The sequence below is a fragment of the Colossoma macropomum genome, unplaced genomic scaffold (assembly GCF_904425465.1).
Source record: "Colossoma macropomum unplaced genomic scaffold, Colossoma_macropomum, whole genome shotgun sequence".
In the NCBI taxonomy this organism is placed as follows: Eukaryota; Metazoa; Chordata; class Actinopteri; order Characiformes; family Serrasalmidae; genus Colossoma; species Colossoma macropomum.
Window position 1 is genome coordinate 34,346,183 of NW_023494786.1, and position 60,948 is coordinate 34,407,130.

General features: G+C 40.1%; 2 protein-coding genes across 2 annotated transcripts; both read right to left on the reverse strand.

Moving 5' to 3' along the window:
- Positions 1-27,245: 27,245 nt before the first annotated feature.
- eif5a2 (eukaryotic translation initiation factor 5A2) lies at positions 27,246-38,374 on the reverse strand. The gene is made up of 5 exons (XM_036565420.1): positions 38,252-38,374; positions 35,571-35,764; positions 33,093-33,197; positions 29,826-29,957; positions 27,246-28,192 (listed from the first exon to the last, which is right to left on the reverse strand). Exons 2-5 carry the CDS (start codon positions 35,736-35,738, stop codon positions 28,127-28,129), a joined length of 471 nt encoding a protein of 156 aa, XP_036421313.1. The 5' UTR covers positions 35,739-35,764; positions 38,252-38,374; the 3' UTR covers positions 27,246-28,126.
- A 4,063-nt stretch (positions 38,375-42,437) lies between these two features.
- slc2a2 (solute carrier family 2 member 2) lies at positions 42,438-60,508 on the reverse strand. Its single transcript, XM_036565421.1, has 11 exons — positions 60,250-60,508; positions 56,610-56,705; positions 54,829-55,034; positions 53,127-53,251; positions 50,910-51,025; positions 48,721-48,883; positions 48,203-48,390; positions 47,983-48,087; positions 45,487-45,588; positions 44,426-44,629; positions 42,438-43,356 (listed from the first exon to the last, which is right to left on the reverse strand). The coding sequence occupies exons 1-11, from the start codon at positions 60,256-60,258 to the stop codon at positions 43,162-43,164; spliced, it is 1,509 nt and encodes a 502-aa protein (XP_036421314.1). The 5' UTR covers positions 60,259-60,508; the 3' UTR covers positions 42,438-43,161.
- Between the last annotated feature and the right edge of the window lie 440 nt (positions 60,509-60,948).

Sequence of the window (60,948 nt, forward strand, 5' to 3'; positions counted from 1 at the left end):
TAAATTTAACAACCAGCAAAGTTAACAACCAGCAAAGACGTGTGAAGAGAAATTTGTGCCACATTAAAAAGCAATTACTGCAGTAGAAAAAGTGAAACACAATGCACATAACAGGCATAACATTCTGACCACCTCCTTGTTTCTACGCTCATTGTCCATTTTATCAGCTCCACTTACTATATAGGTGCACTTTGTAGTTCTACAGTTACAGACTGTAGTCCATCTGTTTCTCTGATACTTTGTTAGCCCCCTTTTACCCTGTTCTTCAGTGGTCAGGACCCCCATGGACCCTCACAGAGCAGGTACTATTTGGGTGGTGGGTCATTCTCAGCACTGCAGTGATACTGACGTGGTGGTGGTGTGTTAGTGTGTGTTGTGCTGGTCTGAATGGATCAGACACAGCAGTGCTGCTGGAGTTTTAAAACACTGTGTCCACTCACTGTCCACTCTATTAGACACTCCTACCTTGTCAGTCCACCTTGTAGATGTAAAGCCAGAGACGATAGCTCATCTGCTGCTGCACAGTTTGTGTTGGTCATCCTCCAGTCTGTCATCAGTGGTCACAGGACGCTGCCCACAGGACGCTGCCCACAGGACGCTGTTGGCTGGATATTTCTGGTTGGTGGACTATTCTCAGTCCAGCAGTGACACTGAGGTGTTTAAGCACTGCTGTGTCTGATCCACTCAGACCAGCACAACACACACTAACACACCACCACCATGTCAGTGTTACTGCAGTGCTGAGAATGATCCACCACCCAAATAGTACCTGCTCTGTGGGGGTCCATGGGGGTCCTGACCACTGAAGAACAGGGTAAAAGGGGGCTAACAAAGTATCAGAGAAACAGATGGACTACAGTCTGTAACTGTAGAACTACAAAGTGCAGCTATATAGTAAGTGGAGCTGATAAAATGGACAATGAGCACAGAAACAAGGAGGTGGTCAGAATGTTAGGCCTGATCGGTCTGTTGCATAACATGATAAATAACATGCTAAACTCCAGTTTTAGGCTAAAATGGCCTTTTAAGTGAGAAATCTTGCTTCTCCACTGCTGTGAAGGCTCTGCTCTCTGTCTGCACAATCACTGGCTGCTAAAGCTCATCATCTTGACTGACGGTTCTGATGCGGTTGCCAAATAATCACATTATAAGCGCTGTCAGGTGCTGCTGAGTTTACAGCGTTTCTGAGCAGGTGGGGTCCAGATGTGACAGAGTTTCATCACAAATGAAGAGTTTATTTGCAGCCTCCCACAAAACCAAAACAAAAACAATGTCAATCACTCACGCAGGCTCCTCCCACTGGGCCATATACTACAAACGGCTTCTGCTTCTCTTTTCTACCTACAGCGCCATCTGCTGGCCAGAGGAAAAATTATCACATCAGATTACTACAGTCCTGGTCCTGAAGGTCTACGAATCTGGGTAGCGCAGATCCAACACACCTGTCATGTTCAGATGACCCTGACGGCCTTTATTACCTGGATCAGTTGTGTTAGAATAGGGTTGGAGCTGAACTCTGCAGGGTGGGAGATGTTGGATTGGACACCTCTGCCCTACTATCTCACTGTATCCACGACAGAGCAATCACTAGATTACACTGTTTAGACATGGATGGTCTTTTGTAATGCTACTGTGGCTAATACTAGATTAAACACAGCAGCAGTTGGTTAGCATGAGACTATTTGCTGCTCCCCAATAGCTTTCATTCATTAATGTAGGCTATGTAATAGCATCTTTGTGAGAAGTATTGCTGTAATGTTATTTTTTTCCCCTAATTGAAATTCTTTAGAGTAATATGCTGGTATCCACAAACACCGTCCTGCAAAGATGGGCTGCATCTGAATCTGAAATATAAAGCTTTACTTTCTAATTTTTATTTGATGGTCTGCCTGTAATGTATCCAAGATCTGCATTTCTAATCTAAGACTTTTAAAACACAAAAAAGAATCTGTTAAGTACAAGTTGGTGTGTTCTTGTAGTGCTATACTTGCGAGGACCCCATGTCCTCACTATGACAGGACTATATGAAATTTTATCATGTATTGTTTTCACCACAATTACTTTTTTTATTTGAAAACTAAAAGAGCAGAAAAATTGCCGTTTAAATACTGAGGTCAAGGTCAGGGTTAGGTTTAGGTTTAGGTGTACTGTTATTTAGCTACAGTAACACAAAAATCAATAGAAACCTATGGACGTCCTCATATGTACAGCAAGACAAGACCTATGCCAAATACTGTTTAATTATTAAAAACTGTGAACCTTCAAATTGTAAAATCTTATCGCGTGTTAAATTATTGTCTTCCATCACTTCTGTGTCTCTCTGGTAGAAAATAAAATGTGGCCTGTGCAAAAATTATGGCACGTTATGTTAAACACAATAAATAAATCGAAACTGTGCTAAAATTCTAAAATTTAAAACTAAAATTTTAAAATGAGAGAAAACATTAAGTGTGTTCTTTGCTCTCTGGTGTGTTTCTGATGTCTTATTTTCATTTTTAAAAAAAAGTAAAATTAATTTCATACTTTTGCATATGAGTGTACATAGGTCATTCTCATCAGCTAATCGCGTAGCAGCAGAGCATAAAATCATGCAGATACGAGCAGCAGCTTCAGGTAATGTTCACATCAACCATCAGAATGTGATAAATAATGTGATCTCAGTGATTTTGACCATGGCATGATTGTTGGAGCCAGATGGGCTGGTTTGAGTGTTTCTATAACTGCTGATCTCCTGAGATTTTCACACACAGCGTCTTTAGAGTTACTCAGAATGAAGCAATAAAGAAAAAACATCCAGTGAGCAGCACAAACGCCTTGTTGATGAGAGAGGTCAGCAGAGAATGGACAGACTGGTTCAAGCTGACACTCATATCACTTTGTACAAGTGTGGTGAACAGAAAAGCATCTCAGAGTGCAGAACACGTCCCACCTTCAGGTGGATGGGCTACAACAGCAGAAGACCACATCGGGTTCCACTTCTATCAGCCAAGAGCAGAAAGCTGAGGCTGCAGTGGGCACAAGGTCACCAAGACTGGACATTTGAAGAGTGGAGAAACGTGGCCTGGTCTGATGGATCTGATTTCTGCTGAGGCTCACAGATGGTAGGGTTAGAATTTGGCAATAGCATGAATTCACAGACCCAACCTGCCTTGTGTGAACAGTCCAGGCTGGTGGAGGTGGTGTAATGGGGTGGGGAATGTTTTCCCAGCACACTTTGGGCTCGTTAACACCAATCAATCATCGCTGGAATGGCACAGCCTGTTTGAGTGTTGTTACTGAGCTTGTGTTTCCCTTCCTGGCCACAATTCACCATCTTCTAATGGCTACTTCCAGCATGATGATGCACCATGTCACAAAGCGAAAGTAGCTCAAACTGGCATCCCAAACATGACAGTGAGTTCAGTGTTCTTCAGTCTAAATCCTGTAGAACACCTTTGGGATGTGGTAGAACAGGAGATTCACAGCATGGCCAAGAATCTCAAAGGCATGTTTCCAACATCTTGTGGAATCCATGCCACTAACGCTAATGTACTTTAGTCCATGTTTATAGATGACAGTGAGTCATACAGTGTCAGAAACCACAGAATCCAGTCTATTAGAGACACTGAACACCTCCACATGGTTTGAGGTCATTTTATGGTGATTTACACAGGCAGTTAGCACCATGCTAATAGCTTCCTGGCATCATAAATTAGTTCCAGTATCAAAAATAAAGAAGCAAACCTCAGACGTGAACATGTGTTGGCAGACTGACTGCATTTGAGGTAAGGGGGAAACTGAGGGAGTTTTATTTTTCTGTGAACTTTCCCTTTAACGATGATGTGAGTGGACAGAGCTGCAGGTCATTCAGTCAGAGAGAGGCGGTTCAGACCAGTCCGCACGCACAAACATCCTCATACCTCACACACAGGCTTACATAAGCCCCCCTAAACGGGCCTGAACTCCGCACAGCGCCGCTGCGTAAGAACCTCTAAAGATAACAGATTAATTTACTGCAGAGATGCTGAACTCCCTTCACAGAGAAAAGCACTTTTACAGGAGAAAATAACTCAAACTCTGGTCTTTAATTTCCTTCCTGGGCCTCATATTCACTTTCATTCTCTGTTTCAGATGGAGCATAACTCTAGAGGAGGGCGGCCTGTCAGCACTTTCAGCGCTCCACACGCCCCCCCAGCCTGAAAACACATAAAAAAATTAAAAAATAATGAAATAATTAAAGAAATAATCTTAAAACGTGAACTTTGGCCAATGCAAACATACAGAGAAGGGATTTCTCATGAGAACTCTTAATGAGAGATTGCTTTATACAGCGAGGTCAAAGCACAGAAAAAAATAAACAAAAAGTATGAAAAATATCATTTGACATAATAAAAATAAAAAACATAAAAAAGTTATTTTTTTAAGATCTCCCAGTTCTGAGGTGATGTTATTTATGAAAAATGAAAATAAGTGAGGAGTCTTTCACATCAACGTTGCTATTATTTTCACTTTTTATGTTTATATTTGTCTTTTTTGATTAATGATATTCAAGAGGGCTCATCTTTTAATTAAAGAGTTTGATGTAGTACATAAACAATATTACAGTTCTAAAACATGCTGTTCAGTCTACGGTCCACACAACCCATATACAGAAACTGCACTGCAGAAACAGCTTCTTTAAAATCACAGCTCATTTATGTACATCTGTCTACCTACAGCAGTTTAGCCCCACCATTCAGTCTACAGCAGTTTAGCTCCACCATTCAGTCTACAGCAGTTTAGCTCCACCATTCAGTCTACAGCAGTTTAGCTCCACCATTCAGTCTACAGCAGTTTAGCTCCACCCATTCGCAGTTTAGCTCCACCATTCAGCTACAGCAGTTTAGCCCCACCATTCAGCTACAGCAGTTTAGCCCCACCATTCAGCTACAGCAGTTTAGCTCCACCATTCAGCTACAGTAGTTTAGCCCCACCATTCAGCTACAGCAGTTTAGCTCCACCATTCAGCTACAGCAGTTTAGCTCCACCATTCAGCTACAGCAGTTTAGCTCCACCATTCAGCTACAGTAGTTTAGCCCCACCATTCAGCTACAGCAGTTTAGCCCCACCATTCAGCTACAGTAGTTTAGCCCCACCATTCAGCTACAGTAGTTTAGCCCCACCATTCAGTCTACAGCAGTTTAGCTCCACCATTCAGCTACAGCAGTTTAGCCCCACCATTCAGTCTACAGCAGTTTAGCTCCACCATTCAGCTACAGTAGTTTAACTCCACCATTCAGCTACAGCAGTTTAGCTCCACCATTCAGCTACAGCAGTTTAGCTCCACCATTCAGCTACAGCAGTTTAGCTCCACCCATTCAGTTTACAGCAGTTTAGCTCCACCCATTCAGTCTACAGCAGTTTAGCCCCACCATTCAGTCTACTGAAACACAGAGTCTTAAAAAAATAATCATAATTAAGGTTTAGAGTCACTCATAAAAAGGATTTTAGTCTAAAGTCTAAATCAGTTTAAATCCCAAATGTGTCTCATCTCTGACTCTCAGTTCAGCAGAATCATCTGTTTATGAAAACTAAGCTGACGCCTTCTGAGGTGAAACGACATAGAAAACTGAGGAAAAGCAGCCTTTACTATAACTGGCTCTTGTCGGAAGTCTTTATAAGCGTTTATGTAGGATTATGAGAGGTTATTATCAGTTTCTTGTAGCCTTATGAACGCTGCCCTTCAGTCTGTCACTGAAAATAGTTGTGAATGAATTCAGAGTATTTTTGATTCCATAAACCACACAAACATTATAAGTGGACCTTGTAAACATATTAAGATACAGGAATAAATTTGGACACGAGCCCTTTAATACAGGACAAACACTTTCTCTCCCTGTTCTCTCACTCTGACCCTCAGCAGTGAGCAAGTCACCAATTATGATAAACACACACACAGAGAATGCATGTTTATCTAGAACGCTCTGTTCTTTTTCTGTAGCTTTCGGTGTGACTCAGTTTTATTATCGAGTGTCCACACAAACACCGGGGCAAGTGGCCCCCTGTGAACAAACACACACTCAGCTATGAGATTATGATGAGTCACAGCAGCACATCTGCGTCAGTGTGGAGTTTAATTCATCCTCAGCACTATTAACAACATCAAAGCTTCAAAATACGTCAGATTTCACAGCAGCTAACAGACAAAATACAACACTGTCTTTTAGATTTCTAACAGACTCAGTAACAGCAGGTAAAAAGTCTCTCTACAGTCAGAGTTTTCTTTATATCAAACAATCCTGCACAACTGACAGAATAAAAAACAGCATTTAAACACAATAACGCACTTTAGAAATGTGTGCTTGTAAAGATAAAAATCCAGTGCACTTCCAGTCCGGGATGCTTTCAGGATTGCAACTGCTAATAATAATAATAATAATAATAATAATAATAATGATAATAATATCTAATCCTGTTAATAATTTGAGCGCAGCAAAGACCCATACATATGGAGTTAAATTCATGCCTTTAGAAATTTTAATTTAAATGTAAATATCTGAATTTGAATGTCATTATTTTCAATCTGAATAACACCAACACTGAATTCTGAACTAAAACTGAATTTTAAGGTGTGTAAGAGAGCAGTATAAAATCTGAAACTGAATTTTATACTCAATGATGTACAACTTAACATGTGAAATTCAATTTTTTAAAACAGGTTAGTTTTTCTATTAATTCACATTCTCAAAATCACTTTCACAACAATATCTTGGTGTCTTGCAGTCCATCACTGAATCAGGTGCAGCAGATAATAATGCTTGTTGTATAACAGAGCAGCTGGTAATTTTGAAAGTGAATCTGAAAATGTAAATTAATAGAAAAACTGAATGTTTTTTAGAAATTTGTGCATCAACTGTAAAACTCAGCTGCAGAATTTAATTCTGCTCTCTTACAAACCTTACAATTCAGTTTCAGCTCAGAATTCAGTTTCAGATGGTGGGGTGCAGATTCGAAAATAATAACACTCAATGTCTTTTTTAAGCTCAAATATCTTTTCATACCGCAACCCTATCTGGACTAAGTGGTTAACGATGATGATGATGATGATATCTTTTCATGTGAATCTCAGTTAGCTTAGTGCTAACATGCTATTAGAATACCATAGGGGTGCTAGCAGAAATTAGCATTATTGTACCTTTTTTTTCCTCCCGGATTTTTGACGCTTACAACCCAAATTGAAAGCCTAGTTTTAATAGTCATGCTTCACCACTGGGTTTTACAGGCAGCTGCAGGGTATGCAAATGAGCTCTAATCATGGACTAAAATACGTTAGCATAGTTAACATCAGTAGCAGCCACCTGGAAGACTGAATTTAGTGTGTACTTTAGTCCAATTTCACAGATACCAGTGAGTCTTACAGTGTCAGAAACCACATAATCAGGTCTATTAGAGACACTGAACACCTCCACACGCTTTGAGGTGTGCCGTTAGCACCATGCTAACTGATGCTAACATACCTTTCAACACTTCTTGTCTACATTAGCCTCATAGCTCCAGTGCTGAAAGTGAAGGAGTAAACTTCAGTCACTAAACTTGTCTTGGCTGATGAGTTACATTTGGAGTAACGGGGGGCTGACTGGGGGAGTTTAAATGGGGGAGTTTAACTTTTTCTTGAACTTTCGTTTTTAATGTGCAGCAGTTTCAGTTCGTTGGAATGGATTTGGAGAGCAGCCCTGCTGGAGTGAGTGCTCAGTTTTGCAATAACGCTCCCTCAGTCTGTAGATTCCTTTAAAGCTGTGAAAATTGGGAGATGCCCACAGAGATGAACTGGAGTCCAGCAGAGAGAGGAAGAGGGAAGAGGGGAGGAGGAGGGGGAGGAGGAGGAAGAGGACTAGGGGGAGGGTGAGGAAAGATGATTCCTCCACCAAAGTGGAGTCTGCTTTGATCCACTGCACAGACTCACTCTCATCTGGTTTCAATACGTCCCCTAACCTCACCCTGCTATCTCTCCCTCTCTCCCTCTCTCTCTCTCTCTCTCTCTCTCTCTCGTCTGTGGTTATTGATGCAGTAGAAGGTGAGTGCAGCTCCAGATGTGTTTGGACGACCCCCTGTTTGAAGCTCAGAGAGCGTCTGCAGGACTGAGAGTGCAGGAAATCTTTCAGAGTTATTTCGAGATATTAAGTCAATATTTTGAGAAAATGAGTCATTCTGAGATACTAAGTCAATATTTCGATAATTAAGTAATTATTTTGAGATATTAAATTGATATTCATTGATAAAGAACTCATTATTTTGAGATGCTATGTAAAGTTAAAAAAATACGCAATTACTTTTGAGATATTAATTAAATATTTTGAGAAAATGCCTTGTAAATTTTTCGAGATATTAAAAGTAAGACATTATATTCAGATGTGATGTCAATATGAACAAAAAATATATTCTGAGAACAGAAGTCAATATTCTGAGAAGATACTAAGTCTGTATTTCAAAAATTAAGTAACTATTCTGAGATATTACATTGATATTAAAATAGAATGGATTATTGGAGATATCAAGGAAATTTAAATTAAAAATAAGCAATTATTTTGACATATCAAGTCAATATGAAAAAAAATGTTATTATTTCAAGATATTAAGTCAATATTCTGACATTAAAAATATTTTGAGAAAATGTTATTTCAAGATATGAAATCAATATTTTGAGATATTAAATCAATATTTCAACAATTAAGTAAGTATTTTGAGATATTAAATCAATATTACAATGAAGTCATTATTTTGAGATACTATGTCAATTGAAAAAAAAAGCAATTACTTTGGGATATTAATTAAAAATTTTGAGAAAATAAGCCAATGTCAATATTTTGAGATATTAAGTCAATATTAAAGGAAAGTAGGTCATTATTCTGAGATATTAATTAAATATTTTGAGAAAATAAGCCATTACTTTAAGATACTATGTCAATATTTTGAGATATTAAGTCAATATTTTTTACACACTTTTGTCAGAAACAGAAGGAGAATAAAAAAGTTCTGGCAGTAAAGAGCATCAAACACTAACAAAAACACGAACCTGATCAATATTTCTCAAAGCCAGATCATTTCCACAAACAAAACAAAACAAAAAACAAACATCCATTAAGTAAAGTATTTATTTGGATACTTTTGTCTGCGTGTTTATTATTTTATTTGTTTTAACAAAATCGTGCTTAAAACTCTCATTAACGTCTATCTGAACTAAGATCATACAGACACATTCAGTTGTGTTTTACAGCTGTTTTAAAACCAGTTAAACGCTCTGGAACTGGCTGCTGCGAGAAAACTAGAAACTGGCAAATTGTAAAATCCACATTTTTCTTCAGTGATGTAAACACTCTCAGATTGAAGCTGATCCTCTGTACTTTAATCTCAGAGTATTACTGTTTCATTTCAGCTCCAAAGTGCCGCTCAGAGCCAAAGCAAATACTGCGTCACCGTCCACTCACAGCAGAGGCCGACTCACTGCACCTGACTGAAGACTGAGATGTTTACAGTCAGCCTCCGCCCTAAATCTGGATTCAATAACCCCCACTTTCACTGTCCAGGAAAGAAACAGTGTGTATCTCGTCTCTCTCGCCTCCTCATCCGGCTGCTGCTTTCCTGCTTCTCCAATGCGCACTTCAAAGGGAGCCTAGCACACTTCAAAGGGAGCCTAGCACACTTCAAAGGGAGCCCAGCGCACTTCAAAGGGAGCCTATGTAGGAGGTGAGGGAAGTGTCAAACCTTATAACTCTACACCAAATTCCCAGCAGGATGGCACACAAAGTCCAGACTGTGCTTCTATAAGTGACACCGCTACACTGCCCAGTTTGCGTCTACAGTTTGAGCACTGGAGCTACGAGGTTAATGTAGCTAACAAGTAATGGAAGCTTATACCCCACCAATTAGCATCATGCCTAAATCATCATTCGCCTCAAACTGTGTGGAGGTGTTCAGTATCTCTTTTGTTGATTCGTAATTGACAAATTCTCCAGACAGAACTTAAATGTGGTGTTTTTCTGCAGATTGTAGTGCAGATTGTGTATTTGCTGATAAAATATTGGAAATATTGGAAAAATAGGCAAGTCAAAAAACAAAAAGGCGAAATATATACAGTGTGCCATTACTTTGGCATAGGCCACATAATTCTTATCCCCTGAAATGTTAAATTCAGTAAATAAACAGTAACTGTGTGTTAAAATGTGCAGTGGTGTGTCTCTGAAGAGGATGAGTAACTTATTTACACTCAGAAAATCTATCTGAGCAGGGGTGCCAAAACATTTGCAAACAGGTGTATATACAGTATAAACAACACATATAACATATCAGACTTATCAGAAAAGTTATTCACAGGACCTATATATATATATATATATATATATATATATATTTAGCACTGACGTGGTGGTGGTGTGTTAGTGTGTGTTGTGCTGGTCTGAGTGGAGTTTTTAAACACCTCAGTGTCGCTGAGGAGGATGACCAACACAAACTGTGCAGCAGCAGATGAGCTATCGTCTCTGACTTTACATCTACAAGGTGGACTGACAAGGTAGGAGTGTCTAATAGAGTGGACAGTGAGTGGACACAGTGTTTAAAAACTCCAGCAGCACTGCTGTGTCTGATCCACTCAGACCAGCACAACACACACTAACACACCACCACCACGTCAGTGTCACTGCAGTGCTGAGAATGATCCACCACCCAAATAGTACCTGCTCTGTGAGGGTCCATGGGGGTCCTGACCACTGAAGAACAGGGTAAAAGGGGGCTAACAAAGTATCAGAGAAACAGATGGACTACAGTCTGTAACTGTAGAACTACAAAGTGCACCTATATAGTAAGTGGAGCTGATAAAATGGACAATGAGCGTAGAAACAAGGAGGTGGTCAGAATGATATGCCTGATCGGTGTATGTACATACACACACACACACACATATATATAAATATATATATATATATATATATATATATGTGTATATATATATATATATATATATATATATATATATATATCTGCTGCTGTTGTCGGAACAACATCTCGCATCTCCATTTTTAATGTTTTTCAGTTTTTGATATAATCTGAAAATGCCTCTTGCTCTTAACATTGTGTGTGAATTTCATGATGAATGGACCAAAAGAAACGGCCCAAAATTAGTTGGGAAAAAATCTGGTTCCATTGACTTGCATTAAAAGTAAGGCATGTTTTTTCCTTCTCCTGTAAAGTTACCATTTTTTTTGGAGATACGAGGTTTTGTTCCGACAGCAGCGATATGCATGTATATATATATATATATATATATATATATATATATACACACACATATAGACTGTATTTTCCACTTACAAACACAAATGTGACGTGGACTGAAGGTTTACAGTCTGCATATTCCACACAAATTATCCACTTGCTTTAACAAAATACGTGTTAAAAATAATTCAACACGACCTAAGAGGAGGTGTTTCTGTGTGCGCTACAGGGGGATTATGGGTAAGAAACTGTAGCTGAAACAGAGTTTAGTTCCATAACTCCCTCGTCCTGCTGAACGTGCAAGTGGTGTTTCTGAGAAACTGCATGACTCATTCCTTTATTTCAGTCCAAAAAACTCGAATTCATTTCTCCACCTTGGAGATGAATGTTTTATGTGCATCGGGTCAGAAGTTAAGCAGATGGGAGCCGTTCCAGTGATGCCAACATCCCTCAGACTCCCTTCCATGGTATTTCATCCGAAACACTGTTTACCTTCCTTCTAACTTTCCTCCCACCACTCGATTCTCTATCTAAGAGTCAGTGATGATCTTTCAGCATCTTGTCAGTTAAACTCTGCTCACACGCTTCATCCCAAAACTCTCCTGTTCGCTATCTCTGCCGCCGTTTCCCACCTGATGAAAACATGTTGTTTCTGGCGCTGATCCATATGATCTAAACTCCACCCAGCCCAGTATGTTTAGCTGCTGATAAAGAAAACGTACATTTTTTAACGCCAGTGTGATTTTTAAATGGGTGGTGGGAGTTGGGAGGTGAAACATGACATTATGGTAAATATTTCCCACCCACTGCTGCATGGTGATGTAATCAGAAGACTTTTTAGAGGCAGACAAAAGTTATTACATTTTTATCGAGGATTAGGGTAATTTTAACTCCAAACAATGTGCCAGACTACATTTCAGCTCTATTCAGAAGCACAAATCCTCTACTGCTGTCATTACTCAATTACTTGTGTTGTCACTACCATGTTTCTGCTCAGATCTATTACTTATTTTCTCAAAATATTAAATATTGAGGGACATTCTTACATTCTTGAAATTATGTCATTATTTCAACACAGTATTTCAAAATCTTGAGAAAATACGTCATTATTTCAGTTTACTATGAACTGCTAGATGGCTGTTAGATGGTTGCTAGGATGTTGCTATAGTATCCCAGGTGGTTGCAAGGGTGTTGCTAGGTGGTCAAGATGGCTTTAGTTGTAGTGCTTTACTCCCATATATGAAATAAATATAGTTATATACACTTTTCAAAATGTGTCTGCATACATTTTAAATAGATTTACATTGACATAATCACCAATTATTTATCTTTATATATATGTGTGTGTGTGTGTGTGTGTGTGTGTGTATATGATTGCTGCTGTTGGAAGAAAACTTTATATCTCCATTTTTGTCATTTTTCAGTGTTGACATAATTTGAAAGTGCCTGTTGTTTTTTACATTGTGTGTAAATTTTATGATGAATGGACCAAAAGAAACGACCCAAAATGACTTGGAAAAAAGTCTGGTTCCACTGACTTACATTAAAAGTAAAGTAGGTTTTTTCCTTTTCCTGTAAAGTTACCGATTACGGAAGTTACGTGTTTTCTTCCAACAACAGAGATATATATTTATTTCTTTTTTTGCAAACCAAACAATAATCTCAGATCTAATTCAGATCATAATAAAATACTTCCTCTTCTACTTACAAACATTAATGTGGTACAGGATTTAAAGTTTACTTTCCACATCATTTCTCCACTTGTTTCAATGTTATTGTCCAAACACAGTTCCACCCCATTTCCAAATAATCTTACAAACCCTTCTGTTTCTTTTCATTCCACTAAACTGAGAATGTTTTCATCAGGTTTGTTTATGACTCTCCTTGACCTTCAGCCTTGGCGTTGATGTAGTTTGCCAAGATACAACCTTCACTAACCTCACACTTACTGGCACAACTCTGGCTTTGTTTATGCTGTTAAATTTTGGGACACAAAGCTTTTCAAAATGTTTCTAATACAAATAGTTAAGCACATTTAAATATTTGAGTAACTACTTTATCAAGTAAATAGGCTTACATTCACTTACATTCGCTAAACTAAACTTTTGTCAAGGGCATGAAGTGTGTTAATTACAGGGGGAAAAAAAGGGGGCCCAGACCAGATCCCTGAGGCACACCTCAAGAAACAGTGGTGCAGTAGTATGTTTTTAATAGGAAATGCCTTTATAGAGAATGTCTGGAAAAAAAATGACGTTTCAAATATGTACGTTTAGCTGCTGACAAAGAAAACATTCATTTACATTCACTGACATCAATGTGATTCTTAAATGGGTGGTGGGACTTGGGAGGTGAAACATGACATTATGATAAATATTTCCCACCCACTGGTGCATGTAATCAGATGACTTTTTAGAGACAGGCAAAAGTCATTATATTTTCATCGACAATTAGGGTAAAACAATAACTTAGCATTTTAAATGAAATAATGATTTTTTATTTAAAGTGAACAGGAATGAACAAGGTAGAACAAAAAGGTCAAATTTGATTTTAGGTTGACTTTGAAAGCATTTTAAAAATTTTGTGTCCTCAAACTTTTGGCAGGCAGTGTACTTTTACCTCCAAACAATGTGCCAGACTACATTTCAGCTCTATTCAGAAGCACAAATCCTCTACTGCTGTCATTACTAAAGGTGTACCCCAGGGTTCTGTTCTTGGCCCACTTATTTTTTATAACGTGCTTTGATCAAATCGTTAACTGTCATGGTTTGTGTTGTCACTACTATGTTTCTGCTCAGATCTATCAGGACCTGTTCTATCAGAGCCTTTCTGCTCCCTCATTAAGAGCTCATATCAGTAACACAAAGGAAAAGGTGAGAGAATTAATCCCAAAACTCAAAAAATGGGTGGATATTTGAGTTCCTGTCAAACTCTCTTTACCAATTTATTTCTTCTCTACTTGGTACTTGGAAGACAAAGTCTCCTCTGTCTCTGGTGGCAGTATGCCAGAATTCTGACTTTGTCTCTTGAAATAATTACTAATTTTGTTAAAATATTAAATATTGAGGGACAAATAAAAACTAAATATTGACTGGTTTTCTCAAGATTTTGATTTGCTATGTTGAAATAATGACTTGTACATGATTACATCTTGTAATAACATTTTACTTATTATCCCAAAATAACTCTTACATTCTTGAAATTATGTCATTATTTCAACACAGTATTTCAAAATCTTGAGAAAATGTCATTATTTCAGTTTACTTTGTCAAATTGTTGACATACTCTGGCCAGAAACAGATACTTTTTTCCAGACACCATCCCACAAGAGAAAAGAGGAATTACGTTACAAACTGAAATTAAGATACAAGTGTGACACTGTTTGCCTTGACTCACTCCAGACCCGCCTCATATACATTCACTGCAGGACATTTTTGGATTTTTAATCACAGATTCATCAAAAATGTTTTATATGTGTAATGAAGTAAAACAGATGATTATTTTTATGTGTCTGCATTAGAAAGCTCATCTTATATCGCTACTCTCGGAACAAAACCTCATATCTCCATTTTTTGTCGTTTTTCATTTTTTGACATAATTTGAAAATGCCTGTTGCCCTTTGTATTGCGTGTAAATTTCGTGATGAATGGACCAAAAGAAACGTCCCAAAATTTGTTGGGAAAAATTCTGGTTCCATTGACTTACATTAAAAGTGAAGTATGTTTTTTCCTTCTCCTGTAAAGTTATCATTGTGGAGATACGAGGTTTTCTTCCGATAACAGCGATATTTATACTGAATTAATAATGTATTGCATCAATTTTCCAGACTTTCCAGCAACTGTTAAAGCTCACCTCTCAGTCTACTACAGGTAACCCTGCCTTTGGGGTAAGTTGTCACATTAGCTATTCTCTCTGTGTTTGGTTTAAACTTTCATTTGCAGCAAATACTTTTACAATTATTTAGTGTTTTCCCACCTAAACAAAATAGGCTACGTGTTTGTAAGGGTGGATGGTAAGACGTTATCTTATCTGAAAGGCAGAAATATGAAAGCAAAGAAAACAAAGAGCCAGTCATTGGTCAACAGAGAGAAAAGAGAGGGACAGTCAAGGTCAGGACTCACTGATAAAGTTCAACAAAGAATAACATGCAGTGTAAACTGGAGCATCTGCTCTGAGAATGCTGAGAGAAACACCGCAGCTATTCCTGAACTGATTCAGGAGGACGAGTCTAAACCACTGAGATAAGATAAAACGAGGAGTCAGTATTTTGTAGCTTTCTGTTCTAAAAATCTAAATATAACTAACTCTAAATCTAAATAAAACTGCTTTATCATCGTCCGCAGTGTCTGAGCTCAGGTTTTTTCCCCTTCTGTGCGGCCAAACGGTGAGAAAACATTCTCTACATATTTTATATCTTGCTAAGAGTGATAGGAACCAGGGGTCGCCATGACTACAACACAAATATAGACATTTTATTTACTATCCAGAACCACCAGTGAACCTACACGAGTCTTCTGAGTTTATATGGAATGTTGATGATGGAAAATAGTGGAAAATCTGAAATAATAAGTTTTCTTTGGGGACTATTTTGCTTCACAGCACCCTGCATGTATCCCTCCACCATGAGTTTGAGGCCAAAATCTTCTCTAAACTATCATAAAACAGTGTCTCAGTCATCAGGCAGTGAATTCATAACCATTTCATATAGGAACTTTCTGTGAGGGAGCTTTTAGAGGTGGACGTCTGGTTCCTATCACCACCACAGTTCTGACTCAGTAAGTTTATCTAGAACAGAACGTTTCACACCAAACCGCTCTGATTTATTCTGTTTACATCTTAACCAGTTAATTATGCAGAACTTTTGAATAAATGGCAGCTTTAAACGCTTAAAATAAGGGCTGACATCACAGTAAGGGGATAAAATGGGTGTGGCCTCTGGCTTTATCCCCAAAACAGGGCTTTTAGCAGCTATTCCTTCAGTTTTGAAGCTTTTCACAAACAAAAATGGTGAAACCTAAACAGCTTTCTATTTAACAAAAAAAAGATCACTTTTACTAAAAACAAGTTGAAAACCTGGGTGTCCCCGAACTTCTGACGTTCACCTCTGATCGTGAGGCGTGTCCCTCAAACAGCCTGGAATGGGTTCCCTAAAGGGCACAGAAAGCTTTGGACCAGCAGCCGTCCTGCGTGTAGATAACTGCATGCCTGCACACAGAGTAATGTACAGGATATGAGTTTAATCCTCCAATAAGTTGTATTTTATTAAACACAGCGTTTTCATATAGCAGCGCGCTGTGATTGCTCTGTCTCGCTCTTCTGAAGAGTAAGGACTTCAAACGAGGCCCAGGTTTACCGGTCAGATCCCACAGACGTACAGAAAACCTGGACTTACAGTGACGCTTTAGCCAAAAATTCAATTTCCAGTCCACCTCAACTGTAGCCGGTCAGCCGTGTTCGGTGTCTGAAGTTTGCTTCTTTAGTTTGAGCACAAGCAACAGAAACTTACAGCTCAACAGGCCTACACGTTTGGAACACTAACACGGTTGCTAGGGGGTTGCTAAGTGCTTGTCAGATGGTTGCTAGGGCGTTGCTTGGCAGCTGCTATAGTATCTCTGGTGGTTGCTTAGGTGTTGCTAGGGGGTTGCTTGGCGGCTGCTATAGTATCTCTGGTGGTTGCTTAGGTGTTGCTAGGTGGTTGTCAGATGGTTGCTAGAGGGTTGCTTGGCGGCTGCTAGAGTATCTCTGGTGGTTGCTTAGGTGTTGCTAGGTGGTTGTCAGATGGTTGCTAGGGCGTTGCTTGGCGGCTGCTATAGTATCTCTGGTGGTTGCTTAGGTGTTGCTAGGTGGTTGTCAGATGGTTGCTGGGGGTTGCTTGGCAGTTGCTATTGTATCTCTGATGGTTGCTTAGGTGTTGCTAGATGGTTGTCAGATGGTTGCTAGGGGGTTGCTTGGCGGCTGCTATAGTATCTCTGGTGGTTGCTTAGGTGTTGCTAGGTGGTTGTCAGATGGTTGCTAGGGCGTTGCTTGGCGGCTGCTAAAGTATCTCTGGTGGTTGCTTAGGTGTTGCTAGGTGGTTGTCAGATGGTTGCTAGGGGGTTGCTTGGCGGCTGTTATAGTATCTCTGGTGGTTGCTTAGGTGTTGCTAGGTGGTTGTCAGATGGTTGCTAGGGGGTTGCTTGGCGGTTGCTATTGTATCTCTGATGGTTGCTTAGGTGTTGCTAGATGGTTGTCAGATGGTTGCTAGGGGGTTGCTTGGCGGCTGCTATAGTATCTCTGGTGGTTGCTTAGGTGTTGCTAGGTGGTTGTCAGATGGTTGCTAGGGCGTTGCTTGGCGGCTGCTAAAGTATCTCTGGTGGTTGCTTAGGTGTTGCTAGGTGGTTGTCAGATGGTTGCTAGGGGGTTGCTTGGCGGCTGCTATAGTACCTCTGGTGGTTGCTTAGGTGTTGCTAGGTGGTTGTCAGATGGTTGCTAGGGGGTTGCTTGGCGGCTGCTAGAGTATCTCTGGTGGTTGCTTAGGTGTTGCTAGGGGGTTGCTTGGCAGCTGCTATAGTATCTCTGGTGGTTGCTTAGGTGTTGCTAGGTGGTTGTCAGATGGTTGCTAGGGGGTTGCTTGGCGGCTGCTATAGTATCTCTGGTGGTTGCTAGGTGGTTGTCAGATGGTTGCTAGGGGGTTGCTTGGCGGCTGCTATAGTATCTCTGGTGGTTGCTTAGGTGTTGCTAGGTGGTTGTCAGATGGTTGCTAGGGGGTTGCTTGGCGGTTGCTATTGTATCTCTGATGGTTGCTTAGGTGTTGCTAGATGGTTGTCAGATGGTTGCTAGGGGGTTGCTTGGCGGCTGCTATAGTATCTCTGGTGGTTGCTTAGGTGTTGCTAGGTGGTTGTCAGATGGTTGCTAGGGCGTTGCTTGGTGGCTGCTAAAGTATCTCTGGTGGTTGCTTAGGTGTTGCTAGGTGGTTGTCAGATGGTTGCTAGGGGGTTGCTTGGCGGCTGCTATAGTATCTCTGGTGGTTGCTTAGGTGTTGCTAGGTGGTTGTCAGATGGTTGCTAGGGGGTTGCTTGGCGGCTGCTAGAGTATCTCTGGTGGTTGCTTAGGTGTTGCTAGGTGGTTGTCAGATGGTTGCTAGGGGGTTGCTTGGCGGCTGCTATAGTATCTCTGGTGGTTGCTTAGGTGTTGCTAGGGGGTTGCTAGGTGGCTGCTACAGTATCTCTGGTGGTTGTTTAGGTGTTACTAGGTGGTTGTCAAATGGTGTTCCAGGTGATTAACAAGGTGATGCTACACGGTTGCTATTATTTTAAGAGTTAACATAAAAAATATTTATTAACCCAGATCAGACTAGTTTGTTTTACTGTTTTATGCCCATATGTAAAGTAAGTAGAGTTACATACACTTTTCAAAATATAACATATAATAATAATAATAATAATAATAATTATAATATGTACAACATATTTAATACGCCATACTTTTTTACAATGGTGTATACATTTTATATATTGGCATATTATACTGTGTAAAAGTTTCAGGCATCAGATTCATATTACATTTATTTTAATGAAAAATGGTCATTTAACAAATAAAAACACTGCTGAGATAAACAGTTTTAAATAGTGTGCTTAGGTGCCTTTGCATGGTGAAATGGTCCTACAGATTGATGGCGAATGTGTTGTTCTATGCAGCACCAAAAAAGGTTTCTTCTATTGTTACAAGCTTGACATCATAACAGTAGCAGAACCGTTTTTGCTGCTCTACAGAACCACAAACAACACACTCTCCATCAATCTGAAGATCCACGTGACCATGCAAATGATTCTTTGAGTGTTTACGGTTCTATGTAGTACCGTTTGTCCGTATTCACTAAAGAACCCTTGAAGAACCATCTTCTTTAAGAGTGTGGATGGTGGTAAACATGTTGTGTTGACTGCTGGGAAACTGAATTACTGTAAATCGTCTGCGTGCTGCACTATTTCTGCTCCGTGGTGGTTCTGGCCGTCCTCCTCGCTGTATATTGGTCTAAAAGCTGAGGTCAGTGCTGAAGGCTGGTGTGCATTAACTCGGCCTGCTGTACGGGAGCAAAGATGACTCATATCTCGCTAAAGAAAACACGGCTCAGGAACAGGAACTGCATGTCTGGAGTGGCCGGGGGGCTTCGGTTTGATTCCCTCTCATTCAGGGGCTGTTCTCATTTCCTGAAAAACAAAAAGAATCTCCTCATCTCAGGCCCAGCTCCACAGCCCAAACCCAGGGGGCAAAAGGTCACCCTCCAGCAGCTCAGGAGAAGGCAGGTGGTCTGGAGAATGAGGTCAAGGTCAGTTAGGCTCCACCCACATCTGCACATCTCCAACCACACAGAAGGGAGCTTTTCAAGGAGAAGAGAAAACAGCTACCAAAACAGACGCCCTGCATTCCCGAACCAACCGGAGCACTCGCAGTTCACATTTGCACAAAGACCCTGAGGCCGTAAGGTGACCCATGTGGGGTTCAGAGAGATGCTCGAGAGCGCCCCCGTGCACCCTTGGCGCACCCCCTGGGTGTAGCCTGCATCAATGCAGACTCAGCAGCCGCCTCTTGACCAAAACTCTTTGAGATCGAAGCAAAGACCAATCACATCAGAATGACCTTCTTTTTGTCTTTGTCATATTTTTCTGCCAGATTTTCGTCTACTAAGTTTTCAAGTTATCAACAGCATTCCATCTCCAGACTGTATGGTCCGATTGGGAATGATGTGCGTGTTTACTGCTTTTGTTCGGACGTGTCGTTTTTTTTTGTACAACGATCATTAAATGATTATTTCCACAGGAATGAAGGGGGACAAAAAGTTTGTGCTCATCATGATGATACAGGTCCACTGTAAACACCCTATTAACCATGTGATATACCATGGCAACCACCTAACAACACCCTGGCAAACATTTGGCACACCATAGCAACCATGTAGCAACACCTTATCCATCACCCGGAACATCATTTTGACCACCTAGCAACACCCTGACAGCCACCCGGGATAATACAGCAACACCAACCCACTTCAACCACAGTCCATGCCTGCCCGCACCCACCCACTTCAACCACAGGCCATGCCTGCCTGCACCCACCCACTTCAACCACAGGCCATGCCTGCCCGCACCCGCCCACTTCAACCACAGTCCATGCCTGCCTGCACCCGCCCACTTCAACCACAGGCCATGCCTGCCTGCACCCACCCACTTCAACCACAGGCCATGCCTGCCTGCACCCACCCACTTCAACCACAGGCCATGCCTGCCCGCACCCACGCACTTACCACAGGCATGCTGCCTGCACCCACCCACTTCAACCACAGGCCATGCCTGCCCGCACCCACCCACTTCAACCACAGGCCATGCCTGCCTGCACCCACCCACTTCAACCACAGGCCATGCCTGTCCGCACCCGCAGGCTTCAACTACAGGCCATGCCTGTCCGCACTTCAACCACAGGCCATGCCTGTCCGCACCCGCAGGCTTCAACCACAGGCCATGCCTGTCCGCACCCGCAGGCTTCAACCACAGGCCATGCCTGCCTGCACCCGCAGGCTTCAACCACAGCATGCCTGCCCACCCACCCACTACAGGCCATGCCTGTCCGCACCCGCAGGCTTCAACCACAGGCCATGCCTGCCCGCACCCACTTACTTCAACCATAGTTCATGTCTGCCCATACCCGCTTGCTTCAACCTTACGTTACGCCCACCACTTCAAACACCTGCCATGCCCACACCTGCCTCCTTTGGGCTATGTCTGTGATCCTTGCCCACTCCCACCACTGTGAAGCTTGAATCCACTTGGCCTTGCTACTTTTACTTCTTATCTGTGTCAACATTATACTATTAGCTAATTAATCTACCAGACGTCTACAAGTCAGCCGAAAATGAATTAAAGCTAAAACACATGCTGAGGCTGCGGCACAGGACAAAAAGCCCAAACTATTTATATAAACATACATAAACTATAAAGTTAGATTTACTGGATGTTATGTAGCTTCACAGGTTTTGCAACTTGTGATACTCATTTTTCTTCACAGTATTTTTTCTGCCCATCCACAAGCAGCTAATAACTGTCCAAGACCACCCGACCCCACCCTCTGCACAAGCCCTCCACCTGTTGGCAGTTTACCCGCAATGATCGCAGCGCCTCAAAATGAGTTCCGCCTAGAAATGATCTCGCAGATCATGCAGGAACCCTGAGTGAACCCGCCTTGTGCAGACCTCCCATCCATGGTGTATCAAATATGAACATTTGAATAGAAAATAAGGTTAAAAGCCCAGCTTTAATGTGTTATTAAACACAGAACAGTGTAACAGGCTAACAGACCCCTTTATAAGGCATTATGTAAAGTGTGTATTACACTATTGAACTTCGCCATGGTAACCGCTGGCTCTCTGAGCCTCCAGAGAAAGCGATACTCCTGCTGGAGATAATCAGGCCTGGGAGAAGAAATGAGATCAGCTCAGTTCCACACTGAACCGATGACAGATGCCTTTTTGTGTGTTTTATGACTCATATCTGTAGGACGATCCGAACATGACTCAGAACAGCTCTCTGAAAAGAGGACTCAGTTTTGGACTGGCATCAACTGGAACTGACCAGCTACAGCACGAGTCCACTATCAGTGCCCAAAGCAGGGCTGACTGGAAATGCAAACTACCACTATCGATCACATAAATAAGTAGTACAGATTATTATGATATTTAATTGAATAATTGGAGCTGTGACTATTGATTATATTAGTAATTATGTACTTGTTTTATTTTGCTAACTAAATAATTAGAGCTGTCACTATAAAACTGAGTATTAAACAAATTATTTTGATGATTTACTAATTCGCTGCTGTCGGAACAAAACCTCATATCTCAATTTTTGTTGTTTTTCAGTTTTTGACATAATTTGAAAGTGCTCGTTGCTCTTTACACTGTGTGTTAATTTCATGGTGAATGGACCAAAAGAAACGACCCAAAACAACTTGGACAAAACTCTGGTTCCATTGACTTACATTAAAAGTAAAGTTTGTTTTTTCCTTCTCCTGTAAAGTTGCCATTTTGGAGATACAAGGTTTTATTCCGACAGCAGTAAATTACAACTATCACTACTGAATGTAGGAGTAATCAGGTAGACCACCAATTAATTTAGTGATCATATCAAATAATCAATTAGAACTGTCAATAGAAGTACATGACGAATCAATCAATATACCAATTAGTTGATGAGTAATCATAGATGTTACTGATTGTTTTGATTCAGTTCAATTCAAGAAGATGCTACTGAATATATTTACAGAACGATTCCTGATGTAACGCACATGGTCCAACTACAAAGGTTCTCCTGAGTGGGATCAGATTCCAATGAGCCCCCAGGGGCCGAAACAGGAACCACGTTTCTAAACTATTCTAAACTCCACATAAAACCCTGGAGAACCTTAGAGCACCCGATAAACAAACCTACAGAGAGAACGTTAAAGCGTTCCTCATGTTCCTCAAACACTGAGCGATCAGAAACAGGTGTAGCTTGCATAATTACTACAGTCTGTTTAACGCTGCCATCTAGAGGCCACACGGCAGGTGTGCTTCACTGAACCGTCGCTAATGGAGGCAGCAGTGTGTGGTAATGAATGATGCACTGAATCCACTCTTATCAGATTCACATATTCCTTTCATTTGGAATTAATTAAAGGGCTCATATCTTTGTTTGATGTAGTATCTACACCGATCAGCCATGACATTCTGACCACCTCCTTGTTTCTACGCTCATTGTCCATTTTATCAGCTCCACTTACTATATAGGTGCACTTTGTAGTTCTACAGTTACAGACTGTAGTCCATCTGTTTCTCTGATACTTTGTTAGCCCCCTTTTACCCTGTTCTTCAGTGGTCAGGACCCCCATGGACCCTCACAGAGCAGGTACTATTTGGGTGGTGGATCATTCTCAGCACTGCAGTAACACTGACGTGGTGGTGGTTTGTTAGTGTGTGTAGCAGCTCATCTGCTGCTGCACAGTTTGTGTTGGTCATCCTCGAGTCCTTCATCAGTGGTCACAGGACGCTGCCCACAGGACGCTGTTGGCTGGATACTTTTGGTTGGTGGACTATTCTCAGTCCAGCAGCGACACTGAGGCGTTTAAAACTCCAGCAGCACTGCTGTGTCTGATCCACTCAGACCAGCACAACACACATTAACATACCACCACCACGTCAGTGTTACTGCAGTGCTGAGAATGATCCACTACCCAAATAGTACCTGCTCTGTGAGGGTCCATGGGGGTCCTGACCACTGAAGAACAGGGTAAAAGGGGGCTAACAAAGTATCAGAGAAACAGATGGACTACAGTCTGTAACTGTAGAACTACAAAGTGCACCTATATAGTAAGTGGAGCTGATAAAATGGACAATGAGCGCAGAAACAAGGAGGTGGTCAGAATGATATGCCTGATCGGTGTAAATGCTTCAATGGAAATGAGAATTTGTTCATGTAAACTGGACTATTCACTAAAAATCTTTAAACATTAAACCAGGCATAAATTTCACGCTAGGTTCCAGTTTCGTTTCATGTTTGTGAGAATATCCTGCTTATGGTAATGTCTGAAGGAACTAATAATTAATATTAATTAAAATGATCATTATTAAAAAGGATTTAAGGAGTCAAAGTTTCAGCTGCTACTTTAATACAGCTCAGCGGTTCTCCATACACGCTAATCATGATGTTTACATCAACAAAAACAAGGCGAGCGCTGCTCCTCTGAGAGCTGGGTGACTAACAGAGGGTTTATAAACTGGAAAGACGTTTACTAAACGCTGCTAATGAATATTCATAAAGGCTGTGGTCAAAGAACACTGAGCTGAACAGTCAGTCAAAATGCAGAGGAATAATTACTGTTCCCCAAAATCTAACATCATAAATCATACATACTCAAAGCAAAACACAACCTGGAGGTCAACAGACAATAAAACCTCACCCTCACTCACTCAGAAGAGCTCAATACACTTGAATTTTGAGGGGAATTCCACCAAATTTTTAATTTTCTGCATAATTAAGTGGTTAAGACGTAAACAGAGTGATTCAGAGTGGTTTGGTGTGAAACGCTCTGTTCTAAGAGAAACTTACCGAGTCAGAACTGTTCACAGTGGTGGTGATAGGAACCAGACGTCCACCTCTAAAAGCTCCCTCACAGAAAGTTACTACATGAAATGGTTATGAATTCACTGCCTGATGACTGAGACTGTTTAGGTTATTAGGGCACTGTGAGGCAAAATAGTCCCCAAACTTATTATTCCAGATTTTCCGCTATTTTCCTCTCGTGTAGGTTCACTGGTGGTTCTGGATAGTAAATAAAATGTCTATATTTGTGTTGCAGTCATGGCGACGCCTGGTTCCTATCACCACCACTGTAAAGAGATCTGAACCATTTCACACCAAACCGCTCTGAATCTCTCTGATTACATCTCACACACGAGTTATGGGGGGAATTTTGAAAATATTGGTGGAATTCCCCTGTAAAAGACTATCATGTTTTGATGAGACTGGTCAGATACAGACTGTACACAGCTGGGCGATTAACATGTAACACTGAAAGCCCTTTAGAACAGGTTCTGCTTCTACAATAATATACGTCCAAAAAAAAACAAGACAGAGGATTTTAAAGACTCATTTGTGATTGGTGAATTAAATGACTATGTCTCTGTCCAGGCTCCGCCCACAAACGTGTTCTTTCATAGCTAGTAAAAATCCTATTCAACCTAATGAGATATAAACAGTCTGTTCTACAGTTTCTCATTAGGCTGAATGAATAACTGACTCTAAATGTAGGTATTGTGATATAAACCGAGTCTGTTCTACAGTTTCTCATTAGGCTGAATGAATAACCAACTCTAAATGTAGGTATTGTGATATAAACCGAGTCTGTTCTACAGTTTCTCATTAGGCTGAATGAATAACCGACTCTAAATGTAGGTATTGTGATATAAACCGAGTCTGTTCTACAGTTTCTCATTAGGCTGAATGAATAACCGACTCTAAATGTAGGTATTGTGATATAAACCGAGTCTGTTCTACAGTTTCTCATTAGGCTGAATGAATAACCGACTCTAAATGTAGGTATTGTGATATAAACCGAGTCTGTTCTACAGTTTCTCATTAGGCTGAATGAATAACCGACTCTAAATGTAGGTATTGTGATATAAACCGAGTCTGTTCTACAGTTTCTCATTAGGCTGAATGAATAACCGACTCTAAATGTAGGTATTGTGATATAAACTGATTAGATTGAATGAGATTTTTATCACTGTGTTTAATAACAGTTGCTATGAAGAATTGTGTTTGTGGGCGGAGCCTGGATAGACCTATGAGAAAATGTACTTGGCTTCTTAATGGGACAAACCAACACTGGGAAATTAACACATGAATGCAAAATTACAAACCCTATGAAAATAAATGAAGAGAAACAAAGAACCTCTAAGTGTTTAAGTGCTCAGTGGCGTGTATGAATGCAGAGAGTTTTCAAGAAAGAATTCTTTACTAGTTTTATCTGCATTCTTATACTTTGCAAGTTTGTTTTATGTGTCGCTGACAAAATACAAACAAGAAAACATGACATGTAGCTACATTTGCAGGAAAACGCTTCGAAAACCAGGTGGTTTTCAGTATTTAAAGGGAAATTCCACCTATTTTTTAGATGATCTGCATAATTTGGTGGTTATGATGTAATCAGAGTGGTTTGGTGTGAAACGCTCTGTTCTAGATAAACTTACTAGATTGTTCACAGTGGTGGTGATAGGAACCAGACGTCCACCTCTAAAAGCTCCCTCACAGAAAGTTCCTACATGAAATGGTTATGAATTCACTGCCTGATGACTGAGACACTGTTTTAGGATAGTTTTGAGAAGATTTTAGGTCTAAATTGTTTCTTTTTTTAATCCGTTCAAGGTGCAGAACTTCAGATTTTCCGCTATTTGACCATCATTAAATAAGAACTCGGACCACTCTGAAAGACTTCGTTTATATCTCAACCACTAAATTATGCAGAAAATTTTCAAAACAGGGTGGAATTCCCCTCAAAAACATCTGCAACTTTACAGCACAAAGTAAACAAGTGATAAGTCTCTGTATGTGTATTGGAATAATGTTCAACACTTAAGACTTTTTGTTCACAAATAACACTTTCATTCAGGCAAACATGAAGAAAAACAAGAAACAGTTGGAAAATAAAGACACTCGAAGTGCTGAGAAGGAAAGTTTTAAGCACTGTTTGGTAAAATTGGACCAAATCTGAAGCTTTAATTGTGAATTCGATCCAGCAAGGCCATTAGTCCAGAGCAAAGTCAGCCTAAAAGCTCATGCATCACAGCTTTTTAAGCCTTTATGTTTATTTCATCTTAATTTACATGCCTTTCCACCAACGGTGTAGCATTCAGGTCACTGAAGTATGGCTTAGGGAAGACTACTAGTGTAGTGGTCATTAGCGCACCGGCCGCAGCTAAACGCCAACTCAAACAGCTCCGTCACCGCAAATTCAAACAGCTAGCGCGACTGGAAAGAACCTACAGAGAAGAACAGTCAGTTCCACGATGGGAAGGTAGAGCAGAAGTGCGCAGAATTAGCCTGGCGTAATGATTTTTAAGCTTGAAATGCCCAACCTGGCGCGAAACAGAGCGGCTGCTGCACGTCAGCTAGGAGCCAACTGTGTGCGTCAACCTCCAAACACAACGCAAAATAAGAAATGCTACTAAAACTAGGCGAAAAAACTCAAGATGATCACTTTAAACTATTTTTTAACTATTTAAAGGGCCCATATCATGGAAAAAATCGAATTATTTGAAACGTAGTAAGTCTTAAAACATACCATTCAGCTCATATTTGAAAACTAAGCCGCAAAAACAACCCGTTTATGAACTCGCTGGTTTTGTGACATCACAAAAATCCAGCTCATATACCCGCCTATTCAGCCTACAGCAGTTTTAGCTCCGCCCACTCGACCTGAAGTTGTAAGGAGCAGCCAGGACTGCTTTTTTTCCTGCCTTTTAAACGAGGGCAGCCAATCAGAAACAAGAGCTAATTTACACACATAATCAGTCTTAAAGGCACAGTAACAAAAACAGAGTGTTTATTTTCTGAGAAGCGAGGTAACATGAAAAGGAATCATGGCTTTTTTTTGGTATATAAATCCACAGAAATGTTTAGCGGACATTAAAAAAAAAGGAAAAATGCAGAATATGGGCCCTTTAAATACTCAGTCTGGTAATAAAGGCCTCGAGTGGAAACAAGGTGGTAAGTTAACACCGATTCCTCCACACAGAGTATCAGAGCAACATTCAAAAGCATGCATTCGACAGGAGGTGGTAAATATGCCGGTTTTATTGATCAGAGGTAACGACGCGAGGCCAGCAGGTCTTCTATGGCTGTCAGTTGATACCAGTTTAAGGCAGAAGGGCACTGTGAGAGAAATCAGACGTCCGCCGACTGCTCCTTTAGCTTTCATGGATGGTGATCTACAGGTAATACTAGTCCCGAGCGCACGGCCTCTGAAAGAACCTATGAAACTTATTTCCTCCTAAAGGGAATGAAAAACTGAACAGGAGTAAACGAAATGATAAACTGACTCTCCGTGAGGAATGCTCAAAAGTAAATCTGGAATATGGAAGCAAAGGAATGGAAGAAAAAAACAAAACAAGAGAAAAAGAGGACTGATTTAGAAGAGTGCTAAACTGGCCAGTAGGCCAAAAGAGAGAAAGAGAGAGAGAAAGAGAGAGAGAGAGAAAGAGGTAAAGAAAGGCCCAGCACGGTTAAACAGAAGTAATCTGAGGTCATCTGTAAAGGCCATAGCTCCGCAGCTTTGGTGACGTTTACATCCACACAGTGAAATCCACACTGTGGCGAGATCTCAGCCAGCCTGCTCCGGTTTATTTGGAGGTCATCGCCTTGATGGCCACGGCGCACTCCTCACCCATCGCAGACAGAACGGAGATCTGCAGGAGGAAACCAGAGTCAGACCTTTAGTACAGACCAATCAAACCAACTAGACGACAAATCAGGGCTGCACTTCGCTGTCCAGCCAGGACGCTCCTGTTAAAGACATCTGTAACCTGTAAGTTAAAAATGCTGTATATGATTCTGGAGAGCGACTGTTGATCTACACCGATCAGGCATAACATTATGACCAAATTGTTTCTACGCTCCATTTTATCAGCTCCACTTACTATATAGGTGCACTTTGTAGTTCTACAGTTACAGACTGTAGTCCATCTGTTTCTCTGATACTTTGTTAGCCCCCTTTTACCCTGTTCTTCAGTGGTCAGGACCCCCATGGACCCTCACAGAGCAGGTACTATTTGGGTGGTGGATCATTCTCAGCACTGCGGCAACACTGACGTGGTGGTGGTGTGTTAGTGTGTGTTGCGCTGGTCTGAGTGGATCAGACACAGCAGTGCTGCTGGAGTTTTTAAACACCTCAGTGTCACTGCTGGACTGAGAATAGTCCACCAACCAAAAATATCCAGCCAGCAGCGTCCTGTGGGCAGCGTCCTGTGACCACTGATGAAGGTTTAGAGGACGACCAACACAAACTGTGCAGCAGCAGATGAGCTATCGTCTCTGACTTTACCTCTACAAGGTGGACCGACAAGGTAGGAGTGTCTAACAGAGTGGACAGTGAGTTGATTAGCCAGTGTGTTGATTAGCCAGTGTGTGACAGCATGTTAACATTAAGCTAGTGTTCTGTAGCCTCAGTGTACAAGTAGACTAAATGAACCATCCAACTGACCCCTTCTGCACTTCGGCCCTGCAGATCCTCGTCTCGTTTAAGTCACCCCCTTAAGCTTTTCGGAGGTCTTCTCCGTCTCTCTCTCTTGCTAGCCTTCATTGTTTAACTATCCAGGTTATCATCATTCTGCTTTGCTCTGGAGAGAGTGGTATTTGCATGACGGACCTCTCACATGATGACTCTCACAGAGTGATGTGTAAAAGATGGCTACTGTTACAACAAACCTGGATCACCATAAGGAGCTCCATATATACGGTCAGACCCGTCAGTAGGGGTCGCGTCACTTTAGATTTCAGAGTCCGAGTTCATTTATGAGATGAAAGTCGAGTCAGCGTCAACTAATCGCTGATGACATTATGAATAAAACCACAGGAGAAGGGAACGCTGCAACAAGCAGCTTTAAAAATCCATAGGTCGGTAGAGCGTGAAGTGCTCTTTCCAACGAGCCCTGGATCGCACTGCTAGGCTTCAGGACACCGGAGAAACCAGACATACGGACCCCGAAACCACCAGCCTCCTCACCTGCTGTCTTCTCTGAGGCGCCCGTGTTGTGTCATAACCACGTGATCAGCAACTAGTCGGCATCAAGGTTACAGTGTCATCGCCGAGCGGTGAAGTCAACTCGTCTTCCTAACCTCTACCACTCACTAAACTCGACCTACTATTTAGGTATTTTTGACACTATTATCGCAAATAGGAAATTAAACAGGCTGAAATTGCCGTCCTTAAGAACTGTGATCAAATGGCTGATGGACATTTACACCCCTAAACACTGACCGCCGCAGAATTACACACTGTGATGGTTTGGTGTTGATCACAGGGATAAATGAGCTCCTCACCAGCATCTCCTCTCCAGCCTCGAACTTGCTCTCGATCTCCTTCCCCAGATCTCCGTCCGGCAGCCTCAGGTCCTCTCGGATCTCTCCGTTATCCTTCATCAGGGACAGGAACCCGTCGGTCACGCCGACCAGCTGAGGATGAAGAGACATGTTGTTGAAATACAGCACAGGGAGAGCAACAAACACACAGACAGCAGCGTTTAAACTGACTCACAGAAATGAAAATTAAAAAAAATAATAATTCAGAAAACTTGATTTTTAAACCAAACTGTCCAATAAAAGTTATACTGATGACAGATTTGATTTAGTATGTAAATTTGTCAAAACGTATCACTTGCAAGTACATACAGTCTATACATGGAAACTAAATGGCAAACTCAGCCTGTTTTTGAACGCAATATTTTCGCGATGTCAGACAAACCATCACACTTTCATATATCTACCCATTCGGCTTGCTGCAGTTCAGCAACTCGCGCTGAAGATATCAGAATACGTTTTACACTAAGGCTGCTTTATGAAAGAGGCACAACAAAAGGCAGCCAATCATCTGTTTAACTCTACAGAATATGGTACACAAAACCACACAAATGCCGTAAACAGACTAGGGATGCACTGATACCACTTCTTACTTCTGATAAGGAAAACATCCCTAAGTGTCGGCCAATACCAAGTACCAATACCAGTACTAACTCCATCAAACCTAACTGACCGATAAGTCCTGATATTTACTCAATTCTACTTTTTAAATATTTTATTTTGGAAAGATCCATGTTCTGTTTCATGAATCACCGTTTCCTGTGTGCAATATAATCAACGCTCCATGTGCAATATATAGTAATCTCTATAGTGTAAAGATCTTTTGCCTTTTTTTGCTTTTCCATTTACAATGTTTATACTGTTAACTCCTCACCATCCTGTGTGTAACATAAACCAGTACCTCATGTGCAATACTTTATGTGAATTTCGGGCAAAATATCCTTACAGTGTAAACATCTTAGCTTTTATTTATTTATAACTCTTAATTGTGTTAATTTTTTGTGAAGTATATTTATATTTTCTTATTTTTAGTATTATATATAGTATCTATAAAGTAAACTTTAAAAACCTTGTTTTTAAATCAACAAGGTTATTTACTTGCTTGTTAAATTCCCTTTTTTGTTATTTCTTTTCTTTTCTTGAGTGTCTTGCTCTCCCTTTGCTGCTGTAACACTGAGAATTTCCCCAGTGTGGGACTAAAAAATGCTTATCTTATCTTAATAAAACACTCAGCTTGACTGAACGGCATTAACTTGATGGATTATATAAGTTAGACGTCTATTTTTGTTTATTTACAACATATAATTAGCATTTCGCTGCTGTCGGAACAAAACCTCGTATCTCCAGAAAGGTAACTTTACAAGAGAAGGAAAAACGTTCTTAACTTAATTTTAACAAAGAAATAATTATTTCCAAGTAATTTTGGACCATTTCTATTGGTCTGTTCATCATGAAATTTTGATACAACATAAAGGCCAACTGGCTTTGTAAAATTATGACAAAATCTTAACAACAAAAATGGAGAAATGAGGTTTTGTCCTGAGAGCAACGATTTACTATTATACAATTAGTACTAAGAACTGTATTTAACAACAGAAGTAAATGTAAAATACTTCTATTGTGCAAAAGGGTTAAAAACAGAACTGAACACTATATGTGGTGTGAACACATAAGCACACAGCAGCTTCTCTGGGAAAAACGGAGCTGAATGTTGTTTCACATCTGAATTTCAGTCATTTATCTCGTCTGTGCGCCTCGTTTACTCGCGCTGCATCTCTGAGCGTCAGACTCTACCGGAGTTCAGTAAATATCACCGTCATTCATGCTGTCAGTAGCAGCGACTTTCAGCGTTTTCTTCCAGCTTGGAAGAAGCGATGGGCCACAAGACCCCATTGCTGAGTAATGCAGGTGATCGACAGAGGTGGGACTAGTAGACCTATGCGTTTTGGCTTGTGGGCTGCTATGCTAAAGGCTTAACATAAGGCTAAAGGCTACTACGCCAAGAGAGCGGCGGTTCCTTCCAAACGTATCTCTGATGTTCACTCCCTCAAAAACAACAACCTGCACTAACATTAACTCAGACTGTTAGTGACTACACAGCAGGAGATGAGAGCACTGAAACATCCCTGACTCAGTCATTCAGGTCAAGGCAGTTAGTGTGTTTCTCCCACTAAATTCTGCCGTTACAGATTCTGAAATGAACTTTTTCAGCACTGCTCGTCATCACACACCACTGACGCGTCGTTAAGCTCCCATGCACGGCGGAAACTGCTCTGTGGTATTGGTCAAAGGTATCGGTGTCCCTATCGCGATACTGTGTTTAAGTGCCAGTATCAGCGCTGATGCAGATACAGTATCGGCGCAACACTAAAGTGGATCTCAGAACTTCACTAAACCAATTTACAATCTCACACAGAGGACCTTGTATATGGAACTGTCTGCCAATCAACCTGTGAACAACTGGAATACTTTCAAAAAACTAGCTAACGTCCACTTCCAGTCTTAATCTGTCACTGAACCCTACTGTAATTAACCCCAGCCCAACCACATTTCTTCGTATCCCCCTCTTATGTTCTTTTTTCATTATGTTCTTGTTAAGTTGTATTTTTTTATTGTTGTCTTTCTTTTTATTTACACTTTATCCTGTGCTTTTTAACTGCATTTATTAATATATCCATTTTCTGCTATTTGTTTGTTTCTTATATTTTGTTTTTATTCTTGATTATCTTTTCTTCCTCTGTTGTTTTTACTTTGTACTGTGAAGCACTTTGAGCTGCATTTTTATGTATGAAAGGTGCTACATAAACACTTATTATTATTTATTATTATTATCTTTCTGTTTAAGCACTAAACACACCAAAACACAAAATAATTAAATTAGGAAAGTACTTGGTACAAAGCCTTTGGGCTGTTTGGTACTTTCTCTGCACAGTTTTATTTATTGTTTTATAATTTTTTGTTGTTTTTTAATACTATGTTTGGTTTGTTGTGCAAAATAAAAAAATAAATAAATAAATATCAGGGAAAAAAAATTAGAAAAATGCAGGATATGGGCCCTTTAAAAACATAAGTACATGCATGAAGATCAACAGGCACTTACTGTGAACAGCCTTTACACACTTTATTAGCACTCAATGCACCACTGAATATATCATCTGTACACACCTGCATATAAAGCAGCGCCGCAGCCTAAATAAAGCCGATAAACCTCCTAAACCGAACCGGACCCACCTGATAGTCGAGCCTCTTGATGTTGGGGACGTCCATGTTGTGAGTGGAGGGACAAATATCTTCGTTCTTCTTTCCGGTAAAAATGTCGATTCCAACCAGGTGAACCTGAAGTGGATCAAAACTCAGTTAACACTCACGTATTAGCCTCAGATCTACGTGAAACATGCAGTAAAAAACAATCCACACATTAATATTTGGCTACAGTTGTAAGCAAAAGTTTTGGCACCCCTGGCCAAATTACAACTTCTGTTGCTTTTCTGGAAGAAAATAAGTTGACATTCTCTACAGGAAACAAACTTAAACATGACATATCTACACATTTTAGTGCACGAGTATTACTTATTTACTGAATTTAAAACGTGCCACGTGCATATATTTGGACGCCCTTACAGTTGGCAGTTGGGACAAAAATTAAAAAAAAAGTTTAATATGTTCAGTGACTCTGTCATGTTATTGATCTGTTAGGCAAAAAACCTTTCTTTAAGGATGCCTTTAAACATCCCTGAAGCTCATGGGAGGCAACATTAGACTTTATACAACAGTTAGCTCCGGCCACGCGAGCTGATTGGTTGAGAAGTGTTCTAACCGTACTGTTATTTCACCATAACATCACGTTTTTTTCACAAACACTATCACTCCGCTGAGACGCTGTTGCTAAGCAACGACTTTGACAGCTGTAGGAGACGCTCAAGACATTCGAACGTTTTACTTCTTACTTTGCCACAAACAGAAAATGGACACTTTTAGATCACATTTGACCGACAGCCGATTTGGTCAGACTCTGAAGATTGCTGCATAGAGATTCCCAGCCCTAGAGGATACGGAGGAAAAGTAAAGAAAGACTGGGTGAGGAGGGGAGGATGGGCTGTGACTGGGCTCAAATATGAATGACAACCCCCTGATATCATCGTCCATGGCAACGTTTCCCAGCAGATATCATCATATGCCAGTTAAGTAGACGTCGCCCAACCCTGATCAGAACCATCTATGAACCTGCTGCCATAGAAATGTGACGCTGACTATTTTCCATGGAAAAAACATCCAGTATAGAACAGAACGACGTGCTGAACTGAGCAAAACTGAGTACCTGTAGCCACTGTTTGTTTATTAACTTAAAAACATTCAGCTTTTTTACATGACAGTTTCTGGCTAACGGACACAACAGCAGCCTCAGTTTGGAGCTTCAGCAGCTGCTGAGTCTCTCTGAGTTGGAGCTGTGGGTGTTTAGCTTCGTGTTCAGAGTGAAAACCACAGTAATGATTAGATTTGTTGGTAAAATCACAGCACACTGTAGTGTTTTTAGCTTAGTTATCCATGTTTTGGGTTTTCTTTGTGGTTTCTAATGGTTCCCCTCAACATTCACAGCTGTTCAGGGGGAGGTGTAAATATTTAGCAACTGTTAACTATTGTAATTTTAACTGTTTATTAAGTTAAGTTTATTGGTACATTATTATTAAATTTTACTTTAATGCTTTTTATTATTTAATTACAACATTTGATTTATTATTTTACTGTACAACTTCTCAATCCCTGATTCCTGTATTACTCAGCTACATTGTAAATGAGGGTCTCCCTCAGTGTATTCCGAGTTTAAATAAAGGTTGATTGACTGATTGATTGATTGATTGATTGATTATGCTCAGCACTAAAACTAGTTTGTGTCGTGTAGCCCATTTTGATTTAGTAATACATGAACCTGAACTTCGTAAAACACATCACAACTAGCCCATGTTTAAACTTAGAGGAATTCCACTGATTTCAACATTTTTGCATAACGCAATGTGTGAGATGTAATCAGAGTGATTCAGAGCGGTTTGGTGTGAAATGGTTCAGATGTCTTTACAGTGGTGGTGATAGGAACCAGGGGTCGCCATGACTACAACACAAATATAGACATTTTATTTACTATCCAAAACCACCAGTGAGCTGATCTGAGTTTTTATAGGCTATATAATGTTGAAAATCTGAACATATTAAGTTTTCCTTGGGGACTATTTTGCTTTACAACGCCCTGCATGTATCCCTCCACCATGAATGGAGTTTAAGTTCTCTAAACTATCATAAAACAGTGTCTCAGTCATCAGGCAGTGAATTAATAACCATTTCATGTAGGAACTTTCTGTGAGGGAGCTTTTAGAGGTGGACGTCTGGTTCCTATCACCACCACTGTGAACAGTTCTGACTCGGTAAGTTTCTCTAGAACAGAGCGTTTCACACCAAACCACTCTGAACCACTCTGTTTACATCTAAACCACTTAATTATTGAACTTTTGAATAAATGGCAGCTTTAAACGCTTAAAATAAGGGCTGACATCACAGTAAGGGGATAAAATGGGTCTCTACATCTCAATCGTTTAATTATGCGGAACTTTTTAAAAATTGGTGGGGTTCCCCTTTAAGTACAGCTGGTGCAGTCAGTCCCTGGAACCACAAACCTTGATTTAGCACTACAGCTAATGTCTCTGTCCTCCTCTTTACCTTTGCATGTCCATGCTTGCCCGTTTTGGAGGTGGACATCTCCACGATTTTGCACGGTCTCCCCTTCAGCACGACGTGGCCGTTCTTGCGCAGGGCACTGCACTGCATGGGGTACGTCAGGGAAGCCCCAGCATCTCCGCTGGTGAAGTCTAAATCAGGATCTGCCATCACGGGATGCTCTCACACACAGGGCTCTAGAAAACAACATAACTCCACACTTAGTAAAGCATTCATCACTTCACTGCAGACATTCAGCAGCAGCGCTCAGCGACCTCCCGTCTACTGGGTTAAAGGGCCAGAATCACAGAAAACCAAACGACTTCCTCTTTTTTTGATGACTGCAGTTTCAGCTTCGCACTGAAGCTATGCTTACTGAATTTGGTGTAACACACAGCAGCCAATCAGAATGGACATAATTTACATGTATCATTATTTTAAGTAGGGCTGAACGATTTGTGGAAAATATCTAATTGCAATATTTTCCAACTAATATTGTGACTGAAATTTAAATTGTGATTTTTTTTCCCCCCAAAAATTGAGATTCAGGCCTGATTTTTTTCAGAACACCCACCTTTTTTGTCTTGAGGCTCGAACCCTGAACGTAGTATCTCAAACTGGCAATAAGTTGTGGTTGTGATGTCACAACACACGGAGGATTGGTTGCCTCTGATTGGTCTAACTCATCCACAGGCATTTCCCAAACTCTTATTAGGTTCCGTTTCCCCTCTTTAAACCTAAAACAACGTTTTTGCTAATGAACACATCTGATAAAGATGGTTCTTCAAGGGCTTTTTAGTAAACAATGGTTCTATACAGAACCATAAACACTCAAGGAACCTTTTGCATGTTTAAATGGTTCTTTGCATGGTAAAATGGTTCTTCAGATTGATGGAGAATGTGTTGTACATGGTTCTATATAGAACCTTTTTTGAAAAGAGTTCTCTACAGGACCAAAATGTTCTTCCATTGTTATAAGTTTGACATCAACAAGCAACAAAGTAACAGTACCAGAACCCTTCTTGATGTTATACAGAACCACATACAACACGTTCTCCGACCATGCAGAGAACTTCTTATGCATGCAAATGGGTCTGAGTGTATCTGGTTCTGTATGGAATGGCTGTCTTTACTAAAGGACCATCTTTTTAAGAACCTTGAAGAACTATATTTTAAGAGTGTGGGCTATAATTTAAAAAAATGCACTGCCTTAAATTGTGATTTCATTATTAAGGCGATTAATCTTTCAGCCCTAATTTTAAGGCACAGTAACAAAGACAGCCTTTAACTCTAAGATAAAGAGAGGTTGGAAAATTGTAAACACGAATTATGACTGTTTTGTGTGCATAAAAACAGACAAACTCATAAAAGTGCGCCTCAGGTTAAACAAAATAAAATTAAACACAGTAAAATGCAGTAAAAATGTAAGATATGGGCCCTTTACTTGAACAAGTGCCCTAAACTGGAAGGATTTTAAGCCTGAAATCCCTCAAAAGGGCTTTTCAGAATGGATCCAGTTGAAATTAATAACTTTCATCAGCTGGAACGTGTTCAGAACTGGGTGTACACAATCAGAAAGTGGACAAATTTATTATAAAAAAGTTTAAAATGTTTCTGAAGCTGAAAAGCAGCGAGGTAGCAAGGCTAATGCTAACACGCCAGCGCTCTGTACCAGCCTTCAGTTAGTTAGTTAGCTTAGCTTAGCTTACTAACACGGCAGCTAAGCTACTTATTGCCCCTTTTTGTCCACAAATATTATCATATTCAGGCTCAGGACTCATTGTTAGTTTTTCCTCATTATGTCAAGCCAAGACGGGGAACTTGTTGGATAACAATAAAGCAGCAGCCAGTTTACTGCTACAAAATTAGCTTAGTTTAGCTTAGCCAGGCTTGGCCACTCAAAGCGCCGGCTGGGCCCGGCAGGGCTAGCTAAAATGCTAAAGTGCAGCGGGACTGGAAACTTAATTCCATATAAACTATAAACTTGTGCTTGGAATAAACATTTGACTGTAATTACCAGCCAAAATCAGTTAATCAGCTGGTTAATGTGCCGCACACTTCGCGAACCCAGCTAACAGTTCAGCTACCCTCCAAACTTTCCCCACTATAAAAAGTGTTTACTTGTCAATGGAGTAACTATTAGTACCGTAACAGATGTGGAGAAGGCTTTTCAAGCCAGACAAGCAGCAAATCATAAGATGAACAGCTTATTTTGTGCTTTTGTGCAACTTTTTAAAGTTGGTTTCCTATTCGCCAGCTTCGTTTGATTTTTTTCCCGTTCCACCTTAAATAGTGCAGCAGTTAGGCGCCAGAATGTAACTGATGCATCATTTAAGGTGGAACGGGAAAAAATCGAATAAGAAGCTGGCTTGAGCTTCGTGCCATTAAACTGTTTCAACGCATATCGCTATAGCTCATCATCTGCATGCGTCCTGGGCACTTCAGCGCCACAATGCAGAGAACGCATGGTGGGAAACTCGTGCCAGAGGCCTTATGCATCTGTCCCCACGCACTCCACTCCACTCCACACCCTGCCGCATTGTCTGTACGCAAGCCACGCTTTTGAAAACCTCCTTCTAATGCAACTTAACCACAACCACAAGACCGACCTACGATATTTTCTACAAATGCATTTGTCCCACTAAAAGAGTCTAGAAGAAAGCACGGGCCGTGCCAGACCTTACCTTCCAACAAAAGGGGGCTGCTGGGCGCACGCGCTGGGCTCGCACTGCACACAGGAGGGGCAGCATTGGAGCTCCAGCTGCTCAGTGCAGAACCCTAAAGCCCTCAGGCCACACCAAGGCCTGTGAGTGAGTGCACTGACTACTGGAAGGAGCTGAGAATGCACCTGGTTGCATTGCATTACATTAAGGGCGCACTTTTGGAAAAAAAAAGGGTTCTTTAGTTCTATTTAGAACCAAGAACAAACAAAAATAAAGAGCCAGTGCGAAAGGAGCTGAAGAGATGTGTGGATATGTGTACATATGCAGATTTGAATGTCTGTACATTTACAAAAGATGGTTCTTCAAGGGTTCTTGAGTAAAAAAATGGTTCTATATAGAGCCATGGACACTAAAAGAACCCTTCGCATGATGGTGAAATGGTTCTTCAGAATGACAGAGAATGTGTTGTATAAGGTTCTATATAGAACTTTTTTGAAAAGGGTTCTGCTATTATTACAAGCTTGACATCGTGACAATAGAAGAACCCTTTTTGGTGCTATACAGAACCCTTTTCTAAAACGTTCTATATAGAACCGTCTACAGCACTCTGCAGTTTGCAACCTGAAGAACCATTTCACGATGCAAAGAACCCTTTAATCATGTAAAGGGTTCTTTGAATGTTGAACCTTCCATATTATATGGAACCTTTTTGAAAATGGTTCTCTATAGCACCAAAAAGGGTTCCACTATTGCTATCATGTCAAGCTTATCACAATAGAAGAACTCTTTTTGGTGCTATGTAGAACCTCATCACTCTAAAGAACCATTTCACCATGCAAAGAACCATTTAAGCATCCAAGTGGTGCTTTGAGGGTTCATGGTTCTATATAGAACCATCGTCTTTACTAAAGAACCCTTGAAAAACTGTCTTATTAAGAGTGTGCATTGCACCAACAAGGATTAAGTTCAAACTTGAATTAAATCAAAGTTTATCTATTAATCCGGTTTTTAAACCTTCACTCTTAAAAAAGATGGTTCTTCAAGGGTTCTTTGGTAAAGAAAATGGTTCTGTATAGAACTGTGAACACTCAAAGAATGATTTGCATAATTAAATGGTTCTTTGCATGGTGAAAACGTTCTTCAGATTGATGGAGAGTGTGTTGTAAATGACTCTGTATAGAACCTTTTTGAAAAATGCTTCTATGTAGCACCAAAAATGGGTTCTGCTATTGTTACAGGTTTGACATCATAACAATAACAGAACCCTTTTTGGTGCTATACAGAGCAACAGCAGCAGATGAGCTACCGTCTCACTTTACATCTACAAGGTGGACTGACAAGGTAGGAGAGTCTAATAGAGTGGACAGTGAGTGGTCATACTCTAGTCCTTCATCAGTGGTCACAGGACGCTGCCCACAGGACGCTGTTGGCTGGATATTTTTGGTTGGTGGACTATTCTCAGTCCAGCAGTGACACTGAGGTGTTTAAAAACTCCAGCAGCACTGCTGTGTCTGATCCACTCGTACCAGCACAACACACACTAACACACCACCAACTGCAGTGCACCCAAATAGTACCTGCTCTGTGAGGGTCCATGGGGGTCCTGACCACTGAAGAACAGGGTAAAAGGGGGCTAACAAAGCATCAGAGAAACAGATGGACTACAGTCTGTAACTGTAGAACTACAAAGTGCACCTATATAGTAAGTGGAGCTGATAAAATGGACAATGAGCGCAGAAACAAGGAGGTGGTCATAATGAAGTGGCTGGTCAGTGTAAATGTCCTCACACTAAATGTTTGTTTGTTTTTTTTACTTACCTGAATAGTTGGGTAAAATCCTGTTTAGTAAATAGATATTGATAATGGAGTTGATAAGGGAAACTCCACTGATTTTTCAAAATTCCTCCATAATTCAGTGTGTGAGGTGTAATCAGAGAGATTCAGGGTGGTTTGGTGTGAAATGGTTCAGATGTCTTTACAGTGGTGGTGATAGGAACCAGGGGTCGCCATGACTACAACACAAATATAGACATTTTATTTACTATCCAGAACCACCAGTGAACCTACACGAGTCTTCTGAGTTTATATGGAATGTTGATGATGGAAAATAGTGGAAAATCTGAAATAATAAGTTTTCTTTGGGGACTATTTTGCCTCACAGCGCCCTGCATGTATCCCTCCACCATGAATGGAGTTTAAGTTCTCTAAACTATCATAAAACAGTGTCTCAGTCATCAGGCAGTGAATTCATAACCATTTAATGTAATAACCTTTTTTGTGAGGGAGGTTTTGGAGGTGGACGTCTGGTTCCTATCACCACCACTGTGAACAATTCTGACTCAGTAAGTTTATCTAGAACAGAGTGTTTCACACCAAACCTCTCTGAATGACTCTGTTTACGTCTTAACCGTTTAATTATGTAGAACTTTTGAAAAATTGGTGGAGTTCCCCTTTAACCTCAGTATGGCACAGTACGCAGCTGCTTCGGCCACCAATGGCAGCAAAATGTCACAGGCTAATGTAGATTTTGAAACAAATATACAAATAAAAGTACAGACCCATCCCCACATCCAGCACACAGGTCTAGACTACACTCTAAAGGCCTTATTTTAAGGCAGCGGTGGGCGATGTGGGAAACATATGACATCACAATACGTCAAGAAACTTTCACGATTCACAATATGTCAATATTTATATATTGATAAGTTGGAAGGGACATAAAAATGTGTGTAGTACCACATCTGAAAATACCATAAAACTATGAGTACGAATGATTTTTATTCAGCATCTGCACTAAATCAAATTACTCAGGACAAATTATGCACTGTTTGTAACGAATCATGCTTTGATCAGTGTTCTAGAAGTATTTACCATAACCAGGAAAGCATATTGTGATATAATTTATCACAGTAGTGATCAATATTGTCTCATTGCCCAGCCCTGTTTTAAAGTTCTTTTCCTTTACTGTTTGATTTTAGCCATTGCAGTTACAGGATCATGTCAGCAGGTGGCAGCACACCAACATAAACACTAGGCACAGTATATATTTTTTTTCATTTACTCTATTTATAATCTTATTACAGCAATGTGTCTGGATGTATAATCAGGGAAGTCCAACGTAAATTAAACCTTTGTGTGTCAAACTGAGACCTGAGTCAAAGCACTAAGGCAGTGTTGAAGGTCTCGCTCACTGCAAGTGGGAAAGCAATCACTAGAAAATGTCTATTGAGCCCCTAAATCACACGATTGGTATGAAATCTTTATTATGGAAAGAATTCAGACTCACAAAATCTGTCAGATTCAGTCTAAATGTCCAGTTGATGTAAGATCCTGGTTTTTCATGACCCCCTTTTTACTGAAGAGAACACATCCACATTTGTAATGGAAATAGTTTTAGACAGAAATTGGGGAGCTAATTTTAGAGGAACGTCAGAAATTTGGATGTGAAGAATATTTATTTCATTTTTGTATTCAGCTTGTATTAGGAACCCTAATATATTTGTATATATTTATATATATTAGAATTTTATTTATGTATGTATGTATGTATGTATGTGTGTATTTATTTATTTGATTCTTTTTTTTTTAATTTATGGTAATTTTCTAATAATGTATTGTTATTGACATTGACATTATTATTATCGTATGATGTTTATTGTTATAAGAAAAGCATGAATTACATACAAGCATATAAAATGAAAGAACTGAACCGGATTGTTAGGTAGAATAATAAAAAGAAAATTGGAAAAAGAAAAAAACAGTCAGGTCTGATCGGATTGTTCTGTGAGACCCTACACTCCTAAAAAGGATGGTTCTTCAAGGGTTCTTTAGTAAAGAAAATGGTTCTATATAGAACCATAAACACTCAAAGAACCCTCTGCAAGATTAAAGGGTTCTTTGCATCATGAAAGGGTGATGGAGAATGTGCCTGAATGTGTTTTAGCCGGTTCTGTTTTTTGAAAAGGGACCTGTATAGCACCCTTGACACTGTAACAAAAGCAGAACCCTCTTGGGTGCTATATAAAACCATTTTTTAAAATGTTCTATATAGAACCATTTACAGCACATTCTCCGTCAATCTGAAGAACCATTTTGTGATTGTGCAGAGGGTTCTTTGAGTGTCTATGGATCTATATAGATCCATTTTCTTTACTAAAGAACCCTTGAAGAACCACCAAGAGTGAAACAGTTCACAATAACAGGACGGTTCTGCAGTGAATGTTTATTTTCAGTGTATCGCGTCAGTAAAACTTCAAATTATTAACAACCTGCATGTTTTTGTGGTTGAGCACACAGAATTATTCATTTTTCTCTTCTGAAAACACACAAACACACACTTTACACACACACACCATAAACAAAAACACGTTTACATACAGCAGAATTCACGCACAAATGGGCCAAAGTGCCTAAATACAAAATACTGGCAACCATAATTCCCCCATTAAACTTGCATAGATGTAAACAGTGAGCTCAGCCCTCTGAACAGGAGGAACGTTCGGTAATTGATGAGGTTTTCATTGTTTACGTCCCAACATGTACATAATCTCAGGATAATGCTCAAAGGAGTACTCCACCCTGATAACAATGTGGATAAAAATGCACGAAATCTCATTTTTGGTGAAGTAGTCCTTTCAAGCAACAGTCTAGCAGAATGTCCACAGTTTGAGGCGAGTGTGTGATGATTTAGCCATGCAGTTAGCACCATGCTAAATGCTAGGGTATAAGCCTCTGTTACTGGTTAGCAACATTAGCCTCGTAGCTCCAGCACTAAAACTAAAGAAGCAACTTCAGACACTGAACTTGTCTCGTCTGATCGACTACATTATCAATAAAGGGGGAAAACTGTTTAAGTGTGATTTCTCTCTGAACTATCGCTTTAAGAGGCGGTTCTGAGGGGAGTAACAGGCTCCGATTTACTGCTAGCTTGCTCAGGCCTCCGTGGCTCCTTTCAGCTGCTCCAGCTCGGCCTCCACGACGGGCCGCGGGGCGCGCTTTTTCTGGAAAAGCGCCGCGATCTCCTCGAACGTTTTCCCTTTGGTCTCAGGCACTCGTAAACACGTGAACAGGGTGAATCCGAAGAGGAGCACCACGAAGATTATGAAGACGTACTGTCCGCAGTATGCCTGCAGAGCAAAGCGCACACTGAGAAACACTGTCAGAGATTATGAGCCGAGAAACTGTTTTATTTATCTGCCACAAGTTCATAGACACAGCAATAACCGTTAATATGGGTGGCAGACAGATGACATTAGCTGAAACTGCGCTGACATTAGTGCTCACTGAAAGATTATCCTCTCATTAACTGACACAGCACCTTTCATCTTTTTCTGATCAATAGAATTGATTGTTTGAGACAAATTTCTCTGCCATATTCATCGTATTCAGTCAGCAATGCAACAAATCATAACTAATTTCAAGTGTAACTATGGAAATGTGTGTAGTGTAACTATGGAAATGTGTGTAGTGTAACCATGGAAATGTGTGTAGTGTAACCATGGAAATAGGTGTAGTGTAACCATGGAAATGTGTGTAGCGTAACCATGGAATTATGTGTAGGATAACTAGGGAAACTTGTGTAGTGTAACTATGGAAACGTGTAGTGTAACCATAGAAATGTGTGTGGCGTAAACATGGAAATATGTGTAGTGTAACCATGGAAATGAGTGTAGTGTCACCATGGAAATGTGTGTGGCGTAACTATGGAAATAAGTGTAACATAATGGAGGAAACGTGCTGTAAACCAATGAAAATGACTGTAGCGTAACTATAGTAATGAGTGAAGTGTAAGCAGGGAAATGTATGTTGGCATATAAGCTGTAACCTCAGACAGATATCGACTCCTAGAAGTGGGCGTGGCATAACCACAGAAACGTGATCCATGTATCAGTGGTGTAGATATAGATGTTTATCAGTCGACCCACATTAATAATCCTGTTTCTCTGATCTGTCCTGTGTGAGCTGGGCAGGAGGAGCAGACCTGCACCCTTATTTCCCTCTAGATCACTTTGAAGGTGGATTTTGAAAAGGAACCCTGTCCCAGTGGAGACTACACTTCTGTCAGAGGTGATAAACCACGAGATGATCATCTGAAACATTACGGCAGTCAGGCAGGTCCTTTTTATGACCGCTCTCTTTAATGACTGACCAGGTTTAGTGATGTAATGCCTGTAGGGCGGTTTGAACGTGTTTTACCTCTACGTAAGGGAAGAACATCCCGATGACGAAGTTGCTCGTCCAGTTGCAGAAGCCTGCTAGCGCGATAGCCGCAGGCCGGGGCCCCTGGCTGAAGAGCTCGGCCACAATGAACCACGGGATTGGCCCAGGCCCGATCTCAAAGAAGACCACGAACAGGAAGATGGCCGACATGCTCAGGTAGCTCATCCAGGAGTAAATGGACTGAGATAAGAACAGAACCAGAAGGAGATCTTTAAACGTCCTTAAAAGTCCTCAAAAAATGACCACTAAATATTGCACTTAAGTACTTTAACTCAACCATAAATTGGGCTGTAAGGCTTTAAAGGGGAGCTCCACCAATTTTCAAAAAGCTCTGCATAATCAAGTGGTTAAGATGTAAACAGAGTCGTTCAGAGTGGTTTGGTGTGAAACGCTCCGTTCTAGATAAACTTACAGAGTCAGAACTGCTCACAGTGGTGGTGATAGGAACCAGACGTCCACCTTTAAAAGCTCCCTCACAGAAAGTTACTACATGAAATGGTTATGAATTCACTGCCTGATGACTGAGACACTGTTTTATGATAGTTTAGAGAACTTAAACTCCATTCATGGTGGAGGGATACATGCAGGGCGCTGTGAGGCAAAATAGTCCCCAAAGAAAACTTATTATTTCAGATTTATTTTCAGATTTCAGACACGTTAGTCCTCCACAGTGTGTTCATACACGAGAATGTGGTGTCATAGAAGACTTCACACTCTTCAGAACTTCTGCACGTCTCTTTTACAATCATAGATTGTTAAGGAACCATCCAATGAAAGTTTCTTTAGGGAACCAAAAGTATTTTTTTCTATGGCAGTACTCCATAGAACTCTTTTGGCCTTTTTGTTTTTAAGAGTGCATTATACATTGACTGCACACCTCAGGTGGCAGCAACCTGCAACGGCTATTCTACATGTTTTTTTCAGATAAATTCCAAAAAAAATATGGCAAAAATTATTTATTTTATTATTTTATTAAATCGAGGTACCCGTACAGTTAAAGATTAAAAATGGAAAAGCTAATTCCTTTGTGGTCTTACCTGGTAAACGAGTCCCACCGTCATTCCCACCGCACACAGACACATCCCACCCAACCCGATCAGCATCAGCGTCCGTCTGCCTGCACGGTCCACCAGAATCACCTGCAAGATATGACCAAAAGTGGACATCTTAATCACCAAATCAGCCTAAAACACGAAGAAAAACTGCTAAATCAGCCTAAAAGACAGAGATAAATTTCTGAACTGGCCTAAAACCCAAAGATAAATCACTAAATCAGCCTGAAACATAAAGATAAATCACTAAATCTCAATAAACTCTAAATCAGCCTAAAACCCAAAGATAAATCACTAAATCAGCCTAAAACCCAAAGATAAATCACTAAATCAGCCTAAAATGCAAAGATAAACCACTAAATCCACTTAAAAGACAAAGATAAATCACAAAATCAGCCTAAAACGTAAAGATAAATCACTAAATCCACTTAAAAGACAAAGATAAATCACTAAATCAGCCTAAAACGTAAAGATAAATTACTAAGTCCACTTAAAAGACAAAGATAAATCATTAAATCAGCCTAGAACCCAAAGATAAATCACTAAATCAGCCTAGAACCCAAAGATAAATCACTAAATCCACTTAAAACCCAAAGATAAATCACTAAATCAGCCTGAAACACAAAGATAAATCACTAAATCAGCCTAGAACCCAAAGATAAATAACAAAGTCAGCCTAAAACGTAAAGATAAATAACAAAATCAGCCTAAAAGACAAAGATGAATCACAAAATCAGCCTAAAAGACCAAAGATAAATCACAAAATCAGCCTAAAACGTAAAGATAAATCACTAAATCAGCCTAAAAGACAAAGATAAATCACTAAATCAGCCTAAAACCCAAAGATAAATCACTAAATCAGCCTAAAACGTAAAGATAAATCACTAAATCCACTTAAAAGACAAAGATAAATCACTAAATCAGCCTAAAACCCAAAGATAAATCACTAAATCAGCCTAAAACGTAAAGATAAATCACAAAATCAGCCTAAAAGACAAAGATAAATCACTAAATCAGCCTAAAACGTAAAGATAAATCACTAAATCCACTTAAAAGACAAAAATAAATCACAAAATCAGCCTAAAAGACAAAGATAAATCATTAAATCAGCCTAAAACATAAAGATAAATCACTAAATCAGCCTAAAACCCAAAGATACAGGTAATATGTGGAATAAGTGGAAAAATGATCTTTTATTATTGATAACCATAGAACCCATTTTCTCTCTGGAATGTATGAAACTATTGGGTTATAAATAAAGAGATTTTAAAAGTGCTGATCTTAGCAGGTGGTAATGAGTCAGTCAGCGGTGGTGAAGCTGGCGTGGGCGGAGTGCTGACCGAGTGACGCTGCCGTGCTCTGTCCTTCAACCAGAAGATAAAGAGGTCAGAGCCGGTGAAAACTGGCTGAGCTCCACATGTGCTCAGAGGGCAAACAGCGCTCGCCCACCTCTCTCTCTCTCTACACTTACACAACCACTACACCCCCACCCCCTCCCCCCAGCACGGCGGGATCTGAGAGAACCCTGCATGCGTTCCACACGTGCAGCAGGCAGCTGAACGCTCTGATGAAGCTCCTGTTGATCACGTCACTAAATTACAGCACCATAGAGCACCACGAGCACGCCAGCAGTGACTGCACTGCACCGTTCACCACTGAGTCATTCTCATTAACATGACATCATTGATGACACAGCATCTGTTTAACATGAAGCAATACAGTGAATTGATACTATAAACACTGGTATCGGTGCTGTCACTGGCCCTTAAGTGCAGTATAGCAGTATCAGCAATAGAGAGCGCTGATACATGCGTGCTAGCAGATGGAGCTTAAAGCTGCACTGCGTAAGTTTTGGGGATTTGGAGACCTCTCTGGTGGAAATGTGTAATTGCACCCCCAACACATTTTTAAAAGATGTGTCTATATAGAACCATGAACACTCAAAGAATCCTTGCATGATAAAGGGTACTTTGCATCATGAAAGCATTCTTCAGATTGCAGAGTGCTGTATATGGTCCTATATAATAGAACCTCCTTGAAAAGGGTTCTATATAGCACCAAAAAGGGTTCTGCTATTGTTACTATGTCAAGCCTGTAACAATAGCAGAACGTTGTTTGGTGCTATGTTGAACTACCTATATAGAACCCTCTACAGCACATTGTGCATCAATCTGAAGAACCATTTCATGATGAAGAGAACCCTTTAATCATGCAAAAAGATTTTTTCTGTACGTTTTCTTTACTAAAGAACCCTTAAAAACGTCTTTGTAAGTGTGTATATTTGGGGTGATGGTGGGTCAAACTGGGTGTATTAGATTTTTCAGTGAACTCTGGCTTTAAAGTCAGAGAGTCGTCCTGCTCTGACGTCCTGGAGGTGCGCTTCGTGTACTTCACGTGGAAAGTAAAGCACTCTGCGGTCTCCCGGCAGCGTGTACCTGTTCCCCAGCAGCACTGTTTATCTTTCAATTAGCGCGCGCTTACCGAGACCAGCGTGAAGACCGTGTTTACGACCCCCACTCCAATGGTGGCGTACACCGGCTGAGCAACACCCGCTTTGTGGAAAATAGCAGTGGAGTAATAAAAAATCTGAAAAAAAAACAGAGTTATGAACAAATGTTATTACTGCCCAAAAGACAATGGTGGCCATAAAAAGGCCAATCAGAGTGATACGGCCAATAAAAGCGTGATATAAAGGCCTCACCGCGTTTATCCCAGAGAACTGCTGAGACAGGTGCAACATCAGAGCCACGAAGAGCTGCTGGCGGTACACGGAGGAGCGCACCAGCCGCAGCAGGGACACCTTTGCCTCCTTGAGGGCCTCCTCCTTCTCCGCCTGCATCTCCGCGAGGTCTTTGGAGGTGTCGTACTCGCCTTTGAACCGCTTCAGACCTGACCAGCAGACAGGACATGGAACATGAGCTTCACTTTATTTTAAGGGAAAGTCTGAGGTTGTAGTTGTTTTAGCTCATCGGGGGAATTTGCTTCAATTCTGTATCGATTCCTTTCAAATTACATTCTAATTCGAGTTGGATTTGTATTTATTTTATGATATACACCGATCAGGCATAACATTATGACCACCTCCTTGTTTCTATGCTCATTGTCCATTTTATCAGCTCCACTTACTATATAGGACAGAACCAAGCCAGTTTGTGGCCCTTCGTGTGCTCCATAAATGAGTGGACTGAGTGGAGTAGAGTGGTCAGTGTGTTAGCGTACTTTTGCAGGCCTCCTCCTTCTTGCCCAGTTTGATGTAGAGGTACCGCGGGCTCTCCGGGCAGAGGGGCAGCAGTAAACTCTGCAGAACCGCAATCACTCCGGACAGACCCAGCAGCAGGTGCCACATATCATCATTACCCAGCAGGAAGTCCAGACCGAGCACCTAAACAGGCACAGCCAGAGACACTCAGCAGCTGGCAGAGGATCAGACAATGATCAGTTATTGTTATTGTGATTAGGGACTGATACTGTTATCAACACCATTATGATTTGTTATATTGTTATAGATTCTTTCTCTTTTCCTTATTATTCTTCTGCCTGATTTTGTCTGCTAACCAGAGTTATTATAGGTCACTAAAACCATGAGTAAAGCTAGCAGTGAAAAAACTCATTAACTGTAATAAAAATAAAAACAACAGTTTTCAAAAGCTGTTTAGTGTTTGTTTTTTCAGTGTGTGAATGAGAGTTTAGAAGAGGAACTCTTTAGTGTTCGGTCTTTAAGGAGAGCTAGAGCTGAGCGGAGCTCCGTCTCCGTCAATTTACTCCGCTCTTATCACACACCTGCTATCACAGAGCTTATCATGATACTAAACACCAAAACTAAAACCGAAACTGAACAAAAAACAAACTAAAATTATTACTTTTCAGAAAATAAAAAACTAATCTTAAACTAATAATGCACACTTTAAAGTTAACTGAAGTTAAACTGAAACAGAGGAATGAAAAAAAAATGAAAATAATAAAAACAAATGAAAATATAAAACTGTAATAACTCTGCTGCTAACTGGTCCTGCAGTTTCAAAGATATCAGCTCCACACCTGCTCTGCCAATGTTCAGTCTGATTAAGAAGGGTGGGCTTTTTACAGCTTTTTAAAGTCTGATTTAAACATGAATGTCAGACATTAGTGGTAAAGAACTGTACACCCCCTCTTATGTCACTGTGATAGAAGTAAACTAGAAACACCCTAGCAACTACCTGGGATACTATAGCATTGGCATAGTAACACCCAAACAGCCACCTGGGATATTATAGCAATGACCTAGTAACACCCTAGCAACCACCTGGGATACTATAGCAAGACCTAGAAACACCCTAGCAACCACCTGGGATACTATAGCAATGACCTGGCAACACCCCAGCAACCACCTGGGATACTAAAGCAATGACCTGGCAACACTCCAGCAACCACCTGGGATACTATAGCAATGACCTAGTAACAGCCTAGCAACCACCTGGGACACTATAGCAATGACCTAGTAACACCCTGGCAACCATCTAGACCATCAGAGAAACCTTCTAGCAGAAAGTGAGGAGGGACCTGGGATACCACAGTAACCACCTAGCAATACCCTAGCAACCAACTAGGGTACTAAAGCCACCATCTAGCAAACCCCTAGCAATGACCAGACATATCACAACGACCTAGCAACACCCTAGCAACCACCTGGGATACCACAGGAACCACCTAGCAATACCCTAGCAACCAACTAGGATACCATAGTCACCACCTAGCAAACCCCTAGCAACCACCAGACATATCACAACAACCTAGCAACACCCTAGCAACCAACTAGGATACCATAGTCACCACCTAGCAATACCCTAGCAACCAACTAGGATACCATAGTCACCACCTAGCAAACCCCTAGCAACCAACTAGGATACCATAGTCACCATCTAGCAATACATTAGCAACCAACTAGGATACCATAGTCACCACCTAGCAAACCCCTAGCAACCAACTAGGATACCATAGTCACCACCTAGCAATACCCTAGCAACCAACTAGGATACCATAGTCACCACCTAGCAAACCCCTTGCATCCACCAGAGATATCACATCAACAACCTAGCAACTGTAGCAGAACCCTTTTTGGTGCTATATAGAACTCTTTTCAAAAAGGTTCTATATAGAACCATCTATAGCACATTCTCCATCGATCTGAAAAACCTTCATCCTCGCCACCTTCTTTTTAAAAAATTCCACGTAATCAACAACCTTGGCAGAAATGTTCCTTAGTCAGTCATCATTCCACCATCAAACGAGCCGCACCTCCACACACTCACCACGAATTCCATCTAAACTAATCTTTACTGCTCACTAACCTAATCGATGGTCATTAAAGTTCCTCCACACTAAGACTTTGGACCCTGAGCTAAACCCAATCCTGCATGTTCTGAGCTCACCTGGCTGATAAGAATGCCTGTGACGATGGCGAGCTGGTGCAGCGCTCCCAGAGCCCCTCTGTACTTCACCGGAGCAATTTCGCCGATGTACATCGGAACCAGCCCGGACGACAGGCCTGAAACACACAGTGACAACATGGTAACAACATTAAAAAAGCATAACATTAGCATTTAAATGGTTATTTGTGATGTTATTCGGTATTCTGTAGTGCAGCATTGCATCCATCAGCCTCATCAGTTTGACAGAATTCATGACTACAATATAATAATAGCATTAAAACCCATATGGAAAAAAAATATATGGACATGTACTTTTAAATATTTGAAATACACTTCAAATACAATGCAATCAATGCTGAAATACATTCGAAACACCAAAATATTATTAAAATACCAAAATACCAAATATATTTTGAAATACATTTATTTTAAAATGTACAAGGAAATATTACACAAAGACAAATTGGTAACACTTTACTGTAGGGCACAGTTCATAAGGCTACATGACATGCACATAAGCTTGCCATGACAACTGATATAACCCTACATAAACGTTTATAATTGCTTATTCCAATAGGCATCATCTGTCATGACGGCTACTTTAGCTAACTGATCAAAATTGGCAAATACAACCTTTATAGCAAATGACGTCTGCTGGAGTAGGCATTTATAAACATTTATGTAGGTCTATGTCGGTCGTCATGACAAGCTTAGGTAGATGTCATGAAGCCTTATGAACTGTACCCTACAGTAAAGTGTTTCAGACAAAATAAATGTATGTAAATGTATTTATCAAATATGAAAATGTATGAAAGCAGCCAAAATCCTCTCTAATGCACTTCACTGTCTGATACCTTTAGAAATGAATTTATATAGGGTGTAGATATTCGTAATAGATTAACGTTTGCACCTTCTGACACAAACCTGAATTTAGCTTCTTATTTGCCCGCTTCTTTGTCGAATTTTCCCGTTCCACCTTAAATGGTGCAACTTGAATAAGAAGCTGGTGAATTGGAAACTTACTGTAGCTTCGTCCTTCTTACTGTTTTTTGGGGGGTTTATTTTATTTTAATGTGTTTATTTTGCTGATGTGTGTGTGATTGTGTTTCTCGTCCGGACGGCTAATTATCACGATCAGTTATTAAAGTAATAAAAGCTACCGAGAGCAGATCCGAGCAGCCTGGATTAATCTGTGTCTGAGGATTATAACTAAACAGATTTGGTGAAAATCGGTTGAGTAATAAGGAAGTTGTGGCTGATTTAATCCTGAGACTCAATAAAAGTGAATCTGTTCACGAGCGGATCTTGACCTCTCCAACATGGCGGACGCTCAGACGTATCGCCTCGGATAGAGCACAACAGACATCGCGGCATCTAGGTATGGATATCCATGGTCTCACCCCTTTGACCAATCTGAATACTGCATTTGATGGAAGCCCCATGCCTGGATGCCCCGCCCTCCCTCCACTCAACTATTTTTCCTGGATGCCCCGCCCTTTCATACTCCCGCCGTTCAACCGTTTTTAACCAGCCGCTTTAAACCGATAACACCAATGGTTGACTTACGCTTCAGACTGATTGAAAGGGTGGGACTTCCGGTAAAGGCCCACTTCTGATTGGTCAAAGGGGCGTGAAGTATGGTACATTGGTCACGTGGCGTGCTCCAATTGGTCTGTTGAAGCTGTCGAATTTGATTTACAAGTCACCTCCTATCTCTCTCTCTTTGATAGTGAGTGCAGTGAAAGCCAGAACGTTAGCAGGGCTCTCAGAACTTAAGCTAATGTTAAATCAACATTGATTAACCCCATCAAACACAGACACACAGCTGTTACCCACTTTCACAATGACCACAGCGTTTGATGGTAGACAGAATATCGCTGAGGCACAGAACAAATACTGATATGATTCTAGTGATTTGTGTGCTTTTATCCTGCGATGCGGACATTGATGCAGCATTTAGGGTAATTATAGATGTCTGGATTCCTTATCACAGGCAATAACGCATAATCGGGACTCTTTTTCCAGGTTTTGTGAAGACAATCTGTAGCTCGCTAACATTTAACTTTCCACATTGATAAGACTGGTGCAGTCGGACAGCTAGACAGTCGAGCAAGTTAGCAATGGCAAGTCAAATGAATGCAGCAAGACAGATAGATTGATATTTTTATTGCGCAAGGTTTGCTGTGATATCTCTGCGTAAGATGACTGTTATCTTACCGCAGTAGAAGCCCATGACTGCCCGTCCGGCGATCACCATGATGTGAGGACTGCCCATCTTAGCCAGGCCCATGAGCAGACTGGCCACCACAGCCAGGACGTTCAACACCAACATGCCCTTAACCCTGAGAGAGAAAATACAGGAAATGATGATTTACAGTCATTCACTTCCAATAATGAGTCACATTCAATTATCCTTCAAGACGATTCACATTCATTCACTCTTAATGATGATTCATATTCATTCACTCTTAATGATGATTCACATTCATTCACTCTTAATGATGATTCATATTGATTCACTCTTAATGATGATTCATATTCATTCACTCTTAATAATGATGAATCACATTCATTCACTCTTAATGATGATTCACATTCATTCACTCTTAATGATGATTCATATTCGTTCACTCTTGATGATGATTCATATTCATTCACTCTTAATGATGATTCACATTCATTCACTCTTAATGATGATTCACATTCATTCACTACCGATAACGATTCATACTTTCATTCACTCTTGATAATGATTCCCATTCATTCACTTTTAATGATGATTCACATTCATACACTCTTAATAATGATTCACATTCATTCACCTTTAATGATGAATCATGTTCATTCACTACCAATAACAATTCATACTTTCGTTCACTCTTAATGATGATTCATATTCGTTCATGCTTAATGATGATTCACATTCATTCACTCTTAATGATGATTCATATTCATTCACTTTTAATAATGATTCACACTCATTCACTCTTAATGATGATTCATATTCATTCACTTATAATAATGAATCACATTCATTCACTCTTAATCTTGATTCATATTCATTCACTCATAATGATAAATCACGTTAATTCACTCTTAATTCACTCTTACTGATTCACATTCATTTACTTTTAATGATGATTCATATTCATTCATGTCTATTAACGATTCACATTCATTCAGTTTTAGTGATTCACATTCATTTAGTTTTAATGATTCACATTCATTCAGTTTTAATGATTCACATTCATTCGCTCATAAAGTTGATTCACAATTAATTAACTTTTATCAATGATTCACATTCCTTTTCTCTTAATAATGATTCAAATCAAGTCACTCTTAATAATGATTAATCGGTAGATTCACTCAAAGATTTGCATTCATTCACTTACTAAAGATTCATACATTCATTCACACTTAAAGATTCACATTCATTAACTTTTAACAATAAGTCACATTTATTTACTCTAAAAGATTATTACTCTAAAAGATGTATTGATTCACACTTAACATGTTTCAGATTCTTTCAGTCTTAATTCATATTTATTCAATTGTAAGCATAATTCACATTCCTTTTCTCTTAATAATGATTCAGATCAATTCACTCTTAATGATGAGTCACATTCATTTATTCTTAATAAAGTTGCTCTTTATAATCATTATATTCATTCACACTGATTAATAATACGTATTCATTCATTCTTAAAAATGATTCATGTGAATTCACTCCTATTAATGATTCACATTTACTCATTCTAAAAGATTAATTTTCATTCTCTCATATTAATGATTCACATTCATCTAGATTTTTGGCCAAACTATTGATTTACAAAGTATTGTAAATTGTAAATAGTATTGGGCTTCTCTGTGATTGGAGGACTGAGAACCACTCTGTGTCTTTTACTGCAAATTACTTAACCTTCCTCTGAAGTCGGCAACGAAGCCCACCATGAAGGAGGAGATGATGCCCCCAACAGGAAACATGGCCACCGATAGGGACCAGTACATGGTCAGAGCGGCAGGGGCGGAGTCCGCTTCAGGCTGCATGGTGGTTAAATTAGTCTCTTCATCGTACTGAGGCTCAAATTCGAGTCCGAGAGAGCGAGCGTAGTGTGTCTGAATGACCTGCGGCGAAGAAATGATCATCCATCACCGTCTAGAACAGCACTAAGACATTACAGCAGGAACAGCTTGGTGAAAAATCAGATTTACAGACGTTTTCCCCCCAAATGTAGCCGATCAGACATGTTTGGTGTTTGAAGTTTGCTTCCTCAGTTTTAGCGCAGGAGCTACGAGGCTAATGTACTTTTGGCTGTTTTTGCAGACAAACAGTGATAAATTAATGCAATAAATTATACTAATAGCTACTTAACTACACTGTAAGGCTAAAAAAACAGTCGCCATGCCCTGAACAGCTTTTCTATAAGGGCTACAAAAACAAACGAATCTATACTAATTTCTACAAACGGGTCATTCTACAGAAACGTCCACTTCTCTACCTCTCCATAGGAGTCACTGGTGTTACTGATCCTCATTGGTGTTCCACATAATAAAGGAAACACCAGAGACATTTTTAATGAACAATGTATTTTAGAGAATAACTGCTACAGAGCATCAAACCACATGTTGTCAGTCATGGAATATCCACTAAAATATGAAATTTAATCCATTTGTGTTCTATTTTTTCACAGTTACCTCAGAATAAAGTCGGTCACACCAGTGACTTCAGCTAAAAGCTTCATATGAAATCATGAGCTAAATGAGAAAATCTCTGATAACTGAAAGACACAGTGGACTCACCATGAGCTTTTCTTCATAGATCCTCAGAAAACAGGTAAAAGGAAGTGAAGTGATGTCATCAGTGTGACTTTTATTTCAAAATAAGAGATTTTTTGTTACGCGGTAACACCAGTGACACGACTCCTGGGGACAACAACTTTCATTATATATTTTATAATATTTATTTAGTATTTGTTTTCTTTATGTCATTTAATTCATATATATCATAGTCATGTTTAGATTATTGTAGTTAAAACTGCAGAAAGACATATTTTTTCTCAAAATAAGGCCTCAGCCTTCACACATGACTGTGAGGACGAGCTCTTCTGTGGTGCTCTGAATTCTATATGATTGATTTATAAACCAATATTAATAAATTGAGGCTCAAGAAGGTGTAACTGTTAAAATAACTTATTGTTTTATTTTAAAATATAAATAATTTGTAACCCTAACAGGTTTTTCAAGTGTAATATATCTGTAAACACTAGGGACACAAAAATCGACGTTTCTGTAGAGTGAGCCAAAAGCTCCTTATGATAATACAGGTTTTTTTTAACAATATCCAATACCGCTTTTACAGGTTAGTATTTCAGTATGGAAACTCATATCGCGATAACGCTAAAAACGATTTGTCAGCTAGTGAGATTGAGATTACTTTGGTGCGATGATTTTGGCATAGGATTTAGGCTATTTGGTGAGATATAAGCTTCCATCACCTGTCAGCTACATTAGCTTCATAGCTCCCGTGGTATGAATTGCTCAAGTTTGGTCACTATCTTGGTTGAACCCTTTCGTTCTGGGTTAATAAATTACTGCTCATGATTTCGTAAAAAATAAACACATTAATGTGACTGGTTGCAAAGTTAGTGTTGCTTCCAAAAGTTCAGCCTGTAGTGTTTGTGTGGGACTGTGACCTCTGACCTTTTGAGGGGCGTTGATGACCCCTAATCCGTAGCCATACTGCAGCGATCCGAGAGCAGCTGCAAATACAGCCAGAGCCAGAGTACCGGTCAACTGCTGTAAGATCCAAACAGATAAATGATCAATACACCATTATTCAGCTCGCAACTATAAAGATCCAAACAGACACACGATCAATACACCACTGATCAGCTCACAGCTATGAAGATCCAAACAGATACATGATCAATACAACACTGATCAGCTCACAGCTATAAAGATACAGATACATGATCAATACAGCACTGATCAGCTCACAGCTATAAAGATCCAAATAGATACACAATCAATACACCACTGATCAGCTCACAGCTATACAGATCCAAACAGATACATGATCAATACACCACTGATCAGCTCACAGCTATACAGATCCAAACAGATACATGATCAATACACCACTGATCAGCTCACAGCTATAAAGATCCAAACAGATACATGATCAATACATCACTGATCACCTCACAGGTATAACGATCCAGATACACGATCAATACACCACTGATCACCTCACAGCTGTACAGATCCAAACAGAAACATGATCAATACACCACTGATCAGCTCACAGGTGTAACGATCCAGATACACGATCAATACACCACTGATCACCTCACAGCTATACAGATCCAAATAGATACACGATCAATACACCACTGATCAGCTCACAGGTGTAAAGATCCAGATACACGATCAATACACCACTGATCAGCTCACAGCTATACAGATCCAAATAGATACACGATCAATACACCACTGATCAGCTCACAGCTATGAAGATACAGATACATGATCAATACACCACTGATCAGCTCACAGCTGTACAGATCCAAACAGAAACATGATCAATACAACACTGATCAGCTCACAGCTATAAAGATCCAAACAGATACACAATCAATACACCACTGATCAGCTCTGTCTGTCTATCTATCTATGTATCTATCTATCTATCTATCTATCTATCTATCTATCTGTCTGTCTGTCTGTCTGTCTATCTGACTCTGTCTGTCTGTCTATCTATCTATCTATCTATCTGTCTGTCTGTCTGTCTGTCTATCTGACTCTGTCTGTCTGTCTACCTATCTATCAATCTGTCTGTCTGTCTGTCTGTCTGTCTATCTATCTATGTATCTATCTATCTATCTATCTATCTGTCTGTCTGTCTGTCCATCTGTCTGTGTGTCTGTCTGTCTGTCTGTCTATCTATCTATCTATCTATCTATCTATCTATCTGTCTGTCTGTCTGTCTATCTGACTCTGTCTATCTATCTATCTATCTATCTATCTATCTATCTATCTATCTGTCTGTCTGTCTGTCTGTCTATCTATCTATCTATTTATCTATCTATGTATTGATCTGTCTGTCTGTCTGTCTGTCTATCTATCTATCTATCTATCTATCTATCTATCTATCTATCTGTCTGTCTTTCTGTCTTTCTATCCATCTGTCTGTATGTATAATCTATAGATATTTTATCTGCTCTCTTCAAAGTAGTGTTGTAATAATATAGTAATTAATGATAATAGATGATAATAATCCTGTAGGCTATTTTTCTGAAAGGTGTGTTAAACAGTGCAGCTCTGAGTGTTTCAGTCAGCTGATTCTCAAACTCTAGAAAAGTTCCGAAGCTGCACTTTTCTATGTTTTTTCCGCTGCGTCTCCTGATTCAGCTCGTTAGGCGTTTATTAATTAGCTGACGAGCTAAAGATGAGGCTCAATGGTTCTAAATAGAACCATTTCCTAAGTATAGGTATTATGCATTAAACCACTGTTAAAAAAAGATGGTTCTTCAAGGGATCTTTAGTAAAGACAAGAGTTCTCTACAGAACCTTGAGCACTCAAAAAAACGTTTGCATGCTTGAATGGTGTTTGCATGGTGAAATGGATCTTCAGACTGATGGAGAATGTGTTGTATATGGTTCTTTGTAGAACCAAAAGGGTTCTGCTTTTAATGAGATGTCAAGCTATATAAAACCTGAAAAGGTCCTACATAGAACCATTTACAACACATTCTCCGTCAATCTGAAAAAACAATTCATGATGCAAAGGGTTCTTTGAGTGTTCATGGTTCTACACAGAACTCTTTTCTTTACTAAAGAACCCTAGTAGAACCAGAGTAGAGTGACAGCAGAGATCCAGTATGCTCCACTCTACTAATCACAGTGATGTAACATGATGACGGCACCGTCAGTGACGTCTCAGCAGACAGTTTAAAGGTTATTAAGGGTTATAAAAGCCCATTTACTCTCCGTCCTCAGCTCAGGAACTTTAAACAGAACTTTAGCCAGACGTTTATCTAGAACTCGGGTCAATTAAAGACTGAAATATCTAAATCACCTGGCTGAAGGTCAAAAATGTGAAGAATGTGCAGCATAGACACAAACTAATACACCCTCTATCCCAAACGGAACATCTACACTCCTAAAAACACGGTTCCTCAAAGGTTCTTTGGTAAAATTAATGGTTCTATTTAGAACCATGAACATTCAAAGAACTGTTTGCATGCTTAAATGGTTCTTTGCATGGTGAAAATGTTCTTTAGACTGATCGAGAATGTGCTGTAGATGGTTCTATGTAGCACCAAAAAGGGTTCTACTATTGTTACAAGCTTGACATTGAACCCCTTCCGTGCTAAATAGAACCACATACAACACATTCTCCATCAATCTCAAGAACCATTTAAGCATGAAGTGGTTCTATGTAGAACTATTGGTATAAATGTTGTGCATGTAACTATATAGACTCTTAAAGAAAGAGGGTTCTTCAAGGGTTCTTTGGTAAAGACAGTGGTTCTGTATAGAAACATGAACATTCAAAAAACATTTGCACGCTTAAACGGTTCTTTGCATGGTGAAATTGTTCTTCAGATTGATGGAGAACGTCTCTTATATGGTTCTATAGAGCACCAAAGAGTATTCTGCTATAGTTATTATGTCAAGCATGTAACAATAGAAGAACCCTTCATGATACTATATAGAAAAAAGGTTCTATCTAGAACCTATACAACACATTCTCCATTAATCTGAAGATCCATTTCATCACGCGAAGAACCCTCTATGCATGCAAAAAACGTGCTGTGTATGGTTCTATATAGAACCTTTTTTTTGTAAATATAAAGCACCAAAAAAGGTTCTATACAGAACCATATACAGCACATTCTCTATCAATCTGAAGAACTGTTTAAGCATAAAATAAATTAAGCTATGTAGCACTCATAATTCTAATTAGCACCATTCCCTGTACTAAAGAACCCTTAGAGAACCCATCTTTTTAGAGTGTACTACACAGAAATGAATGAGGATGTACAGTAATATTAATGTGGTTATTAAAGTATCTGAAATTGATTAAAAGTAGTTAAAAAGCACTGATCTGTAATTTTCTGTGCTCATAAATCTTTAACTACTATTTAAATATTCAATAAATTGATTAAAATACATCAAATATAAGTGTTTAAATCTGACGCACAGTTAAAATATTGACATGGAATAAAAATCAATACATCAATTGGCTGAAATCAGATTGTAAAAACTGGAATAGCTGAACTTGCAGTTTATTTTCCAACACAGAAACAGGCAAAACATTAAAAACGATCTGTTTTACCTTCTCCATGACGGCCGAGCGGTGCGGAGCGACGTGGAGCTGCTCTGAGCTGGAGATAACTGGAGCTCCAAGGTTCTGCGCTGTTTTCCCAGCAGGTAAATGATCAATCCCGGCGGGATCATGCCCCGGCCACTCTTAGTCCACGCTAGAGGACCTGCACATTGGACACCACCTGATCACCTGCACCCACCTCAGCGCCGCGCTTCCACCACGTTCTCTCAGAGGAACGTTCCCTGGAGACCCTTATCTACCTGCTCACCATCATAAAGCACCTGCAGGAGTGATAACCGCGCACTCTTCAAAGCGGAGCGATCTCCACGCTGCGTGACGTAACGGCTCCTGGACAGACGGAGTGTCCAGGAGACAAAGTCTGGGTCACGTCAACATCACGCAGCAGCATTAGACACTCGATTTCAACCACACGCTCAAAATGATGGTTCTTCAAGGGTTCTTCTGTAAAGAAATGGTTCTAAATAGAACCATGAGCGCTCAAAGAAGCGTTCGCGTGATTAAAGGGTCCTTTGCATCTTGAAAGTGTTCTTCAGATTGATGGAGAATGTGTTTCATGATTCTATCTAGAACCTTTTTTAAAAGGGGACTATATAGCACTAAAAAGGGTTCTTCTATTATTACAATCCTGACATAAAAAGGGTTCTTCTATTGTTACATTCTTGACATTGTAACATTCTACATAGAACC

Coding starts and splice junctions, on each gene's coding strand:
- eif5a2 (XM_036565420.1), bottom strand. CDS start 35,738: ATGGCAGATCCTGATTTAGACTTCACCAGCGGAGATGCTGGGGCTTCC. Junction 33,198..35,570: donor GCAAGCATGGACATGCAAAG/GTAAAGAGGAGG, acceptor GATCCACTTCAG/GTTCACCTGGTTGGAATCGA. Junction 29,958..33,092: donor TCAAGAGGCTCGACTATCAG/GTGGGTCCGGTT, acceptor CTTCATCCTCAG/CTGGTCGGCGTGACCGACGG.
- slc2a2 (XM_036565421.1), bottom strand. Junction 48,088..48,202: donor AGTTCTCTGGGATAAACGCG/GTGAGGCCTTTA, acceptor TTTTTTTTTCAG/ATTTTTTATTACTCCACTGC. Junction 45,589..47,982: donor CGGTCTTCACGCTGGTCTCG/GTAAGCGCGCGC, acceptor CATATCTTGCAG/GTGATTCTGGTGGACCGTGC.